The sequence below is a fragment of the Hypanus sabinus genome, unplaced genomic scaffold (assembly GCF_030144855.1).
Source record: "Hypanus sabinus isolate sHypSab1 unplaced genomic scaffold, sHypSab1.hap1 scaffold_107, whole genome shotgun sequence".
Classification (NCBI taxonomy): domain Eukaryota; kingdom Metazoa; phylum Chordata; class Chondrichthyes; order Myliobatiformes; family Dasyatidae; genus Hypanus; species Hypanus sabinus.
The window spans coordinates 250,220-322,308 of record NW_026779125.1 but is presented as its reverse complement, the minus strand read 5'-3'; the positions used below and the strand labels follow the sequence as shown (position 1 = coordinate 322,308).

At 45.1% G+C, this 72,089-nt stretch overlaps 2 protein-coding genes and 1 pseudogene across 2 annotated transcripts; 1 reads left to right on the top strand and 2 right to left on the bottom strand.

Moving 5' to 3' along the window:
- The window catches only part of LOC132386234 (zinc finger protein 585A-like), a 20,968-nt pseudogene extending 6,232 nt beyond the window's left edge, over positions 1 to 14,736 (bottom strand).
- A 14,436-nt stretch (positions 14,737 to 29,172) lies between these two features.
- On the top strand, positions 29,173 to 57,492 carry LOC132386233 (zinc finger protein 420-like; the record flags this gene model as incomplete). The annotated part of the gene is made up of 2 exons (XM_059958512.1): positions 29,173 to 30,743; positions 56,811 to 57,492. Coding segments are annotated over exons 1-2 (1,638 nt in total), but the record flags the coding sequence as incomplete, so codon positions are not given.
- LOC132386232 (NACHT, LRR and PYD domains-containing protein 3-like) lies at positions 41,818 to 46,265 on the bottom strand. Its single transcript, XM_059958511.1, has 6 exons — positions 44,352 to 46,265; positions 43,263 to 43,349; positions 42,945 to 43,115; positions 42,619 to 42,789; positions 42,296 to 42,463; positions 41,818 to 42,131 (listed from the first exon to the last, which is right to left on the bottom strand). The coding sequence occupies exons 1-6, from the start codon at positions 46,109 to 46,111 to the stop codon at positions 42,044 to 42,046; spliced, it is 2,445 nt and encodes an 814-aa protein (XP_059814494.1). The 5' UTR covers positions 46,112 to 46,265; the 3' UTR covers positions 41,818 to 42,043.
- Positions 57,493 to 72,089: the final 14,597 nt, after the last annotated feature.

The window sequence follows — 72,089 nt, the reverse complement described above, 5'->3', positions numbered from 1 at the left end:
GGGGGGAGAGGGGGGAGAGGGGGGAGAGGGGGGAGAGGGGGGAGGGGGGGAGGGGGGGAGGGGGGGAGGGGGGAGAGGGGGGGAGGGGGGGAGAGGGGGGAGAGGGGGGAGAGGGAGGGGAGAGAGAGAGGGGGAGAGGGGGAGAGAGAGGGGGAGAGAGAGAGGGGGAGAGAGAGAGGGGGAGAGAGAGGGGGAGAGAGAGTGGGGGAGAGAGAGTGGGGGAGAGAGAGTGGGGGAGAGAGAGTGGGGGAGAGAGAGTGGGGGAGAGAGAGTGGGGGAGAGAGAGTGGGGGAGAGAGAGAGGGGGAGAGAGAGAGGGGGAGAGAGAGAGGGGGAGAGAGAGAGGGGGAGAGAGAGAGGGAGTCAAAACCACAGTGAGCTCATCGTCTTGTTCAGCCCGGAGAAAATCATGCAGGGAATTCATGCAGGTGTATAAGATGATGAAAGGCATTGGTCGTGTGGATAGTCAGAGGTTTTCTCCCAGGGCTGAAACCGCTAACACGAGGGGGAATAGGTTTAACCTGCTTGGAAGTACATACAGAGGAGATGTCAGAGCCAAGTTTTTTAAGCAAAGAATGCTGTGTGTGCGGAATGCACTGCCAGCGACGGTGGTAGAAGCGGATACAATAGGGTCTTTTAAGAGACCCTTAGATAGGCACATGGGGCTTAGGAAAATAGGTGGCTATGTGGTAGGGTAATTCTAGGCTGTTTCTAGAGTAAGATAAATGGTCGGAACAGCAATGTGGGACAAAGTATCTGTAACGTGTTATCGATTTCTATGTTTTGATGAAATTTATGGGAAACCTCCTATCCCACGGAGTGGTGATTAATTGCAACCTGTCATCTCAGGGAGAGTGAGAGGGGAACGGGAGGGGTAGATTTTGATATACTGATATGGAACAGAAACATGAGCAGGGACTAGATGGGCCGAGTGGCCTTTCTAGTGTACATAGTGATTGTGGTAGAGACAGTAAGTACCTGAGACACGGGATTTGATACCGAACTGATTTATCATTCACAGATCCACAATATTAAACACCAGTCTAGTTTAAGGCTAACATCAGCAGAACAGACTCCCCCAATGCTCAGTGACCAGGGGTCAGTCCTGGGTGTGATGAGCAGCCGCAAGAACTGCAGACTCTGACAGTAACAGTCCCTCATGGAACCTGCAGCTGCCTTCAGTCATCATGATGGTTAAACATTTAACACGGAGCTGATTTGAACTTCCTCCCTGATGTAGGAGCGCTCAGACCGAAGATGTAGGGGAGAAGGAAAAAAAAGAGATAATAAAGTTGTTCGCACAGATAGGGATAAACAGAGAGGAAGAGGTGGAGAGTTTCTTAAATGCATCTATTTTAATGCTAGGAGCATTGTAAGAAAGGTAGATGAGCTTAGAGCATGGATTGATAACTGGAAATATGATGTTGTATTTATTAGAGAAACATGATTGCAGGAGTGGTGTGATGGGCAACTAAATATTTCTGGATTTCATTGCTTCAGGTGTGATTGGATTGGAGGGGCAGGTGTTGCATTGCTTGTGTGAGAAAATATTATAGCAGTGCTTTGACAGGACAGATTAGAGGGCTCATCTAGGGAGCATTTTTCGGTGGAATTGAGGAATGGGAAAGGTGTAGTGGGGTTGTATCATAGACCACCTAATCGGGAGTGAGAATTGGAGGAGCAAATTTGTAAGGAGATAGCAGATACTTGCAGTAAGCACAAGGTTGTGATTGTGGGAGATTTTAATATTCCACACAGAGAAACATAAAAAATAGATGCAGGAGTAGGCCAAAGGGAATAATGTCACATTTATCCACGTTAAATTGCAACTGCCTTGAATTTGGCCACTCATCTAACCTATCCAAGTCACCCTGCATCCTCCTCACAGCTAACACTGCCGCCCAGCTTCGTGTCATCCGCAATCTTGGAGATCTTGCATTTAATTCCCTCATCTAAATCAGTAATATATATTGTAAACAACTGGGGTCCCAGCACTGAGCCTTGCAGTACCCCACTGCTGACTGCCTGCCAATCTGAAAAGGTCCTGTTTATTCCCACTCTTTTCTTCCTGTTTGCCAACCAATTCTCTATCCACATCAATACCACACCCCCAGTACCATGTGCTTAAGTTTGCACATTAATCTCCTGTGTGGGACCTTGTCAAAAGCCTTTTGAAAATCCCAATATACCACATCCACTGGTTCTCCCCTATCCACTCTACTAGTTACTAATTACTCTTCAAAAAATTCTATAAGATTCATCAGACATGATTTTCCTTTCACAAATCCATGCTGACTTTGTCGGATGATTTCACCTCTTTCCAAATGTGCTATTATCACATCTTTGATAACCGATTCTAGCACTTTCCCCACAACCGATGTCAGGCGAACCGGTCTATAATTCCCCCATTTCTCTCTCCCTGCTTTTTTGAAAAGTGGGGTTACATTAGCCACCCTCCAATCCTCAGGAACTAATTCAGAATCTAAGGAGTTTTGAAAAATTATCACTACTGCATTCATTATTTCTTGGGCTACTTCCTTAAGCACACTGGGATGCAGACCATCTTGCCCTGGGGATTTATCTGCCTTTAATCCCTTCAATTTACCTAACACAACTTCCCTACTAACATGTATTTCCCTCAGTTCCTCCATCTCGGTCCTGTACTAATTCCATTAGATTATTTATGTCCTCCTTAGTGAAGACAGAACCAAAGTAATTATTCACTTGGTCTGCCATGTGCTTGTTCCCCATGATCAATTCACCTTGTTTCTGACTGTAAGGGACCTACATTTGTCTTAACTAATCTTTTACTTTTCACATATCTATAAAAGATTTACAGTCAGTTTTTATGTTCTCTGCCAGCTTTCTTTTATAATCTTTTTTCCCTTTCCTAATTAGGCCCTTTGACCTCCTCTGCTGGACTCTGAATTTCTTCCAGTTCTCAGGAATGCCACTTTTTCTGGCTATTTTACTATCCCTAATTTCCCTTGTCAGCCACGGGTGTACTACCTTCCCTGGTTTGTTCTTTTGCCAAACTGGGATGAACACTTGTTGTAGTTCATCCATGCAATCTTTAAATGCTTGCCGTTGCATATCCACAATCAACCCTTTAAGTATCATTTGCCAGTCTATCTTTGCTAATTCACGTCTCATACCTTCAAAGTTACCCTTCTTTAAGTTCAGAACCTTTGTTTCTGAATTAACTATGTCACTCTCCATCTTAATGAAGAATTCCACCATACTATGGTCACTCTTACCAAGGGGCCTCGCATGACAAAATTGCTAACTAACCCTTCCTCATTGCTCAATACCCAATCTAGAATGGCCTGCTCTCTAGTTGTTTCCTCGACATGTTGGTTCAGAAAACCATTCCGCACACATTCCAAGAAATCCTCTTCCTTAACACCCTTACCAATTCAGTTCACCCAATCTATATGTAGATTAAAGCCACCATTACAACTGCTGTTCCTTTATTTTACGCATCTCTAATTTCCTGTTTGATGCCATCCGCAACCTCACTAGTACTGTTAGGTGGCCTGTAAACTACTCCCACCTGCGTTTTATGCCCTTTAGTGTTATGCAGCTCTACCCATATTGATTCCACATCCTCCAGGCTAATGTCCTTCCTTTCTATTGCGTTAATCTCCTCTCTAACCAGCAACGCTACCCCACCCCCTTTTCTTTCCTGTCTGTCGCTCCTGCATATTGAATATCCCTGGATGTTGAGCTCCCATCCTTGGTCACCCTGGAGCCATGTCTCTGTGATCCCAACTATATCATATACATTAATAACTATCTGCACATTCAATTCATCCACCTTGTTACAAATGCTCCTTTCAGTGACACACAAAGCCTTCAGGCTTGTTTTTACCACACTCTTAGCCCTTATACACTTATGTTGAAAAGTGGCCCTTTTGATTTTTGCCCTGGACTTGCCTGCCTGCCACTTTTACTTTTCACCTTACAACTTTTTGCTTCTAGTCTCATTTTGCACCCCTCTGTCTCTCTGCACTTGTTCCCACCCCCCCTGCCACATTAGTTTAAACCCTCCTGAACAGCATTAGCAAACGCTCCCCCTAGGACTTGGAGGAGGGACAGCCCTCAGTGATTCCTGTGTATGCTCCCTGGAAGCCTCAAGAAATGATAATGATCATGAATCAGGCCCCAGATAGAAAAGAAAAACCTGCACAGTTTGCTCAGTGTGTCCACAGTACTATGCATATGTTTAATGCGACTTGGCAAGATTTATTCAGTCTCTGCTGCATGACTCTCTCAGCTGATAAAGGGCAGAAATGGAAGGCAGAATTGCGATATCAATCCTATCATGTGTTACAGGCAGGAAACCATAATGAGAATGAACAGACAGACCAGATCATTCAAGCCTTGGAAAGGGCACTCCAGCAATCTGTAAACATCACTAAAGTACTTGAATGCAAACCTAACCCTGGGGAATCGGGACCAGACTATTGGGAGTGATTTGTGGCCTGCTACAGCACCTTCGCAGGAGACCAAGCCTTTAATGATGGGAATCTGTCCCCCCAGTTCAATGCCCTACTGCTCCAATGCTTACCAATGCTCCAATGAGTTAGTCAAAATCATTAAAACAAATAATATGGATTGGCTTGACAATGACCGAAATCAAACATGACGAGCTTTGACATATTACTGAGACCTGACTTTTGAACCTCGATCAACACCGAAGGGAAATAATATTAAAGGTGAATATTTTCAGCGGGAAGAAGGATGCGAATGGGATATATCTAGGGAACAGAAATGGGAACAAAATCCTACCCAGGTGGGGACAACAACCTGTTTAGAAATGGACAAGCAAGCATGCTTCCTACTGTGAGTACCACCCCTCAGGAAGAGCCCAGTGTAATATTGACAGGTGCTGGAATTTCAATTCCATTTATGACTGATGTGGGGGCAACCACAACCACTCTCAAACAGGAAACAGTATCGGAAAAGGGATTCCAGCAATCAGACGCTACAATCACTCTGTCAGGGTTCAAAGGTACGGAACATACGTACTCATGTGCCCAGAAACTGCAGGTGGAATTCCAGGGGAACCAGTGTGAGGTTTCAGTTACTGTCACCAGCAGACGGGGGTGTAATCTCGTAGGGAGAGACTTGCTCTGTCCATTGGAAGTTGAGATTCTATGCTCGGACAAGGATATCATGCTGGAACTGTGAACAATTAATAGCTTCCTCTGACCACCCAGTGGTGGGCACTTTATCTGGACTTCAGTACACTTGAACCCCTTCTGCCAGCAGCCAGCTCTCATGTGACTCTGTGCTATGACCCTACGTGGTGCTCACCTGAGGAAACCCCTCGAGGGACAGAAGTTCCCAGTCACGGTGATTGGAGAGGATAAAGGAAGAGACGGCATTGCATTTCTGGCAGAGGTTCCAGATTTCTTTTGGCGATAGACAGGATTGGTGGTTCCCCATACCACCGTTAGGGTTTGCCCTGGGTTCAAGGTAAAGAGCCGAGGGCTCCTTGCCTACACCCTGATGTAACAAGCCTCCAGCACCGAGGGAGACTGGCAAGACTTGATCGTGGTCCAACTCCAATACGGGAAGGAGTCTGAGGTGAAAACGGGACATCTGGTGAGACACTCTTTTAATAGTGACCAAACCCAAGACGTTGTACCCCATCTATGGGCACAGTCCATGAAGTCAGCCCTCCTGTCTGGATCACAGAGAAAGAAAGACAGACTCTCCCATCCATTCCGCAATATCCCCACTAGCCCGTCCAGATCACTGGGAAAGAAGGACAGACTCTCCCATCCATTCTGCAATACCGCCTCTAGGCTGAGGCAACATTTTATGAGGATGGAAACTCTTTTGTGGATCCAGCAGGAAAGTAATATTCTGACTATGCGATAGTGATGGACGGTGAAGTACGACTTCCTTTACAGGTGGATCTTTCTCGTGTCTACAAGTTGATTTTATTGAATTGCCGAGAGTACATTGCGATAGATACTGCTTAGTTATTATAGATCTGTTCAGTTGATGGATTGAAGCTTTAGCAACTACCATTAATACTGCTGTGACAGTTGTGAAGGTATTATTACGGGAAATAATTCCCAGGTATAAGCCGGAGATGCTGAGTTCAACAATGGCCCACACTTTATGGTGAAAGTAAATGAAGGAGTATGTAGCAAACTAGCTATCCAGCAACAATTCCACTGTGTACACCATCCACGGGCCGCTGGCAGAGTGGAAAGAGCCAATGACACTCTGAAGAGTAAACTGGCCAGACTAACAGCGGAGACTGGACTCACTTGGTTGAAGGTCCTACCATTAGCCCGATTCCACATGAGGGTTACCTCACAGGGGAAAACAGGGTTGTCACCAGCTGAAATCATTTCCGGACGACCCACGAGGACACCCTGGGAACAAAGTCTCAGGATTAAAGGCAAGGTGAATAAGAATAAGGAACCTTGGATTTTGATGGATATTGGAACTCTGATGAAGAAGAGAGAGATGTATGACATGTATAAGAAACAGGGAGCAAATAAGGTACTTGAGGAGTATAAAAAGTGCAAAAAAATACTTACGTAAGGAATCAGGACGGCTGAAAGAAGACATGAGGTGGCGTTGGCATTCAAGGTGAAGGATAGTAAGAGCTTCCACAGGTATATTAATAGCAAAAGGATAGTTAAGTGATAAAATTGGTCATCTTGAAGATCAGAGTGGTCGACTATGCATGGAACCAAAAGAAATTGGGGAGATGTTAAATGGTTTTTTTGTGTCTGAATTTACTAAGAAAACTGGCATGGAGTCAATGGAAATAAGGCAAACAAGTATTTACATCATGGAACCTATACAGATAGAAGAGGAGGAGGTGCTTGCTACCTTGAGGCGAGAAGATAAATATCCAGGAACTGACAGGGTATTCCCTCGGACCCTGAAGGAGACTAATGTTGAAATTGCTGGTACCCTGGTAGATATATTTAAATGTCATTATCTACGGGTTAGGTGCCAGAGATTTGGAGGATAGCTCATGCTGTTCTGTTGTTTAAAGCAGGCTCTAAAAGTAATCCAGGAAATCATAGGCTTGAAAGTTTGATGCAGGTCATGGGTAAATTATTAGAAGGAGTACTAAGAGACAGGATCGACAATTATTTAGATAGTCAGGGACTTATTAGGGAGAGTCAACACGGCTTTGTGCATGGTAAGTCACGTTTAACAAATATATTAGAGATTTTCAAGGTGGTTACAAGGAAAGTGGATGAAGGCAAGGCAGTGGATGTTGTCTACATGGACCTTTGACAAGGTCCCGCATGGGAGGTTAGTTAGGAAGATTCAGCCACGAGGTATACATGGTGAGGTAGTAAATTTGATTGGGAATTGAGAATGGGAGAAGCCAGAGAGTGGTAGTGGAGGATTGCTACTCTGACTGGAGGCCTGTGACTGGTGGTGTGCCACAGGGATCAGTGCTGGGTCCACTGTTATTTGTCATCTATATCAATGATCAGGATAATAATTTGGCAAATTGGATCAGCAAATTTGTTGATGATTCAAAGATTGGAGGTGTAGTGCACAGCAGGAAGGTTTTCAAAGCTTGCAGAGGGATCTGAACCAGCTGGAAAAATGGACGATGGAGTTAAATATAGACAAGTGTGAGGTATTGCACTTCGGAAGGTCAAACCAACGTAGAACATACAAGGAAAATGGTAGGGCACTAAGGAGTGCACTAGAACAGAGGGATCTAGGAATACTGATAGAAAATTCCCTAAAAGTGGCATCACATGTAGATAGTGTAGTAAAAGGAGCTTTTGGTATTGTGCTGTCTTTACGACAGTTATTTAGTTTATAATATTTTCGCTTAATAATTCATTCGATAGTATTTTCTAATTAGAATTAGAAGTGTTTAAAGTATATTCATTGCATGTAAAATATATCGGCATGCGATGATGTCACATCCGGTTTCGCCGCGTCTTGTGGGAAAGTACCGGTTTGAAATTAACGCGAGGTTGGGGGCTCACCACGAGGCTCACCTGAGCAGAAGTTGTTTTGCAGGCATGAGAAATCACAGTGAGAGCAACGCTGTAAGTTAATAGATAATCGATATATTGAACTAAGATGTTAATGCTGATCCTGTTAAAAGTAACGACGGTCAATAATGTTTATGCTTTCGTTAGTTAAAGAGTTGCGGATAGTTTGCATTGAAGTGTATTTAAAGTAGTCAATGGAGCAGGTAAACTCTGCCTGTATACTGAACCTTAGTGTAATGTAGTTATAGTCACCTTTGCAAGTATTTACAATTGAAATGTGATATTAAGGAAGAAACAAATACTGTATCAATCTTGTATTGTTTTATCAACAGTTTTCACCATATGTTAATGTGAAGAGTGAACAGTAAATGGTTAATCTTACTGCGATCTGGTTTCATTCACTGTGGTTTATCTCGACATTGAATTCGGCGTTATTAGTACACCCGAAGGAGAACGTGACAGTGAAAAAGCGGCATTATCAGGTGTTTCAAGTGCTGCAATGTCAGCTCGATCCAGCATCAAGTCGACACCGCCCCGCGACAAGGACGGTAGAACGACATCAAGTAAGCCCACCCAGGTGTTATCAGGTGTTTCAAGTGCTGCAATGTCAGCTCGATCCAGCATCAAGTCGACACCGCCCCGCGACAAGGACGGTAGACCGACATCAAGTAAGCCCACCCAGGTGTTATCAGGTGTTTCAAGTGCTGCAATGTCAGCTCGATCCAGCATCAAGTCGATGGCGCCCAGCGACAAGGGCAGTAGAGCGACATCAAGTAAGTCCACCCAGGCAAGAGCCAAGGCATTAGCTGCCAAGGTGCGACTGCGTTACGCCAGACAAGAAGCAGTTTTGAAAATGGAACAGGCCACCAGAGAAGCCGAAATCCAGAAAGAAAAGGCTGCCAGAGAAGCCGAAATCCAGAAGGAAAGGGCCGCCAGACAAAGTGAAGCGGCCACCAGTGAAGCCGAAACCCAGAAGGAATGGGCCACCCAAGAAGCTGAAACCCAGTTGGAAATGACAAAAATATCGACAGAGTTGCAAGTGCTGCAGCTAGAAAGAGAAGGAGAAGCTGCCAAGGCGGAAGCAGAGTACATAGAAGAAGCTGAAGGGACGCATGATCTGACCGAAGTAAGATCTACTTTAGAAAGGACCAGATTGGAACGCACAAGCGACTATGTCCGATCTCAAATAGACAGGCAGGCTCGTCCTTCCTCTCCATATGTATTCGATAACTTCCCAAGATACAAGGAAGACAACTTACCCTTGCGACTCTGCGATGAAGTCAAGAATGAAAGAGCTGACATCCAATACTTCTCGACACCAAACTTACAAGGTTTGATGCGAAGAGATGCAGAGGTCGAATCCAGGACGGCAAATTCCATAAGAAACGTACGCTCTCAGTCATATAGGCACCAACGTACTTCTCCAGCCCGCATGCCGCTTACAAGTGATCCCGTGATGCAGTATTTAGCACGACGGGATCTTGTCACTTCGGAACTGTACCAGTTTGACGATAAACCTGAAAATTACCGTGCATGGTACTCCACATTCACCAACGCGATCGACGGAGTCCAGCTCAGAGCAACCCAAGAGTTGGACCTTATGGCGAAATGGCTGGGAAAAGAATCACGCGAACAGGTGAGACGCATACGTTCAGTGTACATCAACAAACCCGAGCTAGCTTTAAGCAAAGCGTGGGAGAGACTTCGGGAGGGCTATGGGGCCCCCGAAAATATTGAAGCGGCGCTATATCGACGTCTGGAAAACTTTCCTAAGATGACAGCCAAAGATCACTTTAAAGTTAAGAGAATTCGGAGATTTACTCATGGAGATCCAAGGCACCAAAGAAGACGGCTACTCAGCTGGTCTAGTATACCTAGATACTCCATCCGGGATTAGACAAGTCGTGGACAAACTTCCATTTGGGCTGCAGGACAGGTGGCTGTCCGTTGCTTTAGAATACAAGGTAAACCACGATGATCGATTTCCTCCCTTTAAGCTCCTCACTAGGTTTGTGTGCTGGGAGGCAAGGAAGAGAAACAACCCTAGCCTCGCGGGTCCAGGAAGCAGTACGATTTACACCAAGCCAGGTAGATCCTCTTCGAATGTTTTCAACATTGATAAACCCGCCTTACTGCTCAAGACTGAAGCCCTTACAACTAACAACGACCCTAGCAAGGATTGTCCACCGCAAACCGACAACGCTCCTTCACCCACACAACAGGACAGCGGGGAGGGAGAGGCTCACTCCAGGACAACAATTGTCAGCTCGAACTGTACAGAAGTTTGCGGTCAAGCTCAGTCAAGCCGTTCTTGTTCCAAGATCTGCCTCACTAAGGTGTACCCTAAAGGAGCCAAAGACAAGGCCATCAAAGCCTATGCGATTCTGGATGATCAGAGCAATCGCTCACTAGTCAGTCCAGAGTTCTTTAAATTGTTCAACATTGAGAGTGAGCAGTTCCCATACTACCTCAAAACTTGCTCAGGCAACATGGAAACCCAAGGAAGGAAGGCAGAAGGCATCCAGATCGAGTTCCTGGATGGTAAAGTCGTCATCTGTCTCCCTCCGCTCTTACAGTGCAATGGAATCATGAATAACTGCACTGAGATCCCCACACAAAGTGCGGCGCTACACCAGCCACATCTCCACCACATCGCCAAACACATCCCAGAACTGGATCCAAAAGCGGAAATACTCCTGCTATTAGGAAGAGATGTAATCCGGGTGCACAAGGTTAGGCAGCAGGTCAATGGACCACACGACGCCCCCTTTGCGCAACGCTTGGATCTAGGCTGGGTGGTGATAGGAAGGGTGTGCCCTGAAGACGTACACAAACCGATGGTTAAAACACTCAAGACCAATGTGCTAGAGAGTGGCCGCCATTCAATCTTTCAACCCTGCCCGAGTGTCCCGTGCATTACGGAAGCACAACAAGACGTTAACAAGCGTAAAGTAACTGACGAGACGTTAGGTCAGTCAGTTTTCATTCAAACCGAGCACGGAAACAAACTTGCACAATCAGCTCAAGATGCCATTTCTTTAAAAACAAAGGACACCAAGGTCTTCAGAGATGAAGCAAATAATGGGGTTGCCCCATTGCCTTTCAGAGAACCACGCCAGCGCTCACCAGATAACAAAGAGCAGGCAGTCAAACGGTTCACGTCCTTACGGAAAACCCGGAAAAGGAAACCTGAGATGCAGCAACGCACCGGATTGACCCATGAGGTACTGTGCACCCTAATGGCAGAGGTCACAGCCATTATAAACTCACAACCACTCCTGCCTGTGTCCTCTGACCCAGAAAACCCCTACATACTTTCGCCATCAACGCTCCTTACGCAGAAGGCAGGAGCTCCCCCTCCACCAGGAGGCTTCTCAGACGAGGATTTCTACACAAAGCAATGGAGACAAGTCCAGGCTCTGGCAAATCAGTTCTGGTCTTGCTGGAGACAGGAATATCTACCCTTGTTGCAACACAGACAAAAGTGGACAGAACCCCGCAGGAATCTTCAAGTTGGAGACTTAGTCCTGCTCAGGGACAAGCAAATCACCCACAACAGCTGGCCAATGGCCAGAATCACTGCTACATTCCCTAGCAGGGATGGACATGTCAGGAAGATCGAATTGAAGACTACCGACCAAGGCGATGTGAAAATTTACCAAAGGCCAGTTACAGAAGTTATTCTACTACCTAATGACTGATTAAGAGACTAAGTTTTGTACTCTGTTCATTATGACCTTACGAAGGTCAAGCGGGGAGTGTGCTGTCTTTATGACAGTTATTTAGTTTATAATATTTTCGCTTAGTAATTCATTCGATAGTATTTTCTAGTTAGAATTAGAAGTGTTCAAAGTATATTCATTGCATGTAAAATATATCGGCATGCGATGACGTCACATCTGGTTTCGCCGCGTCTTGTGGGAAAGTACCGGTTTGAAATTAACGCGAGGGTGGGGGCTCACCACGAGGCACACCTGAGCAGAAGTTGTTTTGCAGGCATGAGAAATCACAGTGAGAGCAACGCTGTAAGTTAATAGATAATCGATATATTGAACTAAGATGTTAATGCTGATCCTGTTAAAAGTAACGACGGTCGATAATGTTTATGCTTTCGTTAGTTAAAGAGTTGCGGATAGTTTGCATTGAAGTGTTTTTAAAGTAGTCAATGGAGCAGGTAAACTCTGCCTGTATACTGCATCTTAGTGTAATGTAGTTATAGTCACCTTTGCAAGTATTTACAATTGAAATGTGAGATTAAGGAAGGAACAAATACTGTATCAATCTTGTATTGTTTTATCAACAGTTTTCACCATATGTTAATGTGAAGAGTGAACAGTAAATGGTTAATCTTACTGCGATCTGGTTTCATTCACTGTGGTTTATCTCGACGTTGAATTCGGCGTTCCGTTACACCCGAAGGAGAACGTGACAGGTATATTGGCCTTTATAAATCAAAGTACTGAGTATATGAGTTGGGATGTAATGGTGAGGTTGTATATTGCATTTGTGAGGGGGAATTTGTAGTATTGTGTGCAGTTTTGGTCACCGAATTACAGGAAGATTATTAATAAGGTCGAAAGAGTGCAGAGAAGGTTTACAAAGATGTTGCCGGGACTTGAGAAACTGAGCTACAGAGAAAGGTTGAATAGTTTAGGACTTTATTCCCTGGAGCGTAGGAGAATGAGGGGTGATTTGATAGAGGTGTATAAAATTATGATGGGTATAGATAGAGTGAATGCAAGCAGGCTTTTTCCACTGAGGCCAGGGGAGAAAAAAACCCAGAGGACATGGGTTAAGGGTGAAGGGCGAAAAGTTTAAAGGGAATATTGGAGGTGGGGGGGGGGGGGGTCTTCTTCACAACTGGGTCTGACAGAGGCATAACTGTTCCTCTGGGCACATTCTGTCTCACTCCCAACTATTTTGTACCTTCCTTTGCACAGGTATGTAATGTCTAAAGGACCAGTGTTTGAGTAAATGAGACTCACCAACTTTCTCCTGATTGAATCACTGGAATCTCCGAGTCAGACGGGTTCTCTCCAGTCGGTGCTCTCAATCCTCGGGCTGTTTCACTTGTTGCTGTTCCCTCGTCTTCAGTCGTGGTTTTTCTTCCAATAAATCTCTCACTGCAGGTCTAACTTTAACATGAAAGATAATGAAGCACATTAACAATACAAAGGAGGACCAAACATTTCTGCTTAATGTTAGTAGAAACAAAACTCACTGGAATTTAAACGTTGAAGGCAAATATAATGATCTCAGTGAACAATCTTTTATTGTCCCTCACATGAAATAGACAATATGGGATAAGAAGGAGCCATCATTCAGTCATGGTAAGACATACGACACAGGAACAGAATCCGGTGATTCGATCCATCTGGTCTGCCCACCATTCAACCATGGCTGATGTTTATTCCAAAACCAAATTCCTGTCTTGCTCCTGTAACCCTGAATCTACTTAGCAATCGTGAGTATATTAATCTCTGTCATAAATATACCCAAATGGCAGCCTCACTCAGACTCTGTGGCATCAAATTCCACAGATCAGACATCTTTTTGGCAAAAAAAAATTCTCAACTGAATTTTCACAGGAAGCACCTTTATTCTGAGACAGTGCTGTCAGATCACAGACTCTCTATCCAATGGAAACATCCTCTCCATGTCCAGTGTATCCAGGCTTTTCAGCATTCGGTAGGTTTACTTAACCATACATCCCTCCACCACCCACACCGTCCCTCTGAACTCCATCGAGCACAGGTCCAGAACCATCAAATGCTCCTCATACATAAAGCCGATCATTCCTGAGATTATTCATGTGAACCTCATTAGCAACAACTGTACCGGACACATTTCCAGGAATAACAGACAAAATGGTTCCAGGATAATTTACAAGGACAAGTTGTGCTTCCTTTACTGTTATACTATCACTCCATTTCCAGACTAAAACAGCACCATTTCAGGAAGTTTGTATTACAGATCCTGTCTTGTCTATACTGGACCGACCGCCGTCGCTGGACTATAAACTTGCAGGAGTAATGTGTGGCTCAGCTCTACTGCGTGGAGCTGAGGCTGAAACCATTCTCCCCCGAGACTTCCCAGTCCCTCGGAAAAGCAGGCACTGAAATCAAAGATCCCCACAACCTGGGACGTTCTCCTTTCTCACCCACCCCAGTCCGGGAGAAGACACAACAGCCATAAAGCTCCAATTCAAACGCGAGGAGCCTCAGGAAGCGAGACGAGTTCGGGGAAGTTAATGGGACGCAGTGGCCAAAATCACACCACGTGATCTGGCGTCACAAAGCGGAGGGCGGGGCGAATCTGCGGCACACAGCCTCACGTGACCTGTCGGCGGGACTTCCATTTCAATTCTGCAGAAACAGACAGCCTGGGCTCCTGGTTTGTATCGTTCAAAGCAGATTAAGTGAAGTCGACACATTTCTGACGAGCCCAGATAGCTGGAAAACAAATGAGTTCCTGGCCCTCAGTTCGGGGCTCACGGCCAACATCGGATCTCCCCGCTCGGGACCGGTCTCAATACTCACCGATGGGAAAGTGATATCTTCGGCCCGCAGACAGTGATCCCGACGGAAGAGACGAAAGTCTTTCCCGAACACACAGCCGACCCACTTCAGCTCTGAGCGGAGAGGAAAACACCGTCCACCCGGAGACTGTGAACATGCGCGAAGGGATTGTTACATCATCGGGAGGCGGGGACGCGCAGGTGCTGCCAATCTACGGTTAAATGGGAGGGGCAAACGGGATCACGTGTCAGGATTGGTGACACCTCCCCCCCTCCCCCCAGGCAGAGACTCCAACTGCACATTAGTCTGTGGAAAGAAGCAAACCTGCCGCTCACATCTCATCTCACCTTAAATGTATTAGACATTTTAACACCCAGGAAAAATATATCGTCTATCCACTCTATCTATTCCTCTCGTAATCTTATAAACGTCAATCCAGTCTCACCCCAGCCTGCGCCGCTCTGGAGAAAACAACACAAGTTTGTCCAGCCTCTCGTTATAGCTCATGCCCGCTAATCCAGGCAGTGTCCTGGTAAACCTCTTCTGCGCCCTGTCCAAAACCCCGACATCCTTCCGAGAATGGGGGCGACCAGAACTGTATGAAACACTCCAGATGTGGTCTAACTAGTTTTATAAAACTGTGTTACGAGCTGCAACGTTTTAGAAACGAACCAGCAGCAACAGAGTTCACAGCGGAGTCTGGTTTTGATGTTAAAACCATTCTCTTTATTAGTGTATAGTAACTTAATGAAATAAAGGAAAGTTGACAGTGTTAAGTGTATATATGTGTAAATGTAATTCCCAGACTATCGAGCCAGAGGGGACAAAGCTTAGATTCCTGAGATGGTAAAGTAGGAATGTTCAGTAATACACGGAATGATGGGACAGAGATATTTGTGATCCAGGGTGAAACGTAGAGAAAAGGCCATTACTTCAAAATAATCGCCGTCGAAGTTCTTATCCGTTGAATCCGTCCACAGACGAGTTATCAGCGAAAGTGACCTGTCACAGGAATACCGTTTTCCAGGGGTTGCCACACAACATGCCCAGGCAAGGGTTAACACAAGATATTCCATAACCCACTCCTATTGATTATACGAAGTGACAGCCACAGACGTTCTTTGTGGTTCCGTGTACCGATGATCAACCCACTCTTGTGGGCAGAGGAGAGTTCCAATCCTCAGCTGCGACTAACTGAAGCGATCAGCTTTTCCAGTCTCTCTCTCTCTCTCTCTCTTTAGACTGGCCGACTGCCTGTCTGCAGATCGCTCTCTCTCTCTCTCTTTTATGGTTCAGTCCACAGTCAGCGCTGTCAGCCTGTGACTGACGTCATAGTCCCGCCTCCTTGGGGTCTGAGATCCCTCTGATCATCGACACTGTTCAGGGTTTTGCATTTAACAGTGTACTGTCGCATACATTCGACCTACCGAGCTGCCAAGATGATCATCACTAATCAAATCTCACTGAGATTTCTCAGGTCCTGTTGAATTTATTGACAAGTGCACCAATACGGGAAGGTACAGGTACAGAGAAACACTGACTTGTGGCAGCATCACAGGCAAGTACATTCAGATAACACACGGAACACATACGATTCTCTGTCAGTAACAATCTGTAAATATGTTTTAAGTCATTAGCGATGTATAAAATACATTGTGTCATGACAAATATTAAAATGTGCATTTTGTCTCAATAACAGACATGGAAATGTTGAATTTGGTCCCTGTCTCCATTCCTCCTGTAATCCACAACCAGCTCCTTTGTTTTTGTCACAATGAGGGAGAGGTTGTTTTCTTGACACCACTGTGTCGGGGTGATGACTTCTTCTCTGTCGGCTGCCTCGTTATTATTTGAGATTAGGCCAGTCAGTGTAGTGCCGTCAGCAAATTTAGTTAGCAGATTGGAGCTGTGGGTGGCGACACAACTCATGGTTGCACAGAGTAAAGGAGGGAGGAAGAAGACAACCCTGTGGGGTATGTGTGCTGAGGGTCAGAGAGAGAGGTGAGAGAGCCCACTCTTACCACCTGCCGGCTATCTGACAGGAAATCCAGGATCCAGCTACACAAGGCAGGGTGAAGGCCGAGGTCTCTGAGCTTCTTGTCGATACTTCACGCCTTGGTATGGCTACTGCTCTGCCCATGACTGCAAGGAACTGCAGAGAACTTTGGAGAGCAGTGAACATCAGAGAAACAAGCCTCCACTCCATGGACTCTCCCTACACTCCCCCTCCCTCGGAAAAGCAGGCCACGCTTTTCGAAAAGCAGGGTACTCAAAGACCCTCACAACCTGGACATCCTCGCTGCAAATCCGCTCCCGCATCGGGGAAGAGATACAAAAGCCTGACAGCGCGAACCACCCGGCTCAAGGACGGTTTCCTGTCTGTGGTTATAAGCCAAATGAATGATAAAATGGACTCGGCCTCACAATGTAACTCGACGTGACCCTGCACCATATGTCTATCTGCACTGCACTTTCTCTGCAGCTATAATGCTTTGTTACATTGTTGTCTTGTCATTTTCATTTTTCATTTTTAGAATTTTTTTTACTAGTACATAATCTTCTACAGCTACAGAATGAAACAAGACTTCAATAGATTAATATGTATATAATTAATAAAGTTGAAGGAAAAAACTAATCGTAAAATATAAAAATGGAAATTATATATAGGAAAAGGAAGGAAATAAAGAACCCCATCTAACTAGGGGGGACCCACGAACAACAAAAAAGGGAAAAAACCCATTAGGAATCAACCCCCCGGAGCAATACGTTTAACCATCATCTAAATATAAAAATAGAATCATCAACCGCCATTTCATATTTATAATAAAATAAAATTGGAAGGAAACCATATAGCATATTACAAATTAAATGATAATATTTGGCAAAGAACTCTATCTTCTCTCAAAATCGAATCGAGGATCAAAAGTTCTCCTATTTTTTTTTCAAACTAAGACATAAGATTCCTTGAGAAAACCATTCAATTAATGCAAGGGAAGAAGTATCTTTGTATCTTAATAAAATAGCTCTTCTTGTCAATAGTGTAACAAATGCAATTACATGTTGATCTGAAGATGAAAATACCCTGAATATGATGTGGAACTATACCAAATAGAACAGTCAGTCTATTAGGTTGTAAATTCATTTTCAGAGCTTTAGATCTTGTTGGAAATAAAGACTTCCAAAACGATTTTAATGATGAACATGCCAGAACATATGTGACAAAGTAGCTACTTCAGTTTTATATATATCACAGCATTTGTCTATACTAGGAAATATTTTAGATAGTTTCTCCTTTGTTAAATAATAACGGTGAACAATGTTAAATTGAATTAAACAATGGAATATAGAAGAACAATTTCCGTTTTTCAAAACTCGAAGCCAATCTTCATTAACAAAGATCATATGAAGTTCTCTCTCCCAATCTTGTTTAATCTTTAGTGATATGTTCTCATTTGTAACAAAAATAAGTTATACATTCTGCCAATGGAAACTTTCTCTAAGGGATTCAATTTCAAAATGGTATCTAACAAATCAGATTCTTGTAAATATGGAAACTTAGGTAAGCATTGTTGTAAAAAATGTCGAAACTGAACATATTCCAAAAAATGTGTATGAGCGAGAGAAATTTTGTCAATTAGCCCTTCAAAGGTCATCAATCGACCATCACAAAATAAATCTCTAAAAGAATGGATCCCTTTATTGTTCCATAGGAGAAAAATGGTGTCAGTTGTTGAAGGTATAAATGAAAAGTTTCGATATAAAAAACTAGACAACTAAATTGTTTCAAATTTAAAAAAAATACGAAACTGAACCCAAATCCGTAGGAATAGTTTAATAACCGGGTAAAGATTTAAATTTGGAATTTTGGAGAGCTGTAAAGGTAATGGAGCTGCTAAAATTGAAGTTAAATGAAATTGTTTAACAGCTTTTAATTCCAAATCAACCCATAATGATTTTTGTTTCTTATCAAGCCAATATAACCAAAAACATAATTGTCTAATATTCACAGCCCAATAATACAGTCTTAAATTAGGAAGTGCAAGTCCACCATCTTGTTTAGATCTTTGTAAATTATACTTATTAATTCTTGGTCTCTTATTGTTCCAAATAAAGGAAGAAATAAGAGAGTCAATTTGATCGAAAAAAAATTTAGTTAAAATGATAGGTATACCAAACAAGGCAGTAAGGGGATTTGGGTCAAATTGGACCCAAAATAGTTGTGAAAAGGTATGGAATACTTCCCGCCAAATCTTTTCAATTGTAGGGCCAAACCAAATGATATGAATTAAAGAGGCATCAGCAGAGTTGCATTTATTACAAAGTGGAGAAACATTCGGGTAAAAACTGGAGAGCTTCTGTTCAGAATCGTAAGCTCTATGAACCACTTTAAATTGTAGAAGAGAATGACGAGCACAGAAAGATGATTTATTAACCCGTTTAAGAATTTTATTCCATCTATCATCAGAAATCTGACAATTTACGTCATCCACCCAAGCTCTTTTTATTTTATCAAAGAAGTCTTGTCTAGACTCAATCAACAAGTTATAGATACCGGTAATAGAACCATTTACAAAGGTGTCCTGGTAAACCTCTTCTGCGCCCTCTCCAAAGCCCCGACATCCTTCCGAGAATGGGGACGGCCAGAACTGTATGAAACACTCCAGATGTGGTCTAACTAGTTTTATAAAACTGTGTTACGAACTGTAACGTTATAGAAACGAACCACCAGCAATAGAGTTCACGGTGCAGTCTGGTTTTGATGTTAAACCCATTCTCTTTATTAGTATCTACTTATAACATAGTAATTTGACGAAATAAAGCAAAGTTAGCAGTGTTATAGATGTGTAAATATAACTCCCAGACTATCGAGCCTGAGGGAACAAAGCTTGAGTCTTGAGATGGTAAAGTAGGAAAGTTCAGTAATCCACGGAATAAATGATGGGAGAGAGATATTTGTGATCCAGGGTGAAACGTAGAGAAACGGCCGTTTCTTCAAAATAACCGTCGACGAAGTTCTTATCCGTTGAATCCGCATACGAGTTATCAGCGAAAGTGACCTGTCACAGGAATACCGTCTTCCAGAGGTTGCCACACAACATGCCCAGGCAAGGGTTAACACAAGATATTCCACAATCCACTCCTATGGATTATACGAAGTGACAGCCACACACATTCGTTGTGGTTCCGTGTACCGATGATCAACCCACTCTTGTGGGCATAAGAGAGTTCCAAGCCTCAGGTGCGACTAACTGAAGCGATCAGCTTTTCCAGTCAGTCAGTCAGTCAGTCAGTCAGTCAGTCAGTCAGTCTCTCTCTCTCTCTCTCTCTCTCTCTCTCTCTCTCTCTCTCTCTCTCTCTCTCTCTCTCTCTCTCTCTCTCTCTCTCTCTCTCTCTCTCCCTTATGGTTCAGTCCACAGTCAGCGCTGTCAGCCTGTGACTGACGTCATAGTCCCGCCTCCTCACGCCGGCGCTCTTAAAGAAACAGTCACAGTACGACCAAAGGCTCGTAACAGCCGCAACACAACTTTCCGACTTTTGAACTCAATGCTTCAACTAATAAAGACAACCATGTCATTTGCCTTCTTATCCACCCGATCAATCTGTGCAGTCTCTTTCAGGGAGCGATGAACTTGGAGTCTAAGATCCCTCTGATCATCGACACTGCTCAGGGTTTTGCATTTAACAGTGTACTGTCTCATACATTCGACCTACCGAGCTGCCAAGATGATCATCACTAATCAAATCTCACTGAGATTTCTCAGGTCCTGTTGAATTTATTGCCAAGTGCTCAAGTACGGGAAGGTACAGGGACAGAGAAACACTGACTTGTTGCAGCATCACAGGCAAGTACATTCAGAAAATACGCGGAACAGAAGTTATACGATTCTCTGTCCGTAACAATCTGTAAATATGTTTTATGTCATTAACGATATTTAAAATACATTGTGTCATGATCAATACTAAAATGTGCATTTGTGTCAATAACAGACTTGGAAATGTTGAATTTGTTCCCTGTCTCCATTCCTCCTGTAATCCACAACCAGCTCCTTTGTTTTCGTTACAATGAGGGAGAGGTTGTTTTCTTGACATGACCATGTCGGGGTGATGACTTCTTCTCTGTCGGCTGCCTCGTTATTATTTGGGATCCGGCGGATCAATGTACTGTGGTCAGCAAATCTAATTAGCAGATTGGAACCAGCCACTGCAGCCCTACAGTGCACTATGTACTGATTGCAAAGCTACAAAATTGCATGTGAATAGCCTCCCCTCCCTCAACTCCACTCTTTCTGCGTCACCAGCAGACTGGGGCATCTCACATCTCGCTGCCTCCGCCAGGACATTAAACTGTGAACAACTGTGGTCAGGGACTGATCTCTGGGGTACTCCAAACGCTACCTCCTTCCAGTCTGAAAACGACCCACTCATCCAGACACACACTACCGGCAGTTTATCGATCTCCAACGAAAAAGCCTAATCACCTACTCCTGAGGGTCAATACCATTGCTGACTCGGAGTTTACAACCGTCAAATCCCGGGAGGGACATAATAATCAGAAAGTCTCTAGTCACAGCCGTGTAAATAAAATGTGATCTCAGTGGGTGTGTGGCGCATGCTCAGAATGCGAAGGAGACAGACAGACTGAGCCAAGTCACAGACTGATGAAGGGGAGGAATGATCCATTTTGATACAGCGAGGGAAGCGGAGAGTTTGATATTGTTCCTGATGCCGGAACTGTAGCCTGTTAGAAGATGAAGTCTTGTTCCTCCAACTTGTTCTGAGCTGTGACAGTTTTTTTCAGAAGGCACCATGGAGAGTAAAATTACCTAAGTTGAAATGTTGTCCTTCACCCTCCAACGTGCTTTGTAAGCTTTTAACAGTGTAGAAAAGGCAAAGGAATTGTCTATGGGACTCACAAACACGTTAGTCTGCTGTATCTGTCAGGTCACCATCGCTTGAATGCCGCCGGTCCTTGAATGTGGAGGCGGAGATGTTGGAGAAGACAGCGCCCCACTCGCGACAAGGAGAGCCCGATCACGTGTCCATGTCCGTGATCTGATTGGATACATCGCCATGACGTTATAGCACTGTGACGTCATTCACTGGCTCTCATTTTGGAAGGGATTCAGTCGGCCATCGCAGATACACAAACAGCTTCGCACTGGGAAGCGGCCGTTCACCTGCTCCGTGTGTGTGAAGAGACTCATTCAGTTAATCCACCTTGTGATGCTCCGGTGAGTTCACAATAAATAGAGGCCACATTTCTGTCTGGAGTGAGCAATGAGTTTTACTCAATCATCCCAGCTGCTGCAACACCAGAAACTTCACATCAGGGAGGAAGTTCAAATCAGCTCCGTGTTAAATGTTTAACCATCACGGTGACTGAAGGCAGCTGCGGGTTCATGAGGGACTGTTACTGTCAGATTCTGCAGTTCTTGCGGCTGCTCATCGCACCCAGGACTGAACCCTGGTCACTGAGCATTGGAGGAGTCCGTTCTGCTGATGGTAGCCTTAAACTAGACTGGTGTTTAATATTGTGGATCTGTGAAAGGTAAATCCTGTATCAAATCCCGTGTCTCGCTTGAGAGGCCACTCAGCCCAGCTGGTCCCTGCCCATGTTTCTGTTCCATATCAGTATATGAAAATCTACCCCCGCCGTTTCCCTCTCACTCTCCCTGAGATGACAGGTTGCATCTAGTCACCACTCCGTGGGATAGGAGATTTCCCTTGAATGTCATAGAATCACAGAAATCTACAACATATTATCGATACTTTGTCCCACAATGTTGTACCGACCATGTAACTTACTCTAGAAATTGCTTAGAATTACCCTACCGCATAGCCATCTATTTTCCTAAGCTCCATGTACCTATCTTAACAGACCTTTTTGTATCCGGCTCTACTACCGTCGCTGGCGGTGCATTCCACACACACGCCACTCTTTGTTTAAAAAACTTAGCTCTGACATGTCCTCTATACCTACTTCCAAGCAGCTTAAACCTATTCACCCTCGTGTTAGCCGTTTCTGCCCTGGGAAAAAGCCTCTGACTATCCACACGACCAATGCCTCTCATCATCTTATACACCTGCATGAATTTCCTGCATGATTGTCTCCGGGCTGAACAAGACGATGAGCTCACTGTGGTTGTGACGTTGTTCAGGGCTCCGGACGAAGTTGGTTAAACTCCTTCTTACCCGCTCTTTTCAACGTTTTGGGTCATTTTCACCAATTTTAAAGGATTGTGCCTCAGACAGCTGGGTTGTTGCAATTGTTACGTGCCAGCAGCAATAGATCACTAACGGAGTCTGGTTTCGATGTTAAAACCACTCTCTTCATTATTATAGTGACGGGGTCCTGAATTACCCTTATGAACTGTATTTTTGAAAAGAGAGAGGGAGATGTTCAACACCGGACACAGAGAGAGGGAGGGAGGGAAGGTGGACAGAGAGTGAGAGAGAGAGAGAGAGAGTTAGAGAGGAAGACTGCTCGGAGACGATGTTATGGTTTCTCTGCAAGCTTGTTGACACTTTTACAAGGACACTGTCAGCTTCTGTGTTCTTACAGAGAGAGAAGGGAGGAACTGTTTGATGGACAGCTGGGGCTCAGCACGATGAGATAAGTAGGAGGTCCGCTGATAGACCTCCAGACACATGGTTTTGGACACTGAATGAGCTTTGTTGTGTCCACAGAAAAAGTTGGGCTTTGGAAGATCGATCCGGAGCATCGATCAGTGGCTCTCGCAGTGTGAAAAGGCTGTGACCGGTGGGGAGTTATTCGTGTGTCCATCCCTCGCCTGGGTTAATAACTCCACCACTGAAGAACGGTCCCATTTATAGTGGTCACAGTCGGTGACTTCCAAAGGATTTCGGAGGACGAAGGGACTATCGACGGCGTCAGCTTACCTGAAGACTCAAAACTCTCCCTCTCTCTCTCTCCATCACTCCCCGACTCAATCCCACGAACTGAACCGAACTTCACTCATCACCGGAAGACGGTATCCATTCACCCCGAGGCGTGAAGAAGCTTGGCTTTCCTATTTACACACACACACACACACACACACACACACACACACACACACACACACACACACACAATCATTGCTAACCTGTTTGATATATCTGCATTTATATTGTTGTATAGCGTAGTTACTAATAAAGGGAATGTAGAGAGAAGGCAATTACGAAGAATTCCACACACATTCCACGCTGGGTAAACGAAATAACAGTCGCCGAAGATCTTATCCGTCGATTAGCTCCGAAATCCACTTAGAAATATCACCAGGTGACAGTCACAGGAATATCGTCTTCAAGTGATTACCACAGAACACCCCGATTCCAGGTAAGGGCCAACAAAAGTGATACCACAGGATACTCCAGCAAATCCACACATATGGATGATACGAAGTGACAGTCACACATCCGTTCTGCACTGCGTGTCGATGATCAGATCAACACAAAAGAGTTGCCAGCTTGATTCAGGGGCTCCAGAGAGAGATGGTGTCCAGAGGAGGAGGACGAATAAGACCAGCACGATGTGGTTAAAAGTGAAAGATTAGAAGCATTTGGAAACTGGTTGATCGAAAAAAAAGGTGGTTAATTTCTGCAAAACACAGGTGGAAATCAACAGATAAGGCAGAAATTTTGGAGAGGAATACTTAGAAAATGTTTTCTCAGTATTTCCAGCAACTGCAGAATCTCCTATGTTTTATATCTGCATTTTACTTTGGCATTAGATACACGTTGATATTGAGTATATTGCTTATGGGAGCCGCTTTCTGCATTAAAACAGCTGCAGATTTTTTCTATACCCAAGATAAAAAAAATGAGGTATGGACATTGAACCGGTGCTTGCAGAAATGTTTAATGGCACCGTGATTACCCATAGGGCAATTCGTTAAGAATTTCGCCGGCGCTGAAGCGCCGATGAAATGCGCAGGCGTCAGGCTGAGGACGTCCCTGAGTTTCACGCATGCGCGTAGTGCACAGAAGGCTTTGAAAATGTCGGTTGCAGGTAAGAGCGATTAATTGTGTTTTTATCTTAAATACCGACTTCAGGATAATTCCTCTGAATTTCGGACACCGTGGGCAGCAATCCCGGGACAGTCCTGCCCTCTTCCCTCTCTCTCAGCTCCACGATCCGTACACGGGCCCCGGGGAGCTTCCGGCTGATGCGGGAATGTGAACCGATGGATCTCTCAGTCAGAGCTGAGCTCCAGCTATCTAAATGCAAGGATTAGGTACTCGGAGAAAGGGAACAAAATCTTTTACATCAGCAGTTGAGAAAATCATCTTTGTTCTACCTCCAACACAAACAAGAGAAAATCTGCAGATGCTGGAATTCCAAGCAACACACACAAAATGTCGGAGGAACTCAGCATTAGTACTCTTTTCCGTAGATGCTGCCTGGCCTGCTGAGTTCCTCCAGTATTTTGTGTGTGTTGCTTCCTCTACCTCCTCTTGCTCTGGACTTTTCTACCGGTGAGAACATGTTTTGTACCATTCTCTCTGGGTACGTAATGATATCAAACACCTTTGCCCTGGGCAACAAGTAGCTTTCGCATCACAAATGTGCCGGACTCCAGGGAGACAGACTACTGCCCTTCCCTTCGTATTCATTGGGATTTCATTCACTGAGTTCACCACCGTCAGTCATTGGGGACGGGTTCAGGGGGAACATATATGTAGAACACAGAAACTAGTGATGCCTGTTTGCATTTTGGTGATGCAAAAGTTGCTGGAGAATTTGCAAGTGGGAAGAAGTGGAGTGATATTTGGAAATCTGACTTCTTAAAGTGTAATTTAGCAAGCAAACCACATATGGACAATGTGCAAAAGCATTGGTGAGAAACTCCTGCATTTCCTGTTACAGGCCTGCTACACAGGTTGTGTGAGAGTGCAGATGAACTCGATCAAACCCAGAGGAGATCAAAGTTCCTATTGACAGTGCTTTGCTAGCCGTGAAAATGAATACCTCTCTATATAAAATTCATTGTGCACATCTTGTCACTGGGTAAAAAATACACAGTACAAGATTTATCTGCACACTGGTTATTACAAATTAGAGGGTTAATCGAGGGAAGGAGGGGAGACCTGCAGTGTCCCTGATGCCCTCCCCTACAAGATGTGCATCCAGCTGCAACTTGTAACCCTGCACTTCAATGAGCTGCTTGAAATGGGTGAATTCCATATCATCCAGCAGTTGGAGGGGGTGATAGATATGACATGAAGAGAGGTGAGTTACTCCCAAGGTGCAGGACACAGGAAATGGGTGAGAGTCAGGAAGGGGAATGAGGTTAAATAGGCAACGCAGAGTACTCTTGTGGCCATTTCACACAACAACAGGCGGACCACTTCAGAAGCTGTGGGGGTAATTACCTGGCAGATGAAAGTCAAAAGACTGATAGGGGTTTCGTTAGTTAGAGGAACAGAACAAGAGGGGACAAATATCCTAGTGGTAAGACTTGCTAGTGATAGTGAGCAGGGGAGGGGGTGATGTGGTTAAAATAAGTTGTAGGGGGAATGGGAGCCAGAATGACAGAACAGATAGTGGAGAGGGTGAATTGATTTGACTTTCTTTGATACATATTTCATAAACATGAGGAGTAGAAATATATACCTTACATCATCTAAATGTGCAATGTGTAATTTATAGTAATTTATAATAGATAGTTTGTACATAGGACAGTCAATATAACATCGAAATGCAATTGTATCAGCATGAATTAATCAGTCTGATGACCTGGTGGAAGATGACGTGCCAAAGACTGTTGGTACTTTTGCTGTGGTACCGTTTCCTGGATGGTAGCAGCAGGAACAGTTTGTGGTTCTGGTGAATTGGGCCTGTTTGTCCCCGATATTCGTTGGGCCCTTTTTACACACCTGTCTGTGTAAATGTACTGAATCATGGAAAGTAGATTGTGCAATGTATAATTTCCTTGTTTATATTTAGAGACATTTTTTGGTGTATAAAATGATGAGGGGTATTGAGCGTGTGAGTGGCCAGAGGAGTGTTTTTTTCCCCCAGGGTTGAAATGGTTAATGCCACTTTTCCACACTCCCATAGATCCTTTGTCCATCTCCTGAGTAAATAGAGATGGAAAAATATTTAAGATCTCCCCCATCTGCTTTGTTTCCACACGTGGATTGCCATTCTGGTCTTCCAGAGGACCAACTTTGTGCCTTGCAATCCTTTTGCTCTTAATCTATCACTAGAATCCCTGAGGATTATCCTTCGCCTTTTCTGTGACGGCAACCTCATGCCATCTTTTAACCATCCTGATTGATTTCTTATGTGTTCTCTTGCATTTCTTATACTCCATAAGAAACTGACTGCCTATCCCTGTTATGCAATTCCATTTTGTGCTTTACCAGGGTCTCAATATCTCGTACAATCCAAGTTTCCCTACAGTTTCTATCTTTACCTTTTATTCTGACATACCCGCTTACTACTTTCAAAATTTCGCTTTGAAGCCTCCCATTTACCAAGCACACCTTTGCCATAAAGCAGCCTGTCCCAGTCCACAGTTTCCAGATCCTAGTGTTGATCCATGCCCTGAACACATCCGCCTTTCCTACACTCCTCCTTGTACTGAAATATACTGGGCTCAGCATATTCACTGCACCATGCTCAACTTTTTCATTCCTGACTTTGTCTGAGGCCTGAACAACATCTGTCTCCACAATCTCTCCACTCTCTGTTCTGTTATTCAGGCTCCCATTCCCCCTGCAACTTTCGTTTAACCCTCCTTACCCCCACCTCCCTCCATGCAGATCTAACACCCCTTTGGCTTTCCTCTCCCTGATCAATAAAAAGGAGGTGCATACCAGGTACAGGCAGATAGGAACAAATGGGGTACTTATGAAATACAGGAAATTCAAGTGAACACTTATGAAAGAAATAAAGGCATGAGGTTGCCCCAGTAGACAAGGTGAAGGAGAATCCTCAGGGATTCTGCAGATATGTTAAGAGTAAAAAGATTGCAAGGGAAAAAATTAATTCTCTGGAAGATCAGAATGGTAATCCATATAAAGGGATAACATAGACTTGGGGAGATTTTTTTTGCATCCGTATTTACTCAAGAGATGAACACAGAGTCTATAGAAGTGAGGCAAAGCTGCATCAACTTCATGGACCCTGTACAGATTACAGAGGTGGAGGGGTTTGCTGTCTTGAGGCAAATTAGCATGGATCAATCCCCAGGGCCTGACAAGTTGTTCACTAGGACCCTGCGGAAGACAAGTGCAGAAATTATCAGGGCCTAAGCACAGATATTGAAATCATCCTTAGTGACAGGTGAGGTACTGGAGGATTGGAGGACAGGCATTGTTGTTCTGCTGTTCAAGAAAGGCTGTAAAAATAAACTAGGAAATTATATGTTGGTGAGCTTGACATCAGAACTGGGAAAGTTATTGGAATGTTGGTGCAGGAACCAGATATATACTGTAAGTATTTGGATAGGTGTGGACTGATAAAGTATAGACAGCATCGCTCTAGCCAAACTTATCGAGTCTCTCGAGGAAGTTATCAGGTAAGTGGATGAAGGCAAGGCAGTGGATGTTGTCTACATGGACTTTAGCAAGGCACTTGACAAAGTCTCATATGGGAGGTTGGTCAAGAAGGTTCGGTCACTCAGCATTCAAGATGAGACAGTAAATTGGATGAGACACTGTCCTTGGGAGAAGCCAGAGTGTGGTAGCAGATGGTTGCCTCTCTGACTGGAGGCCTGTGACTATTGGTGAGCCACAGGGATCAGTGCTGGATCTGTTGTTGTTTGTCATCTGTATCAGTAATCTGGATAATAAGATGGTTAGGGATCAGCAAATTTGCGGATGAAACCGAGACTGGGGATTCAGCGGACTGTGAGAAGACTATCATGGCTTGTAGTGCGAACTGGACCAGGTGGAAATATGGCTTGAGAAATGGAAAACAGAATTCAATGCAGACAAGTGTGAGGTGTTGCATGTTGGTAGGACCTACCAAGGGAGGTCTTTCACAGTGACTGGTCGGGCACGGAGGAGTGTTGTAGAAGAAAGGGATCTGGGAATACAGGTCCTTAATTAACTGAAATTGGTATCACAGTTAGATAGAGACGGAAAAAAAGATTTCAGCCCAATGGCCTTCATGAATCAAAGTACTGACAACAATAGATGGATTTTATGTACACTTGTTGAAATCATTGGTGAGGCCTAATTTAGAGTATTGTGTGCAGTTTTGATCACCTGCCTACAGGAAAGCTGTAAAAGAGGTTCAGAGAGTTCAGAGAAAATTCACAATAAAGTTGCTAGATCTGTAGGACTTGGGTTATAAGGAAAGATTAAACAGGTCCAGACTTTATTCCTTGGAATGTAGAAGATTGAGGTGAGATTTGATTGTGATAGAGGGGCATAGATAGTGTTAATGCAAGCTGGCTTTCTCCACTGAGATTGGGTGGGACTACAATCAGAGGCCATGGGTTAAGGATGAAAGGTGAAATGTTAAGGGGAACATGCGGGGAAACTGCTTCACACAGACAGTCATCCGGGTGTGGAATGAGCAGCCAGCACAAGTGGTGCATGCGAGCTCAATTTCAACATTTAAGAGGTTTGTGTAGAAACCTGGATGGTAAGGGTATGGGAAAGGGCAATTTAAATAGTTCAGCATAAACTGGATGGCCCAAAGTACCTGTGTCTGTGTTGTAATTTTCTATGACTGTGACAAGAACCTGAAATAATACAAAAATTCACTCCAAATCCTTTTTAACAGACTTAAGTTGAACCTCATTGTAACAGTGTGATACCAGATCAAACCTTGGCAACTCAAGTAATTTCAACGGAAGTATTGTCCTAAACGCATTGATGGATTTTGCAAATCTTTTTACAGGTTAAAAACGAGAAGGAGTTTGTCTCCAGGAAGCTCAAACATGACACGCCAGTTTTGTTGTCTCTGTCTATATATTTCAGAAGTGGAGCAAGGGATTCAACCAACCATCCTTCCTGTTCAGACTGTGAGGAGGGATTCACTCGGTTAACTGACCAACTGGCACACCCGTCATTTTACACAGGAGAAAGGCCGTTCACCTTCTCAGACAGTGGGAATGGATTCACTCGGTCATCTCAACTGAAGGTACATTAACAAGTTCACACTGGGCAAGGCCATTCACCTGTTCTGTGGGTGACAAAGGATTCACTCAGTATTCCCACCTGTGGACACACCAGTCAGTTCACACCAGGCAGAGGCTGGTCATCTGCTGAATTTCTGGGAAAAGATTCACTCAGTCATCTGACTTAATGGCTCACCAGCGAGTTCACACCAGGGAGCGGCCATTCACCTGCTCATTCTGTGGGAAGAGATTCATTAAATCATCCCACCTGCTGAGTCATCAGCGAGTTCACACTGGGGAGAAGCCGTTCGCCTGCTCAGAATGTGGGAAGGGATTCACTGAGTTATCCAACCTACAGAATCATCAGCGAGTCCACACTGGGGAGATGCCATTCACCTGCTCAGAATGTGGGAAGGGATTCAGTCAGTCATCCCACCTGCAGAGACACCAGCGAGTTCACACTAGGGAGAAGCCGTTCACCTGCTCAGAATGTGGGAAGAGCTTCACTCACTTATGCAACCTACAGAATCATCGGCCAGTTCACACTGGGGAGAGGCCATTCCCCTGCTCAGAATGTGGGAAGGGATTTACTCAGTCATCCAGCCTACTGAGTCATCAGCGAGTTCACACAGGGGAGAGGCCCTTCACCTGCTCAGAATGTGGGAAGGGATTCACTCAGTCATCCCATCTGAAGGTTCATCAGCGAGTTCACACTGGGGAGAAGCCGTTCACCTGCTCAGTCTGTGGAAAGGGATTCACTGATTCATCCACCCGGCAGAAACATCAGCGAGTTCACACTGGGGAGAAGTCGTTCACCTGCTCAGAATGTGGGAAGGGATTCACGGATTCATCCTGCCTACTGGTACATCATCGAGTTCACACTGGGGAGAAGCCGTTCACCTGCTCAGAATGCGGGAAGGGATTCACTCAGTCATCCCACCTGCAGAGACATCAGCGAGTTCACACTGGGGAGAAGCCCTTCACCTGCTCAGAATGTGGGAAGAGATTCACTCAATCTTCCACCCTACAAGCACACCAGCGAATTCACACTGGGGAGAAGCCGTTCACTTGCTCAGTCTGTGGGAAACGATTCACTCTGTCATTCCAACTACTGAAACACCAGCGAGTTCACACAGGGGAAAGGCCATTCGCCTGCTCAAAATGTGGGAAGAGATTCCCTGGATCATCCAACCTACAGAGACATCAGCAAGTTCACACTGTGGAGAAGCCGTTCACTTGCTCAGTCAGTGGGAAGGGATTCACTCAGTCGTCCCAACTACTGGCTCACCAGTCAGTTCACAATGGGGAGTGGCCATAGTTATGAATCCCTGGGTTTCGTTTGCTGTGGACTGTCATTTTAAGAGAGATCAAGAGATTAAGAAGGTGGATCAGTCTGACTTGCAGCTTGTTTACATCACTCGCAGCTTGTTTAGTTTTAACCGAGGACACAGACACTCAGAGTCAGACGGAGACGAACTAGGGAAAACTGAAGGATCGAAACAAGGGAACTAGTGGCCAAGGGTCACTGTTTGGAACTTTCCTATGCACACAACGGTGGGTTAATTATCGATTCACCGTACATCGAATGTGTAGTTGTCACCTCGTTTGATCCATAGGAGTGGATCTGATTTGGGGTGTCCTGTGAAAACCACTGATGTGTTAACCCTTGCCTGGGTGTGGTGTGGTAATTCACTTGAAGACGAAACCCCTTGTGACAAGTCACTTTCGGTGATAAATCGTATGAGAGTTTGGAACGACAACAAATAAAATCTACAGCGACTGTTCTCTCGTTTTTCCACCATGGAACCTGTGGAATTCGACATAATTGCTTTCTCTCAACATTTACCCTGGATTACAAATATCTCTCTCATCACCTATTCCATGGATGAACTGCACTTTCATACTTTACCATCCCAATACTCCAAGCCTTGTTTCCCCCGAGCTCAATAGTTTGGGAGTTTTATTTAAACACATATATACACATAACACTGTTAACTTTTGTTTATCTTGCTTTAGTTACTATATTACAAGTAGATTCTAATACAGATAGTTTTAAGATCAAAAACAGACTCCAGGTATAGTCTATTGCTGCTGGTTCGTTTCTAAAACGTTATGATTCGTAACAAAATTGGGGCCTGCATCCAGTATATGAACAGATTTGGGGGTGTATTCATTAATTATCAATTTCATCCCTTTTCATTTATTGGTGTGTGGAAAATCAGCAGCAATGGATGCTGACCAGCCTCTGAGGCATTAGAGGACGCCAGAAGGATTGAGTTGTTGAGCCTTGCTAGAAGGGTAAAACTTGCTAAAGTGAAATTGACAATGAGGAGGGCACAGATGCAGAGGATAATAGCTGAACATTATGAATTTGAGGGTGTGTTTAAAGTGGAGGAGTTGGAGGTGTTTCCTGAAAGTAAACCTAGTGAGCTTGAGCTCCAGTACAAGTGAGAAAAATTAAACTGGAGGCTGCGGAAAGGCAGAGGCAGTTTGAGGCTTGAGAAGCAGAAAAACAGAGAAGAGGCAGAAAAATAGAGGGAGGAAACAGAAAGACAGAGACTGTTCGAGCTGGAAAAGATAAAGAGGTTGCAGCAAAGGAGTCCAGCGTTTTTCTCTGGTGATAAATTTGAGGCCAATTGGGAAGTTAAATTGGTCCCTCAATTTGACGAGGCCGAGATTGATAAATACTTGCAGCATTTTGAAAAAGTTGCTCAGAGTTTAAAGTGGCCAGAAGAGGTTTGGCCTATTCTCTTACAAAGTGTAATTCAGGGGAAGGCTCAGCAAGCCTATTCTGCTTTGATTGATGATGAAGCAGCTGATTGTGACATAGTGAAACAGGCTGTGCTCAAAGCTTACGAGTTTGTCCCAGAATCATACAGGCAAAAGTTTAGAAATTTGAGGAAATCTGTGAACCAGACTTTTATGGATTTTGCTTATGAGAAGTCTGTGTGTTTTGACCGCTGGTGCACATATAAAAATGTGAATGATAATTTTAACAGCTTGAAAGAATTGGTTTTAATTGAAGAATTCTAAAGGTGCGTCCCTGATGACACAAAGACATATTTAGATGAAAAAGATGCTGCCACTTTGCAGGACTCTGCTTGATTAGCAGATGAGTTTGCTCTAACTCATAAGGTTAAATTTATCCTGAATAACAGCTTCCAAAAGAGTAGCAGGGATCACCAGGGTAAACCAGAAATTAAAGCTGGGACTAGTGACAAGAGTAAGGATGAAGGGAAACAGTTGAAGGAGAAATACTCTGGTCTTACTTGTTACTATTGTAAGAAAGCTGGTCATGTGATGGCTGATTGTTCTGTCCTGAAGATGGAAAAGGAAAAGGAGGCAGTCCCGAATGCCTGTGATCAGTCTGTTGAAGCACCTGTAAACCCACAGGGTTCTGAACATTCTGTTTGCTAAGTTAAGGTCTGAGAGGTCTGACCAAGTTAAGAAGGTGTTCGATCATTTTATGTCAGATGGATTTTTATTAGTAAAGGAAGGGTGAACCATATTTCCAGTGAAAATTTTTCGAGATACTGCGGCTTCTCAGTCACTTATATTAGACAGCGTTCTAAAGTTTGGTGATGAGACTAACACTGGTGAGGTAAATCTTATTAAAGGCATTGGGAACGGCATGGTTTCCGTGCCATTGCACAAGGTAACTTTACAGTCAGGATTGGTTTCGGGACTTGTTAAGATCGGATTATGCTCCAGTTTACCGGTGGAAGATGTTACTTTGCTGTTCGGGAATGACCTGGCCGATGGTAAAGTTGTTCCTGCAGTGCTGTTGACAACTAACCAACCAGTGAAGACCCACAGATGGATTTTAACATTTATCCTTCCTGCACAGGAACTCGAAGTATGGCTAAAATGTCTGCCGATGCGGGAGAGCTTACAGCAGAACAGAACCAAGACTCTGAGATTGAAGCTTTAAAAGAAACAGTTCTCGCAGATGATGAGATTAAGAAAGTGCCAGCAGGGTATTATTTCAAGGATGGTGTGTTAATGCGGAAGAGGAGGCCACCTGCTATGCCAGCGAGTGAGGAATGGGCAATTGTTCACCAAGTTATAGTTCCTTAAGTTTATAGGGCTGAAATTTTAACTTTGGCCCACAGTATACCCTTAGGTGGCCATTTTGGAGTGAGTAAAACGGTAAACAGGATTACGAAATAATTCTACTGGCCTAATCTGTGGAAAGATGTTATGAGCTTTTGCAGAACCTGTCACACTTGTCAAGTTGTGGGTAAACCTGATCAGGTCACCCCAGTGCCCCACTGTGGTCTATACCTGCATTTGGTGAACCCTTTTCAAAATTTATAGTGGATTGTGTTGACCCATTGCCAAAGACTAAAGCTGGCCATCAATATCTGCTAACTATTATGTGTACTGCATCCAGATTCCCAGAGGCAATACCTCACAGAAATGTTAAAGCTAAAACTGTGGCGAAGGCTCTTACCAAGTTTTCTACATTTTCTGCTTTGCCTAAAGAAATCCAGTCTGATCAAGGATGTGATTTTACATCTGGATTATTCCAGCAGGTAGTTTATGAACTGGGAGCTGAACAATTTGCATCATCTGCATATCATCCAGAATCACAAGGGGCTTTAGAAAAATTTCATTCTACCCTCAAAACAATGATTATGACATTAAAATGTTGAAAATGGAAAAGACTGGGATGAAGGTATACATTTATTTTTGTTTGCAGTAAGAGAGTCTGTACAGAGATCACTGGGCTTTAGTCCATTTGAACTTGTATTTGGTCAGAGAGTGAGGGGACCTTTGACCTTGTTAAAGGAACAGTGGATTGATGGGGATGTACATGTTAACTTGTTAGACTATGTTTAGAAGTTCAGAAATAAACTACATCAAGCCTGTAGTCTATTGAGACAAAACCTAAAGATTTCTCAGAACAAAATGAAGTGTTGGTTTGATAAGCGGGCTTGCAAAAGAAAATAAGGTGCTTGCCTTATCTCCAATGTTGACAAATCCACTTCTGGCGAAATTCAACAGACCGTATGAAATAGTCTCTCAAATTAATGATGTGAATTATGTTATTAAAACGCCCGACTGACATAAACTAACACAGGTGGTACACATAAAAATGATAAAGCCTAATTTTGACAAGCAGGCACCGTCTGTGAGTGTTGTTGTCAAAACATATGAATCTGGTAACCCTGAGAATGAAACAATTGACTCATCTGAGACTTTTCACAAGCCAAACATGGTCCCAGTTAGGCAAATGAACTCGGTTGTTCTGGAAAACATTGATAACAAGTTGGCTCATCTGCAGCCAAAGCAACAGCAACAGCTGAAAGAATTAATTCTGAAGTTTAAGGATTTATTTCCCGATGTTCCCAAGCAAACCGCGGTTGCAGTACATGACGTAGATATTGGTCAAGCCAAACCGATTAAACAACACCCATATTGCATGAACGTAAAAAAATGTAAATTGGCTGAGCAAGTGTTGTAAGTGGGGAAACAGATTCGATATGTCTCAGAAGCAAGGACTTTGGACAGAAAGTGATTTTATTTACAGAAGGCAAACGTGGGAAAACGGCAACTGAAGCAACACGCACAATTTACAGCAGTCGTGGGGAAAGTCGGTTCGGCAATAAAACACACACGGACAATTACTAACGAACGTGGGAAAATCGCCTGGGAACAAAGTGCACGCGCATAACACCCGCACACACACGCAAACACACAAAGGAAAATTCTATACGATATCCGCCAGCCCTTGACCCTGTGCAGGCACAGCTCTGTGTTATTAAAGAGAGTAATCAACGCTCCCATCCTACAATGCACAGCTCACTAACAATTTCTCCAGCGCCGTTCCACGGTTGTCAGCCTGGAGTGAAGCAGGGTGGTCTCTCGGAGATGGCAAAGGGAAAGCACACGCGGCACCCTTTATAGTGCTCAGGGATGGAGGGTCCAGCCCAGGTAATCTACAGAGGGACCAAAGGCTCCGTGCCAGCAGAGTTAAGTCGATTACAAAGGCCGATTGCTCGAGGCCAAGTACAAGGCTAATTAAAGGGGCCAATGGTGAGGTGTGTATTTGGCAGGTGGTGTGCCTTGACCAGGTAGTGGGTAGTGTTGTCACGTGACAGTCACGACCCCTCCAATACAGTCTACCCCTCGGATCCACGCCACTCGCCAAGCATTACATGTAACAGAGTGAGAAGGAAAGTGCTATATCTTAATGGAAGTCTTACACTTAACTATTTCTAAGGTTAACGCTGTATGTGACTGTACAGAACTAGAGAAAGACAGACGTGCTGTGAATAACATACACACAGCGATGATAACGAGAGGTAAAACGTAGAGAGAAGGCAATCACGCCGAATTCCACGGGTTCCACGGTGGTAATTAATAAATATCGGTGGTGGAAGATCCTCCGTCGAGCCGTTCCAAAGCCACACACGAATTACCACCAGAGTGATCTGTCACAGGGATGCCGCCTTAAAGGGGTTACCACATCACACACCCAGGCAGGGGGTAACTTCGAGTGGCCCCACAGGACATTCCCAGATCCACTCCTTTGGACTATACGGAGTTACAGCCACACATCCGATGTGCTCCGGATCGATGATCACTCCACCCTTGTGGGTGTAGCAGAGTTCCAAATCCCCAGCCTCGACAAGCTGGAACTGCTGCCTTCTCCAGGTTCGCTCCTCTCTCTCTGTCTCTTCTTCCGACTCCTGACCGTGACTGTCTGCGTCCTTGTTTTAAAGGTAAACAAGCTGCGAGTCGGTCAGTGAACAACGTCATAGTCCTGCCTCACTGAAGCGCTCTGTTAAAGTGACAGTCCACAGTGAACGAAACCTGCGGGTCCGTAACAGTGCATTGATGGGCGAGAAGGGGTCAAACCTTGATTGGCAGCTGACGTGCCTTCCGACCGGGTAGTGGGCAGTGATGTCACGTGACAGTCACGACCCCTCCGATACACTGGGTCAGGCAATGTTCTCTCAAACCGCTCAGTCTCTGTGTACTCCCGACATAAAAACAATTAACCCTGTCTTTTCCTCCAGGCGACCAAGAACGCTCGGAGACGGCTTTCCTCCAGCAGCTGGTTCTCACAGCGCCAGTGCCTGGATCCCAGCTCAGAGTAGATGAGGAAGAATGTCCTTAACTCCTGGTGGAGTCATCGGGCGCCGTCATGACAAGTTTTTGCACCGATCTTTCTGGTGATTGCTCATGGCGTTTATGTGGCATTCTCCAGTTTTATTTTTACGAGGTCGAGTTGCCAGCTCGACGCTCAACCCAGCACGGATGGAAAGCGTGCAAGGGAGCCGGCTGGCCTTGAACTCGGGACCCTTCGCTCCGGAGTCCGGCGCTGATGCCACGACGCCACCAGTCGGCCCCGCCTCAGAGTGCCGAGGGGCAAATTCCATCCACACAAGGTGATGGTTCGAGGACGGCATTTGCCACATTCAGGTTGCCATCGCGGGGGAGCTGTACGCTTGAGAGACATAGAGGCGATCTATTCGGGAATCTCTCCCTCTAGACCTTCTGAAGAAGGCTCCAGAGTCATGAAGTAGATCCCGCCAGGTGTCCAACAAGTCAAAGGAGCCGACTAACTCCTTCAGCTTCGTTGCCGCCGCTGCCTCGCGCTGGAGACTGCAGAGGTTCCCCACCTCGAAGGTCCATTTGAAGTCCCCACTCCCAGGACCCATGGAGCTCAGTAGAGTGGACAGCTGACGGAATAGGGAATAGGCGCGTCTGCATCACCCCGCCCCTCAGGGCATACACGTTGATGAAATGCAGAGGTTCACCATCCAGGCGCACAGCCAGATGGTGCAGGCGGCCGGGCTCGACATCTCGAGCTTTAACCATTTCCGGCCGGAAGGTCGAGGCTAACAGGATCACCACCCCGGTAGAGTTGGAGCTGAGGAGGCTCAGGTAGACCCCTCCCTGCCGCAGCAGGAGCCAAGCGGACTCGTCTCCCGGGATGGTATGGGTTCCCTACAGGAAACTCACCTATATCACCCATCCCAAAGGACTGAGAGATTCTTTTATCTGCAGAGAGAACCCCTGCTACCATTAAAATTTAGACCAGCTACAGTGAGCTTCATGTAAGGAGTTTACTAGGACTCAGCACCTGCATCCTTCCCGGTGAGAGCGGAGGCGCCCTCAATCACACTAGCCCGAGAAAAAAAAAAACAAGAATTCTCTTTGCTTTCCGGGCCCCAGTGGTGCCAACGCCACTCACCTGTGACCCACCGTCTCCCGAAGGAGCGAGGCTGATTCCCACTCTGATGTCCCTCACCAGGTCATCCGGAAAGGATTTCAGCTGCCGCCTGACATTCCCAGACACAGCATTCCTCTTCCCTTTCACCTTCCGTCTAAGGATGACTCGCAGGGACTTCATCAGCCTCGGCTTGCCAGACCAGCGAAGCGAGGCGAGTTTAGGCCGATGCTTTGCACCCTCAGAGGTGAGAATGAACTCTCTGATCTCCTCCACAGGTATCAATGGGGATTTCTCTGGAGGGGTGAGGATGTCCTTTGTCTCACTCCACCGCCTCACTACAGATAGATTCCCCCGTCTTCATCCCCGTGTGTTCGACAGACGGCTGCACTTAAAGCCCACACTGCGCAGCGGGTACCTCCCTCATACCTTTCCGCTGCACCGTCGCATCAGTCTTATCCACAGTTACGACAATGGAGGGATCATCCCCAGGGTCTCCCTGCTAGTCGTTATTTGATGGGGTCGGCATGCAGAGTACATCACCCTCCCCAGGAGGCAGGTATGAAGTGGGTCTCAGCAGCTCAGATCCTAGGGATCCACCGGCAGCCCGATTATGAGAGTGAGAGAGCTTGGTCTCCTCTCCGCTCTTACTGTTTGATGCACTTGCCCCCAGGGAATCGCTTACTACTAAGTCCTGGGTGGAGGGCTTCAGGGCTGTCGCGATTGTGCAAACAGGGCTCGCACTAACTTTCAGCACAATCACACCACCTACCACAGGACTAGTGGCTACATCTGGGGATTCAGGGTTAGACACAAACTCTACCCGGATTCCCACCCTTTCCTGGGAATTCCCCGCATCTACATTCCCTACCCTCTTGAGGGAAGATACCCTTCTCTTCTGAGGCGCACACAGGTGCCGGATTCACCAATGGCGCGGTACTCTCCGCTTCCAACTGCGCACTTTCCCGAGCCTCCCGCTCCACTTCAGGGCAAATAGGCGGGAGCTCTGCGGTCTCGGGGGCCGACTTCTTAGTGTGTTTGGATTTCTTCTTTGCTTTCTTTCTCAGCACAAGCTCCTCCCCGTCCCTCGCCTGAACCTCCTTGTACGTAGCCTCAAGATCTCCCACCTGAACCACGGGGCAGGGGCAGGGACTGAAACAGACGTAGGAATAGGAGCAGGAAGCAGGAGTCGGGTCAGGTGCAGGCACAGGAATAGGATCGGGGCAGAGGTAGCTGGGGCTCTGGTGCCCGAAGTGGACACCCTAGGGTTTCGGGTGTTAGGACAGTCCCTCCGAAAGTGCCCCATCTGACCCACGGGGCAGGAGCAGGGACTGAAACAGACGTAGGAATAGGAGCAGGAAGCAGCAGTCGGGTCAGGTGCAGGCACAGGAATAGGATCGGGGCAGAGGTAGCTGGGGCTCTGGTGCCCCAAGTGGACACCCTAAGGGTTCGGGTGTTGGGACAGTCCCTCCGAAAGTGCCCCACCTTCCTGCACGTAGCCCCAGGAGCACCCGCCTGAACCAGAGACTGGAACAGACGTAGGAACAGGGACAGGATTAGAGACAGGGTCAGGGGCAGGAGCAGGGGCCGGCACAGGTGTAGGAACAGGGATGGGATCAGGGGCAGAGTTAGCTGGGGCACTGGTTCCCAAAGTGGACTCCCTGGGTTTTCGAGTGCTAGGACAGTCCCTCCGAAAGTGCCCCACCTCCCAGCACGCATGGTACCGTGGGCGCTCAGAGTTCCAATACACCTGATAGTCTACCCCCTCGGGCCGGACAGTAAACCGGCCCTCAACGTCGTCCTCCATTTCCAGCTGCATGAACACCTGACGCCGGAAAGAGATTACGTTACGGAGGGTGCGTCTCTTAAATTTGAGTCTGATGTCAGTTATCTCTGACCGTACTTGTCCCAAGCTGTCTAGTGCGGGAAGCAGGACCTCGTTGGGGATTAAACGCTTAACGTGTCCGAAGACAATTCGCTGCGTGGAAATGTCACCAGCTCCATCTTTAAAAGGATGTTTTCCACCGTGATCCCCCCAACTAAGATCCCGGTGTACTAACTCATCATTCTCTAGATAAAACACTTCCTCCCCGAACTCATTCTCTGTGGCCAAAATACCACCTTTCCCAAACAAGTCCTCTAGAGCCGCCACATATTTTTTGCAGTGCGGTTTCAATGTATTCAATGTATTCAAAATACATTGCACTCGCGTTCTCCTTTCACCGACCAAAACAAGGCGTTGTCCGAGGCTGGAGATGCAGCCGTCTTTGTCCAACTCCCCGAAGGCCCGCAACTCCGTGGAGAACGGCCCGGCATGCTGACACTATGTCCAAATCTAGAGATATACGGATGTGCCGGTTATAAAGGCCTGGAGCGAGTTGAGTGACTGGCCGGAAAAGTTTGTACTCGACAGTACCTTGCTGGCTCGGCGCCAGAAATTCCAGCGCCAGGAAAGGCTCCGTCGGTCCTGCAGAACTTCCAGGCCGTGAGAGGTCCAGACTTCTCAACAGATGCTCCGGCTCCTACTCCGAACGAGAATCACGACGATAAAAGAGGAGGGACGTTGTTCTGATGTTAATGGGAGAGCAATGGCGTTTGTCTCCGTTGTTTGGAGCAAACCGGTCTCCTGGCGAATTGCCAGCAGCTGCAGCTGGGAGCCGTCAACGAACCCAGTCCAAACTGGCAGAAAAACTCCAAACGAAGCTTCCACGCTAAAACAGTGTGTGATGGGTGAATGTGGAGGGAGCCTTACTCTGTGTCTGACACAGGAATTGTGCGATGGGACAGTCTGAAGGGAGATTTTCTCAAAGTCTGATCTGCGATTGTGTTATACAGTGTGGAGGGAATTCTCTGTGTCTGACCCCGGTAGTGGGTTATTTCATGGTGTGTACAGAGATTCTCTCAATGTCTGACCCTGCGAGTGTGTAATGGGACGAGGTGTAGGTAGGTTCACTCTGTGTCTGACACCGGTAGTGTGCGATGGGATGGTGCGGAGAGAAATTCACTGTCACAGAACCCGGGAGTGTGTGATGGGATAATGGACTTATTGTGTTTCTGACCCCCCAGTTGTATGTAATTGGATGATATAAAAAGAGCTTCATTCAGTGTCTGACCCTGGAGGGTTCTGATGGGACGATGTGGAGTAAACCACACTCTCTGTTTGACACAAAGATTGTGTGATGGTACGATGTGGAGGAAGCTTCACTCTGTGTCTGACCCTCTGCTATTTCTGACCGTTGAGGATGCAGGTCTGATAGTATACCGTATATGAGCTTCCAATCTCTTTTGTCAATTTTGTCTGCAAAGCCAGGAGAGTGCTCAGGAAGGCTGTGGTCAGGAGAGTGGGTGTATCTCGGGTGCGAGGAAGCGGTGGTCAGCCTGGATGGGGATGCGGACTGAAGAGATCCTGGGGACTGGACAATCGCAGCCTGGAACTGAGGTGCAGCTGTACCACTTCATTGAGTGTGTGTGTGTGTGTGTGTTTGTGGTTCCCTATGCTACAGTTCCAAGGTGAACACAATGAGAATGTCCTTTGTAATCTGTTTCAGCTCAAGAACTCTTTTGGTATATCTCACACTGCAGAGACGTGTTTTCTCCCCATGTCTGAACCCGGGAGTGTGTGATGGGACGGTGTTGAGGTAGCTTCACTCTGTGTCTGTCCCCAGAAGTGTGTGATGGAAGGTGTGGAAGGAGCTTCACTCTGTGTCTGTCTCCGGGGGTGTGTGATGGGATGATGTTGAGGGAGCTTCACTCTGTGTCTGACCCCGGGAGTGTGTGATGGGACGATGCGGTTGGAACTTCACCCTGTGCGGAATGCCGGTATTCCATCCCGCATCCCATTCGTACTTGGGACCTCAGTGAAAACACGTCTGACATTACAGTAGATGTTAACTGTCTGTGGGCGCCCAGTCTCTGAGACGCTGCTGTATCAGTGTGAGGAGCTCAGAACCGTTATTGCAGTTCACCGAGTGCGGGGGCAGCAGTAACCCCAGGTCACTGTTTCTCCTCTAGTGAGACTCAGGTCCGACACCAATGCAGGAAGTTACAGCAGTTTATTGATTTCATCATGACAAATGTAAATTAAGGAATGTTTCAACTAGATAGGACACGGAATCACGTCACTGCGGCACCACCTCTGAGATCACAGAGAGCTCGGCTGAAGCAGGGATCTGTTAGAACGGTTAGAAATTAAACGTGTTTTGCAGGAAATCGGCCAACATGTCCTCATCCAGCGAGCAGCGATGTTCACACATTCAGATCTTCACAACTCCACTCTCAGTCCTGGTCTGGGTTCCTGCAGAGATCTCAGTTCCCTCTCTCCTGTTGGACTGAACCGATTCCAGTGCAGCCTGAAACAGATGCGAGAATAACGATGAAATAAACAGATTACACAACAGTGTCAGTAACAGGGGACCGGGGTTAATGTTTCAGCAACACTCACAGACAAATTTCACCAGAAAACCCGCGGATCCGCTGATATTTCATCACATTGAACATTCACACAAGCACTCACCCGATCCGCACCAGACTCGGGAGGGTCAGTATGACGCGGCGGAGAGCCGGGACAGATTTGTCTGTGAGCGAGTTTAATCCCAGGTCCAGCACCATCAGTGATGAGTTTGTAATGAGAGCGAAGGCGAGATCCTCGGCGCCAGAATCCCTGAGACCGACATTGTACAGACTGGAGATGAGAGAGAGTGAGGGTGAAGGACACAGAGAGACTGGAGATGGTACAAATCCCCAGTGCTTATCAGTAACACAAGTACTGATCACATTAATGTTCAGTGTCAGACACCCAGTGACTGTAAACACAATCTCCCACAGTCTGGTACTTACAGCAGTTTCTGTATTTTACACTCTGGGTTCCTCAGAGCCTCAGAAACCAGTTTCACTCCTGAATCTCCCAGTTTATTTTCACTCAGATCCAGCTCCGTCAGTGATGGGTTTGTACTGAGAGCGGAGACGAGATCCTCGACACCAGAATCTGTGAGACTGTTATCTCTCAGCCTACAGATGAGAGAAAGTGAGGGTGAAGGACACAGTGAGATACGGGACGGTAAAAATCCCCAGTGTTTATCAGTAACACAATTACTGATCAAATTGATGTTCAGTGTCAGACACCCAGTGACTGTAAACAAAATCTCCCACAGTCTGGTGCTTACCCCAGTTTCTGTATTTTACACTCCAGGTTCCTCAGAGCCACAGACACCAGTTTCACTCCTGAATCTCCCAGTTTATTACGACCCATGTTCAGATCCATCAGTGATCGGTTTGTTCCGAGAGCAGAGGCAAGATTCTCGGCACCAGAAACTGTGAGATCGATATTGTCCAACCTGGAGATGAGAGAAGGTGAAGGACACAGAGAGAGGAGGTGGTACAAATTCCCAGAGTTTATCTGTATCTCAATTACTGTTCACATTAATGTTCAGTCTCAGACACCCAGTGACTGTAAACACAATCTCCCACAGACTGGTACTTACCCCAGTTTCTGTATTTTACACTCCGGGTTCCTCAGAGCCGCAGACACCAGTTTCACTCCTGAATCTCCCAGTTCATTCCCCGCAAGTCTAAACACAAACAGACAGATTGCTAAACAAATTGATAAATTGATGAGGGTCTGAGGGAATTACTCTCAATCAGGTATTTCAGGAACCACTATACCGTTCAGTAAATCACTGATCAGTGTTCCCATCACTGTCAACGTCCCTCTCTGCCCAGCTCCAGGGTATTCACTGAGTATCAGTAATTTAATCTGTTGGTGTGACCCTGTAATATACACATATTCTGTCTCATTTCTGATGGTTAGAGAAGTGTTATTGACCTGAGAGCATCAGAAGGGGCAGGGATGAATGATGAAAGAAAGTCCCACAGTGTGGAAAATTTATGATTGGGAGACTGTTGATGGGAATGGTGGGAGAGACCGCACCTGAGGAAAACTCGATGGGAAGAGAGATCCCACAGGAGGAAGGAGGATGGGAAAAGTTAATCCTACAAGACGAGAGGATACAGAAAAAGATTGCATGGAAGAGGTGGGTCTGAACTGAGGCCCACAGTCGGGAGAGAAGATTTGCCCATGGGGTCTGGGTATCTGGTAGTGAGCACAGTCACACAGGTGGACTGATGGTGATAGTCACACAAGAGGAAGGGCAGGGGAGGACAATCTCACAATGGTATTTCTTTCCTTCTCACTGGGACAGTCTGAGGACGGTCTCTTGTCCCTCACCGGGAAGGGAGTGTGAATCTCTGCCCCACCTGCTGCAGTCAGTGTCGGTCTGGGTGTCAGTAACAGTGAGAAGGAACATTGTCAATGGACGTGTTACAGGCAGCGAGAAACACGACCATTCCTGTGATTTATTATCATTAAACCAAAGGCCGGTGTTCTCAGAACTGACAAAGTCTCTAACAGCCCTTCACAAGGAATCACAGAAACCTCCTGTACTTGGGGAATTAGTGGCCAATCACTAGGGCATTTGTCACAATTTTTCAGAACCTCATTTACTATAGTTTTAACCAAATCCCTTGACATTGAAACAACACAATGGAACAGAGTGATAGATAAGTCAAGTTACCTCAAATCCTGGCACTTGTGCAGCCCGGGTCCCAGCCGCTGGATTCCTTCACTCTGAACAAGGCAGTACTCCAGGTCGAGGTGTTTTATTGTGTCACGGAGTCCGATGACATGAGACAGGACCGCGCAGTCAATCGGGGTCAGTGTCATTCCACGGAATGAAAGTGATTCCATTGATTCCAGTGCGGCCTGAGCCAGTCCACGATTCTGAGACTCAAACAGGTAGTGCAATGTGTTCAAGAGGCTCCTTTTACCAGCTTCACTCCATGTGTTTCCAATCTGGCGTTTAACCTCCTCCTTCACCCAGTCAATCACCTGGCAGGTTGTTTCATGAGGAAATGGACCCAGAAACTCTTCCAGGCCCCGAGCTGTCATTGGGGAGGAGAGACCAGCAACAAAACGAAGAAATACCTCAAATCGTCCATCTGTCGTGTTGTGGGCTTCATTGAGGAATATCAGGATATCCCCGGGATGTGGATTCAGGAATTGTGCGACTGCAGCTACAAACTCTTGGATGGTGAGGTGTGGGAATGTGTACACCACACACCGGGCAGAATCCTCTCTCTCCAAAAGCTCCATCAGGAACCCGGACAGGAACTGGGAAGGCTGCAGATTGTGGTTGATCAAATCATCATCTGTAAACACAATCTTCTTCTCGGACACTCCTCTGAAGGCCATCTGACCAACCCTGAGTAACACATCACGGGGGTTCTCAATCTCACGGCCGTGGTTTTTCAGGATGTTGTAAATATAGTAGGAGTACAGTTGGGTGATGGTCTTGGGAACTCGCTGCGGGTCCCTGACTCTTTGTGTGAAGAAAGGGCCCAGTGCCAGAGCGAGGATCCAGCAGTAGGAGGGGTTGTAGCTCATGGTGTACAGGATCTCGTTCTCCTTCACATATTTGAAAACAGCTGCCGCCACAGTCTGATCTTCAAAATGCCTGCTGAAATATTCCTTCCTTTCCTCACCAACCAATCCCAGGATTTCAGCCCAGACACTGATCTCTGCCTTTTCCAATAAATGTAACGCAGTGGGACGGGTGGTCACAAGCACTGAACACCCTGGGAGCAGCTTGCCCTGGATTAAACTGTACACAATGTCAGACACTTCACACCACCACTCGGGATCTGGGCACTGGTGCTTTGGTTCTGTATCTCTCCGACTGTCAGCAAAATCGATTCTGTGTTTGAATTCGTCCAAACCATCGAATATAAACAGCAATCCCTCTGGGTTCTTCCAGACATCTCTCAGGATATTCCCAAAGTAAGGATACTGATCCAAAATCAGTTCCCTCAGGTTTATTCGACAGTTAATGGTGTTTAAATCCCGGAATTTGAAACTGAAGAAAAACTGGAATTGTTGGTATATTTTCCCCGTGGCCCAGTCATAAACAATCTTTTGTACCATTGTTGTTTTCCCTATCCCCGGGACTCCAGCCACTGCTGCTGAATTCCCAGTTTTGGATTTACTCCAGGAAAAGCTGCTCTGGAGTAACTGATCAGTCCGGATTTTTTCCAGCTCTCTGCGGAGATGTTTCTGTCTCCACTCCTCGTGGTCTCTGCCTCTTGCCAGCAGCTCATGTTCCACCAGTCTCCGATCTCGAACAGTAGAAATGACCGTGAGCTCAGCATATTGATCAACCAGCTGGAAAACCTTCACCTTCTCCCTCATCAGGATCGTGTTCACTCTCAGTGTTTCAGTTTGTGCCCGTAGAGTCTCCTTGTGTTTCTGTTGAACATCTTCCATGGGAACAGAGAACATAGTCAAAATGTTAAATGGTTCAACGGACAAAGAATATTATAACTGCATTTCAACATTCAGTGTTTGAGATTACATGAATTAATTCAATGCTTACATGGATATTAGGCAGAAAGTAAAATTCTGTTCACAGACACCGGAATTGACAGCGATGGATGTCTCAGAAAATGTCAATTTCTCATATTCTGTTACTAGTTATTTGTGAAGGTGAACTTTCCGCTGATATCCTATTCCAATCCTGACTGCACTCCCGTTGCAACAACATTTCACTATATTTCAAGCATTGTTTGCATCATTAACAGATGATGTTAATGTTGATCTGGCATGGAAATATGGAGAGAAGGACACTGTGAATTTTGGCAAAGCTGCACACTGGGGAGTCCATTGCTCTTACATCACAACAAGAGCAGAATATGTGGAAAATACTCAAGTCGGGCAGCGGTTGGGGGAGAATCACAGTGACATGCGGATCGATAACCCATCAGAATGACAAGAAAGAAAATGGGTAGTTTTCAATCGCAGTGATGGAGGATTGGTGGAAAGGTGAAATCTCTGTTATTGGAAGAAGCCAGAAGCGTCTGTCTCAGTGATGTACATTGTTTATGTGGAGAGGGTGGTGAAGTCTTGGCAACTGCTACTCATCAGTCTTGCTGTGGCGGTGTGGGGCGCTGTCTTATGAGGCCTCCGTCTGTCAAAGTCGACCATGGATGTCCTGACCCCTTCATTTCCATTCAGCAATGTCTACCCATGATCATATTTGCATATGCTTGTATGGAGTGCTGAATCCCCCTTGTGTTGATGAAAATATATCCTTAGAGCTAATTGTGGATTTCAGAAAAGGCAAGGTGAGGGTACACAACACAGCAATCCTCATAGAGGGATCAGAAGTGGAAAGAGTGAGCAATTTTAAATTGCTGGCTGTCAATATCTCTGAGGATCAAACCTCGAGCCAATATATCAATACAGCTACAAAGAAGACACAACGGTGGCTATCAGGAATTTCCAAAATCACTCGAATTTGTAACTGGGCATTTTAACTGGCTGCATCACCGTCTGGTTCATGGGGACCACTGCACAGGATCAGAGTAAGTCACACACTCAACGATTCAGGTACAACTTCACCTCTGCCATCCAGTTTCCTAATGGACATTCAACCCCTCGATAGTGCCTCACAAATCACGTTTTTATTTCCATTTCTGTACAACTTATTTAATTTAACATTTCATATAATCACGCAGTCATGCATAACTCTACATGCACAACTTTCAGGCCCTGATGCCATTTTGCTGCTCAGCCAGCTCCACTGGACAGGCCACGTGCCTCGCATGGACAATTCCAGGTTACCGAAAGCAGTATCTACGGAGAACTCACTCAGGGCAAGAGAGATGGTGGTGCCCAACGCAAGAGATACAAGGACCAAATTAAGCAACAGCTCCCTCAGGCAAATATGGAGGTTGTCCACGGAAAAACCAAGACTTCAGAGGAACCCAGAAGAGCGACTGCTGGAAAGAGGAGATGCAAGAAGGATCCAACTACCGAAATGCCCGACTCCCAGCGACATCCGTGTTCCAACTGCTCCCGGGTGCGCAGATCCAGCATTGGCCCCTGCAGTCTGCAACGATCGTGCCGTCATCCAGTACGTACGTTCGCACACACACACACACACACACACACACACACACATACACATGATGTTTTCCACCAGAAACCGGTCAGGACTGCCCAAACCAGAAATGCTGCATCAGCAGTTCCGTGCGAACAGCACGTATTGCATGACTGAGAGCTTACATTGTCGGTAATCAGCAGGAGCTCAAGAAATGCAGCTCCGATTTGTGGAATATCAGCCAGACAGGATTCAGGCACAACTCTCCTCCAACAACACACACAGCTTAGAGTAAGGTCTGCACACCATCGTGGACTTCAAAGCCAAGCATCGCTGCATCTCTCCCAGATGAGCCAAATCTTTTATACGCTCGGTTCAATATCGCCAACACTGAGGCCCCGAGGAGAGCTGACAAAGCGACCTGCACATTGGTCATCTCTGAGGCTGAAGTTCACATGTGTTTCCAACGAGTGGACAGTTGCAAGCCTGCGGGACCGGACGGCATCCCAGGGCGGGTACTCAGGATGTGCACGGCGCAAATGGCTGGTGAGTTTACGGATAATTTTAATCTCTCCCTCTCCAAGTGTAGAGTGCCGTCCTGCTTCAAAACATCCACCATTGTCCCTGTACCTAAAACTACGAAGGCAACATGTCTGAACGTCTGGCGTCCTGTCGCTCTCACCTCAATAATAAGCAAATGCTTTGAGAGGCGGATCAAGGACTACATCGGCCGCATGCTGTCACCCACACTGGACCAACTACAATGCACCTGCAGCTACAACCGATTGACAGACGACACAATAGTCACTGTTCTGCACACCTCCTTAAACATCTGGAGAAGAGGGATGCTTATGTGAGAATGATGTTATTAGACTACAGTTCAGCATTACTCTACAGGGAACTCTCTCTGGGCAAGAGAGATCGTGGTGCCCACGCAAGACGGACAAGGACCAAATTAAGCAGCAGCTCTCTCAGGCAAATTTGGAGGTCAACGAGCGGCAGCCGCTGATCCATGGAAAAGCCAAGAATTTTGAGGAACCCAGAAGAGCGACTGCTGAAAAGAAGAGAAGATGCAAGAAGGATCCAACTACCCAAACGCCAGCATCCCAGCTGTCCCTCTGTCCCAACTGCGCCCGGGTCTGCAGACCCAGAATATATCAACCTATTGGGGAAGAGAAAAGGATTTCGGGTATGCTTTGCTTCATGGTCATTAATGCTTGCTGGAACCCTGGAATGTCCATGCCCTTCAATCCTTTTGTTCCCCAGATCTGGAGTACCTGTGCTGCTGTGTGCACCTTTCTGGTTGCCGAGGGAGTATTATTATCACAGAGGGGGGATGATTCCTCCCAGAAACCGGTCAGGACTGCCCAAAACTTAAAGATTTCTCAAAAGAAAATGAAATGTTGGTTTGATAAGTGGGCTTGCGAAAGAAAATACCAGGTGGGGGATAAGGTGCTGACTTTATCTCCAATGTTGACAAATCCACTTCAGGCAAAACTCAATGAACCGTATGAAATAGTCTCTCAGATTAATAATGTGAATTATGTTATCAAAACACCCGACCGATGTAAACTAACACAGGTGGTTCAGATAAATATAATAAAGCGTTGTTTTGACAAGCAGGCACCATCTGTGAGTGTTGTTGTCAAAACAAATGAATCTGACAACCCTGAGAATGAAGCAATTGACTCGTCTGAGACTTTTCACAAGCCAAACATGGTCCCAGTTAGGTTAATGAACCCGGTTGTTCCAGAAAACATTGATAACAGGTTGGCTCACCTGCAGCCAAAGCAACAACAACTGCTGAAGGAATTAATTCTACAGTTTAAAGATTTATTTCCCGATGTTCCCAAGCAAACCGCAGTCGCAATAAATCATGTATGTATTGGTTAAACCGATTAAAAAAAAACCATATCGCATGAACTTAGAAAAGTGTAAATAGGCTGAGCAAGAAATTGAAAATATGCTGGAAAATGCTATTATTAGTCCTTCAGCATCAGATTCGAGCATTATTGTGCCTAAACCGGATAGTAGTGTTAGATTTTGCACTGATTATAGGAAGGCAAATGCAGTAACAAAAACACATGCCTATTCTATCCCCAGGATGGATGATTGCATCGATAAGGATGGAAAAGCTGAATTTCTTACAAAGATTGATCTGTTCACAGGGTATTGGTGTGTTCCATTAACGGACAGAGGTAAAAAAAAAAATCTGCATTTGTGATACCATCTGGATTCTATGAATATAATGTCTTGCTGGTTGGAATGAAAACTGGTCCAGGAATATTCCAGAGAATGAATGATCCTGTAATTCGGGGGTTGGAACACACAGATGCCTATATTGATGACTTGGTTACAGGGAGTGACACTTGGGAAGAGCATAGCTCTGCAGTAGAAAAGCTGTTTGACAGGTTTTCCCAGGCCAGCCTTACAGTTAACTCGGCTAAGAGTGAATTTGGCCATGCCATTCTGATCTGTCTTGGCTATGTTGTAGGTCAATGCAAGTTGGTTCCTGTTTGGGCAAAAGTCCAGGCAATTTCTCAAGTTCCTATTCTGACTGCTAAGAAGGCTCATAGAAGGTTTCTGGGAATGGATGGATATTATTGTAAGTTCTGTAAGAACTCTGCTGCTATCGCTCTTCCTCTGACTAACCTGAAGAAGGGTGAAAAGTTTGTTTGGACCGAGCCTTGTCAGGAGGCATTTGATCGATTTTAAGTTATTATGTGAGATTAGGCCAATCAATGTAGTGCTGTCAGCAAATTTAATCAGCAGATTGGAGCTGTGGGTGGCAACACAAGTCATGGGTGCACAGAGAGTAAAGGAGAGGGACAACTTATGTGGGTTATGTGTGCTGAGGGTCAGAGCGACTGTGGAGGTGGAGCCCACTCTTACTACCTGCCGGCGATCTGACAGGAAGTCCAGGATCCAGCTACACAAGGCAGGGTGAAGGCCGATGTCTCTGAGCTTCTTGTCGATACTTCACGCCTTTGTATAGCTACTGCTCTGCCCATGACTGCAAGGAACTGCAGAGAACTTTGGAGAGCAGAGAACATCAGAGAAACAAGCATCCACTCCATGGACTCTCCCTACACTTCCACTCCCTCGGAAAAACAGGCCATGTACACAAAAAACCTCATAACCTGCTGCAAACCCGCTCCCAAATTGGCGGAGAGATACAAAAGCCTTAAAGTGCGAAACACCAGGCTGAAGGACGGATTTCTGTCTGCAGTTATAAGCCAAATGAATGAAAAAATGGACTCGACCTCACAATGTAACTCGACTTGACCTTGCACCATATGTCTATTTGTACTGCACTTTCTCTGCAGCCATAATGCTTTGCTACAGTTATTTTTTGTTGTATATGAGCTCAATGTACTGTTGTAATGTATCGATCTGTGTGGATGGTACATCAGGCAAGATTTTCGCTGTAGCTCAGTACGTGATGAAATTAAACACATTTCCCCATTTTAATTGTGTAGAAATATTAGACAGACTGAAATTCTGCTCTGGACCCTCAGAAGAAACTGAACTGTTGTCTTTTCTGAGGAATGCAAATAAATGGAAAATGCTTCAATCTCACATTACGATCTGCAGTAACTGGGATCAGGTGACCGGTGGTGGGTCTCCCATATCAATAACAGTATCAGGTTTAGTAGCACCGGTATATGCCAGGAAATTCGTTGTTATTTGTTAATTCTTAAAAAAAGTTTTTAACAATTGCGATTTAAAATAAGAATATTTATAGTACAAAAGCAGAAAAAATAAAAATGTAATAAACTATTTTAGTTGTGTAAATGTAATAAACTATTTTAATTGTGTGGAACTATTTGACTGACTGGGTTGTAGCTTTGTAAATTCTGAAGTGAAGCTGAATTAAACTTTACACATTTATGAGAAGCTCAGAGAAATACAAATGGCTAAATTCTCACATAAATGGGTCAGACACCCAGAAATATTGGAAGCACTTCAGCACGTCGAAAGAGTGAATGAAACATGCAGAAAATATTACAAAAAAAACATTGTCCATCCACAACGAGAGGACGTGACAGATCCGGATCTCACTGACTTGTATGAACGGGTGAAAGATGAAGCTACACATACACGTAGAGCAGTGACCCGCAGATGCTGCAGATCTGCAGAAAAACTTGAACAGGAAACGGGATCAGGTGACGGGTGGAGGGACTCCCACCTGAACCGGTGACTCTGCTCCTCGCCCCTCACACGCTACCTGACCCATCCACCGCAGTCCCCACATTATTCCATATTTACACCAGATACATGTCCACTTTTCCACACCATATCTACACCGATCACTTTCCCTCCAACCCCTGGACACAAAATCACGGGCTCGATTCCCATCCCGTTCCTTAACATAATTCAAGCCCAAAAAGGAAGTGTTCACGTTTCATTTAAATCAGTTCTGTTTTTATCTACACTAATTTCTATTCACATTCCTCCGGCTTCTGTGGACGAACACTGAAACGTCAAGTGAGAAACAGCAGGGGTGGCCATTCAGCCCCTCTAACCATCAACAAGATGGCGGCTGTTCTCGCATCTCAGCCACGTTTCTGTGCAATCCTCATTTCCTCTATCCCTTCGGTCTCCACACATCTGCCGGCCTCTTTTCTACGTGAGGACGATCACTGTGTCTTCACTGCGCTCTGTGAAAGGTATTTCCAGACATTCACAACCCTCGGAATGGAGACATTTCCCCTCATCACAGTCCCGGACAGTCCACACCCTTTTTCAGAAACTGGGATCCCTGGTTCAACTGGTAATGATGTTGTGCATTTCAATGTGTTCACCTCTCAGTTCTCGACTCTCTAAATGACATTTAGATTTATCACATTTGATCTTTCTTCAAGTTATGAACCCACCACTCCAGGGATCAGTCAGGTGACTCTTCATTGTACTCACTATAACAAATACTCTCTAACCTCTTTGTTCATCCTCTATGGAATTAATTTCCATCTTTTGCATCCCCGTGTTGCCCCAACTACTCACTTCCCACCCTTGTCACTATTTTTATCTTCCACCTCCCCCCTCACCTGGATCCACCTCTCAATCCCCAGCTCTTGCCCCATCCCCACCCCTCAACCATTTTCCGTGACTATTTTCCGTCCACTCACAGTCCAGAGGGAGGGTCTCAGCCCGAAATTTTGACGGTCCATTTCCTTCCACAGATGCTGCCCGACCCACTGAGTTCTTCCGGCAGTTTGTTCTTTGGTCTGTATAACCCGTGTTAGTATGGGGAGCGGGATTTTACACCATATTCCAGGTACAATCTCAACAAAGCACAAATAATTGTCACTTTGCCCGGACCATTGCCCCGCTTCCAGGGCAACAGTCTGCCGGTTTTTGCCCCCCAATGTGCTGAATCCCTCTGCTCGATACCACCTGGGGCTCACCGTGAATCCCTCCCCTGTTATGTGTCCGGCTGTGCCGTGTTGTTGGTGGAGTGGGCAGCGTGGTGTTTGTCTCGATTCGGGTCACAACACCAGAATTGCCAGCGGGGTCCACACACAGTGGATTAGTCAACAGAAAACCTCCCGTACCTGCAGTCTTTGTCTCCTGGTAAACTCAACACCCTGACAGTGTGGACCATAGATACCCCTTCCTCTCAGAGTCAGGGGATCATTCAGACAGCTGATCGCTGAGAGGAATTATATTTATTGGTCATTAAAGTTCACCCAGATACGTTTGGACGGGTTTGATGGACGGGGTGTCACTGTGAAAGGGCCGGACGGCCGAACTCTCTCCGTTGTCCAAACATCCTTCCAGGTGAGGCGACACTTCACCTGTGAATCTTCCGGGGTCGCCTGTTGTGTCCGCTGATCCCGATGCGGCCGCCTCCACACTGGTGACACCGGCTCCTCCGCAGTTGCGCTGGGTAGGAATATTTTTTAACGGGTGTCGATATTTTTCTTCACTCTTCTGCGGGAAGTGTGGGTTTTGGCGGTTGATGATCGTGATGCCGTCCTTTTTGATGCGGGGGGTGCGGAGGGAGTTTCATTTTTTTCTCTCTCTGAACGATTTCATGTTTTATTTGTTTCCTGTTGCTCTGGAGAAGGAAACGAAAACTCAGCGTTATTTATGGATACCTGCTTTGATAATAAATTAACCTTTGAATTATCCACTCCGAGCGGGACTGGCTTAATTCGTCATTCAGACAGGAACAGTCTGTGAATGCTCCCATCCAATTCACCAATTCCCCTTACACCACAGATATATCTGTCCAGATACTCCCCACCCAAGACTGGAGCCAAACGTATTTACTACATGACAGACCCTAAAGACAAATTACAAAATAGTCATAATGGCTAACACACACAGAACAGACTGAAGCTGTCCTATCTCTACACATGAGTGCACAAGGAGATAAGCATCCTGAAACCCTAGCGAGCTACCCTGAAGAAGAAATATGGCTCAGCACGGATTAGCACATTGGTTCATTATCAGCAGTTTATTTCAGAAAAACAGGCTGCTATTTTTTTAATGTAGTGCTAACCCTTTTACATACTTTATCATTCCCTTCTTTAGATCATTACATGATCAACAAAGCAGTAACCTTTTACAGAGAAAGCAAAGAAGTACAGCATTAACTTCTCAGTGGGTAAAAACGGCATACAGCAGTAATTATAAGAATGATATGCACAACCATTTGGACATAATGCAATATAATGCCCCACATATTACCGATAGGTCTTCGAATATCACCATTTCGACCCTTTGGTGAACCCGTGTAAATCCTGCCCTGCTCTCTTGATGCTGTCAGTCTCCTTTGCAGTGTGCTGGGAGAGGGATGTAACGTTAGTAGACTCATCAGGGATAAGGGTGCAGCATTCTGTGTCCATAACAGCACAGGTTCCCCCTTTTTCAGCTGGGATAAAATCTAAAGCCGTACGATTCTGTACAATTTTTTGCCGGATTGCAATCATTTCAGTGGATATTTCTGTTACTTGGGCCTGTGTTTCTGTCAGGGACCCTGCAGTATTGTGGCCAGCTCCTTAAGTGCTTGTAGCCAAATTGATTGTCTCTCGTGAATTCCTGGCTACTCCATAGGAGAGAAAAGCGATCATCCAAAATTGCTCAGTCTTATTATTCCACTCGGTTGCTGGGCACCTGCAGTTATGGCCAGGATGCATGTTTCCCAGTGTAGGAAGTTCAGTTTGGTGGGGGCCTGAGAAACATCCCTCAAAACACTGACAGCCACAGTCATCTCTGACTGGACCACAGTTCCTCACTCTCTTCCCCAGGTGTTATTTGAGGAAGCCCAGGCTGAGAGTTCCTCACTCTGGTTGAGCAGGATTACAGACATTGGAATCATAGTTTTACCCAGCAGGCCCCTAGTTCTACCAGTATGGCAAGGTGTGACAGAGAGGCAGAAAGGTGTTAACATGGGTGCTCCCAGAAAGACATGTACACGAACACCTCTGTTACATTCCCGTAACGGTTTAAATGAACCAGCAGCAATAGACCACACCTGGAGTGTGCTTTTGATGTTAAAACCACTGTCTTTATTCGTATCTACTTTTAATATAACAAATTAAGCAAAATAATCAAAAGCTAAAAGTGTTATGAGTACACATATGTGTAAATATAACTCCCAAACCACTGAGCTCAGGGAATACCAAGCTTAAAGTCTTGAGATGGTGAAGTATGTAAGTTCAGTTCATCCACGGAATCAATGACAAGAGAGTGAGATTTGTAATCCTAGGTGAATGTCAAGAGAAGGCAATTACGTTGAATTCCACAAATTCCACAGTGGTAAAACAAGATAACAGTCGCTGCAGGTCTTATCCCTCGTTGTTATAAATGCACATATGAATTATCACCAGAAGTAGCTTATCACAGGAGTACTGTCTTCAGAAGGAACTACCACCCAAGCAAGGGTTAACACACAGGTAGATTCCGCAAGGTACTCCCAATCTAGATCCAACACACAAAGTATTACTGACAGTGATGTCCACAGAATATCCCTTCTCACAAGTGTTTACCACATAACACACCCGAATCCAGCTAAGGGTTAACAAAAGTGGTTGCCACGGGATACTCCAACAAAATCCCCATTTGCATTATACGAATTATCACCAACAGTGATTGTTCACAGGGGTACCTCTTCAAGTGAATTACCACAACCAGGCAAGGGTTAGCACAAGTGGTCTTCACAGGATACTCCCAAACCAGCAGATCCACTCCAATGGATCAACCAATGTGACAATAACACATTCGGTGTAGGCTGGATCAATAGTCAACCCGCCTTGTGGGCAAAGGGGAGTCCAAACAGTGGCCTTTGGCCACTAGGCCCTTTGTTTCGAACTTTCCATCTTCTTTCTTTCTCTCCGGCTGACTGCGTTTGTGACTGTCCTTTCTTAAATAAAACAAACTGTGAGCTATGTAAACACAAGCTGCGAGCAAGTGTAAACAGCTCAGCAGGAAGAGGGAATAATACCAATGGAGAGAGTCAAGCTGAGCCAGGGTACAAATTGCAGATGGCAGAAATGCCCCATTGTTATAGAAACAGGAAGAACATCAGGGAATTGATGGTCATTCCAGATACCAGCTCTCTGCCCAGTCAGGAGACGATTTTTCTGTCCAACTTGGGTTCAACCTCATTGTAACAGTGAGGAACAGCCAGATCAAAACTTGGCGACTCAAACAATCTCATCTGAAATGTTGTCCTACGGCCATTGATGGACTTTGTAAATCATTTCACAGGTTAAAACGAGAAGGAATTTGTCTCCAGGAATCTCAAACACAGCACGCCAGTTTTGCTGTCTCTGTCCAGATATTTAAGAAGTGGAGCGAGGGATTCAATCGACCATCCTTCCTACTCAGACTGTGGGGAGGGATTCACTCGGTCATCCTTCCTACTCAGATACACTCGATCATCTCAACTGAAGGTACATCAGCAAGTTCACACTGGGCAAGGCCATTCACTTGTTCTGTGTGTGAGAAAGGATTCAATTGGTCTTCCCACCTGTGGACACACCTGTCAGTTCACACCGGGCAGAGGCTGGTGATCTGCTGAATTTGTGGGAAAGGATTCACTCAATCATCCGACGTAATGGCACACCAGCGAGTTCCCACTGACGAGAGGCCATTCGCCTGCTCAGAATGCGCCAAACGATTCATTCGGTCATCCGACCTACAAAGACACCATCGAGTTCACACTGGGGAGAAGCCCTTCCTTTGTTCAGAATGTGGGAAGCGATTCACTCAATCTTCCACACTACAGAGACATCAGCGAGTTCACACCGGGGAGAAGCCATTCACCTGCTCAGTCTGTGAGAAGAGATTCGCTCACTCATCCACCCTAAAGAGACATCAGCGAGTTCACACTGGGGAGAAGCCCTTCCTTTGTTCAGAATGTGGGAAGCGATTCACTCGATCTTCCACCCTACAGATACATCAGCGTGTTCACACCGGGGAGAAGCCATTCACTTGCTCAGTCTGTGGGGAGAGATTTATTCGTTCATACACCCTACAGAGACATCGGCGAGTTCACACCGGGGAGAAGCCATTCACCTGCTCAGTCTGTGGGAAGGGATTCACTCAGTCATCCCACCTAGAGAGTCACCAGCGAGTTCACACCGGAGAGAAACCATTCACCTGCTCAGTCTGTGGGAAGGGATTCAGTCAGTCATCCAATCTACAGAGTCATCAGCGTGTTCACACTGGGGAGAAGCCATTCACCTGCTCAGTCTGTGGGAAGGAATTCACTCAGTCATCCCATCTACAGAGTCATCAGCGTGTTCACACTGGGGAGAAGCCTTTCACCTGCTCAGTCTGTGGGAAGGGATTCACTCAGTCATCCACATTACAGAGACACCAACGAGTTCACACCGGGGAGAAGCTGTTCACCTACTCAGAATGAGGGAAGCGATTCACACGGTCAGCCAACCTACAGAGACACCAGCGAGTTCACACTGAGGAGAGGCCGTTCACCTGCTCCGAATGTGGGAAAGGATTCACTCAGTCATCCACATTACAGAGACACCAACGAGTTCACACTGGGGAGAAGCCGTTTACCTGCTCAGAATGAGGGAAAGGATTCACTCAGTCATCCCAAGTCCTGGCACGCCAGTCAGTTCACAATCGGGAGTTGCCGTTGTTATGAATCTCTAGGTTTCGTTTGAATTGGACTGTCATTTTAAGACAGAGAAATTAAAAAGTTATATCAGTTTGACTTGCAGCTTGTTTACATCGCTCGCAGCTTGTTTAGTTTTAACCGAGGACACAGACACACAGAGTCAGGCGTAGACTAAGGAGGAAAAATGGAACGATCGAAACCAGGGAACTAGTGGACAAGGGTCACTGATGGCAACTTTCCTATGCCCACAAGGTAGGATTAATTATCGATTCTGCGTACTCAAATGTGAGGTTGTCACCTCGTTTGATCCGTAGGAGTGGATCTGATTTGGGTTATCCTGTGAAGACCACTGATGTATTAACCCTTGCCTGGGTGTGGTGGGGTAATTCATTTGAAGACGATACCCCTTGTGACAAGTTACTTTCCGTGATAATTCGTATGTGGATTTGGAATGATGACGGATAGAATCCACAGCAACTGTTTTCACATTTTACCACCAAGTGGAATTCGACAAAATTGCCTTCTCTCAACATTTACGATGGATTACAAATATCTCTCTCATCACCTGATCCGTGGTTGAACTGAACATTTATACTTTACCATCTCAAGACTCTAAGCCTTGTTTCCACCGAGCTCAATAATCTGGGCGTTATATTTACACACATATATACACATAACACATTTGTTTATCTTGTTTAAGTTACTATATTAAAAGTAGATTCTAATAAAGATGGTTTTAACATTATAAACAGACTCCAGGTGTAGCCTATTGCTGGTGTTCGTTTCTAAATCGTTACAATTCAAAACAAAATTTGGGCCTGCGTCCGGGATATGAACAGATTTGGGGGCGTAGTCATTAATTATCGATTTCATTGGGGAAATTCCTTTTGATTTAATTGTGTGTGGAAAATCAGTAGCAATGGACGTTGATAGATGTCTCGAAGAGTCAGGCATTGGAGGACGCCAGAATAATTGAGTTGTTGCGTATTGCTAAAAGGTTAAAACTTGCTCAGGGTAAATCGACAATGAGGAGGGCACAGATGCAGAGTGTAATAGCTGAACATTATGTATCTGAGGGAGTGTTTAAAGTGGAGGAGTTGGAGGTGTTTCCTGAAAGTAAACCCAGTGAGCTTGAGCTCCAGTACAAGTGAGAAAAATTAAAGATGGAGGCTCCGGAAAGACAGAGGCAGTTTGAGGCTAGAGAGGTAGAAAAACAGAGAGGAGGAAGAAAAACAGAGGGAGGAAGCAGAAAGGCAGAGGCTGTTCGAGCTGGAAAAGATAGAGAGGTAGAGTATTAGACTCTGGTGATAAGTTTAAGGCCAGTCGGGAAGTTAAATTGGTACCTCTATTTGACGAAGCAGAGGTTGATAAATATTTCCAGCATTTTGAGAAGGTTGCTCAGAGATTAAAGTGGCCAAAAGAGGGTTTGCCTTTTCTCTTACAAAGTGTAATTAAGGGGAAGGCTCAGCAAGCTATTCTGCTTTGACAGTTGGTGAAGCAGCTGACTATGACCTAGTGAAACAGGATGTGCTCAAAGCTTACAAGTTGGTCTCAGAATCATACAGGCAAAAGTTTAGGAATTTGAGGAGCTCTGTGAACCAAACTTATATGGAGCTTGTTTATAAGAAGTTTTTCTGTTTTGACCGCTGGTGCACATATAAAAATATAAATGATGATTTTAACAGCTTGTAAGAGTTGGTATTAATTGAAGAATTCAGAGGATGCACGCCTGATCACATAAAGAGATATTTAGATGAAAAGGATGCTGCCATTTTGCAGGAGTCCGCTAGATTAGCAGATGAGTTTGCTTTAACCCACAAGGTTAAGTTTATCCCGAATAGGAATTTCCAAAAGAGTAGCAGGGATCACCAGGGTAAACCAGAAATTAAACCTGGGACGAGTGACAAGAGTAAGGTTGAAGGGAAGCAGTTGAGGAGAAATATTCTTTTCTTACTTGTTACTGTTGTGAGAAAGCTGGTCATATGATGGCTAATTGTTGCCTCCTTGGGAAGAAAAAGGAAAGGGAGGCAGTCCCGAATGCCTGTGATCAGTCTGTTAAAGCACCTATAAACCCACAGGGTTCTGAACATTCTGTTGAAATTCAGATAAGGATTTGATAGGTCTGACCCTGTATCATTTTACGTCAGATGGGATTGTATTATTAAAGGATGGCTCAACCCCGGTATCACTGAAAATTGTTTCAGATACAGGGGCTTCTCAGTCACTTATATTAGACAGCATTCCAAAGTTTGGTGATAAGACTTGAAACCGGTGAGTTAAATCTTATTAAAGGCATTGGGAGCGGTGTGGTTTCTGTTCCTTGACCAAGGTAGCTTTACAGACAGGGCTGTTTCGGGACCTGTTAAGATCGGATTATGCTCCAGTTTACCGGTGGAAGATGTTACATTGCTGTTAGGGAATGTCCTGACAGATGATAAAGTTGTTCCTGCAGTGCTGTTGACAACTAAGCCAACCACTGACGACCCACAGATGGATTTTAACATTTATCCTTCCTGCCCAGTAACTCGAAGTATGGCTAAAAATTCTGCCGACGCAGACGGTTCTGTGCAGCATGATTCTGATACCCATGGTAGCCAAAATCGGGATTCTTGTTATCATGACTTGTCAGGGAATTTTCTGCCTTCATTGTTTCAACAGGATTCAGGTAGTAAGTCTGACGAGAAAGATTTTTCCCTGTCTAGGAAGTAGTTTATAGCAGAACAGAACCGAGACCCTGAGATTGAAGCTTTGAAAGAAACAGCTCTCTCAGATGATGAGATTAAGAAAGTGCCAGTTGGGTATTATCTCAAGGATGGAGTGATGATGAGAAAGTGGAGGCCATCTGCTATACCAGCGAGTGAGGAATGGGCAATTGTTCACCAAGTTGTAGTTCCTAAAGTTTATAGGGCTGATATTTGAACTTTGGCCCACAGTATGCCCTTAGGTGGCAATTTTGGAGTGAATATAACTATGAACAGGTTTATGAAATAATTTTACCGGACAAAATTGAGGAAAGATGTGACCTTTTGCAAACCTGTCACACTTGTCCAGTTGTGGGTAAAGCCCAACAGGTCACCCCAGTGGCCCCACTGTGGTCTCTACCTACCTTTGGTGAACCCTTTTCTAAAGTATAGAGCATTGTGTTGCCCCATTGCCAAAGCCTAAAGCTGGCCATCAGTAACTACAAAGTATTATGTGTACTGCACCCAGATTCCCAGAGGCAATACCTCTCAGAAATATTAAAGCTAAAACTGTGGCGAAAGTTCTTACCAAGTTGTTGTTTTTCTACTTTTTCTGGATTGCCTAAAGAAATCCAGTCTGATCAAGAAAGTAATTTTACACCTGGATTATTTCAGTAGGTAGTTTATGAACTAGGAGCTGAACAAATAACATCATCTGCGTACCATCTGGAATCACAAGGACTGTAGAAAGTTTTCATTCTACACCCAAAACAATGATTAAGACATATTGTGTTGAAATTGGAAAGACTGGAAAGAAGGAATATGTGTGTTTTTGTTCTCAGTAAGAGAGTCAGTACAGGATCACTGGGCTTTAGTCCAATTGAACTATTTGGTTGTAGACTGAGGGGACCTTTGACCTTGTTAAAGAACAACTGGATTGATGAGGATGTACATGTTAACTCGTTAGACTATGTTTTGAAGTTCAAAAATAATCTACACCAAGCGTGTGGTCTAATAAGACAAAACTTAAAGATTTCTCAAAACAAAATGAAATGTTGGTTTGATAAACGGGCTTGCGAAAGAAACTACCAGGTGGGGGATATCTTATTTTATCTTATCTTACCTCCAATGTTGACGAATCCACTCCACGTGAAATTCAATATGAAATAGGCTCTCAAATTAATGATGTGAATTATGTTATTAAAACGCCCGACTGACGTAAACTAACACAAGTTGTACACGTAAATATGATAAAGCCTTATTTTGATAAACAGGCACCATCTGTGAGTGTTGCTGTGAATCTCGTAACCCTGAGAATGAAACAATTGACTCGTCTGAGACTTTTCACAAGACAAACATGGTCCCAGTTAGGCAAATGAACTCGGTTGTTCGAGAAAACATTGATAACAGGTTGGCTCATCTGCAGCCAATGCAACAACGACAGGTGAAGGAGTTAATTCTGAAGTTTAAAGATTTATTTCCAGATGTTCCCAAGCAAACCACGGTCGCAGGACATGATGTAGATATTGGTCAAGCCAAACCGATTAAACAATACCCATATTGCATGAACGTAGTAAACTGTAAATTGGCAGAGCAAGAAATTAAAAATATGCTGTCAAATGTTATTATTAGTCCTTCAGCATCAGATTGGAGTCACCCCCCCCCCGTCCCGTTATTGTGCCCAGACCAGATGGCAGAATTAGATTTTGCACTGATTATAGGAAGGTAAATGCAGTAGCAAAAACAGATGCCTATCCTATCCCTAGGGTGGATGATTGCATCGATAAGGTTGGAATAGATAATTTCTTACAAAGATTGATCCGTTGAAAGGGTATTGGTGTGTTCCATTGATGGAGAGAGGTAGAGAAATTTCTGCGTCTGTGACACCATCTGGGTTGTATGAATACAATGTTTTGCCGTTTGGAATGAAAAATATAGTCCAGGATCATTCCAGAGAACGTTTAATTCTGTAATTCGAGGATTAGAACACACAGATGCCTGTATTGATGGCTTAGTCACAGGGAGTGACACTTGGGAAGAGCATATCTCTGCAGTAGAGAAGCTGTTTGACAGGCTTTCCCAGGCCAGCCTTATTGTGACTTACCTTGGCTATGTTGTAGGTCAAAGCAAGTTGGCTCCTGTTCAGGCAATTTCTGAAGTTCCTATTCTGACTGGTAAGAAGGCTCTTAGAGGGTTTCTGGGAATGGTTGGATAAAGTTCAGCAAGAACTTTACTGATATTGCTCTTCCTTTGACTAATCTCCTGAAGAAGGGTGAAAAGTTTGTTTGGACCGAACCTTGTCAGGAGGCATTTCATCGTTTGAAAGCCACTTTTATGATATTAACCTGTTATCAGGGCACCTGACTTTACAAAGCCATTTTCTGTCGCTGTGGATGCCAGTGATGAAGCTGCCGGGACAGTGTTATTACAGAAAGAGGATGATGATGTTAAACATCCTGTAGTTTACTTTTCGAGAAAATTCAATGAGCAGCAAAGAAATTATTTCACCTTAGCGGGCTCACTTTTGACATTTAAGAAAAACTTGGACAGATATATGGATGGGAGGGGCTTGGAGGGATATGGCCCAGTGGGAGTTGGGAGAAAAATGGTTCAGCGCAGCCAAGAAGGGCCAAAAGGCCTGTTTCTGTGCTGTAATGTTCTATAGTTCTTAGAGGAAGAGTTGTTGTCACTCAACTGGGCTTTGCAGCATTTTGGTGTCGATGTTTGTCCTGAGAAGAAACCTCTTGTAGTTTATACTGATCATAATCTGTTGGTGTTTTTGATTCAGTTAAAGGGCAAATAAAGATGATTGTTAATCTAGAGACAGATTTTGCAAGAATATGGTATTGTGATAATGCATATGAAAAGCACGGACAATATCAATGCCGATTGTCCTTCCAGATGCTGAGCCCACAGTTTTAATAGTGAAGCACAAGCTGATATTTGTATACGATACTGCAATGTGTTACATGATAACCATACATGCATTATTTTACATACTGTAGCTTGCAGTTAAAAATTTTCTCTTTTAGAGCAAAAAGAAATTATTTGAGGGGAGGGGAAGTGTTATGAATCCCAGTTTCGTTTGCTGTGGACTGTCACTTTAAGAGAGTGCCTGAGTGAGGTGGGAACTAACAATGACGTCAGCCGCTGACTTTCTCAGCTCATTTTTGATTTTTACAGAGAGAGAGAGCTCAAGGAGGCGGGACTGTCTGACTCGCAGTTTGTTTAGTTTTAAGCGAGAACACAGACACTCACAGTCAGAAGGACGCAAAGAAAGAGAACAAAAGGACTTAGACAAGGAAGCTAGTGGCCAAGGGTCGCTGTTTGCAACTCTCCTGTGCCCACAAGGGTGGTTCGATTATCGATCCAGTGCACATTGAATGTGTGCCTGTCACCACGAATAATCCACAGGAGTGGATTTTGTTTGGGGAATCCTGTGGAGACCACTTATGTGTTAACCCTTGCCTGGGTATGTGGTGTGGTGATTCACCTGAAGACGATATCCCCTAGGAAAACTGAAATTCAAACAACAACACAAACAAAATGCTGGTGGAACACAGCAGGCCAGGCAGCATCTATAGGGAGAAGCACTGCCGACATTTCGGGCTGAGACCCTTCGTCAGGATTAACCGAAAGGTATGATAGTAAGAGATTTGAAAGTAGTGGGGGAGGGGGAAATGCGAAATGATAGGAGAAGACCGGAGGGGGTGGGATGAAGCTAAGAGCAGGAAAGGTGATTGGCGAAAGGGATACAGAGCTGGAGAAGGGAAAGGATATTCGGACGGGAGGCCTCGGGAGAAAGAGGGGGGGTGGTTAGATGGAGAACCGGCAAACAATTAAATATGTCAGGCATGAGGTAAGAAGGGGAGGAGGCGTATTAACGGAAGTTCGACATTTTAATTACACGTTCCATTCCCATTCTGATATGTCTATCCATGGCTTCCTCTATTGTCAAAATGAATCCAAACTGAGGTTGGAGGAAAACAACTTACATACCGGCTGGGTAGCCTCCAAATGATGGCATGAACCTTGACTTCTCTAACTTCCGTTAATGCCTCTCCTCCCCTTCTTACCCCATCCCTGACATATTTAGTTGCTTGCCTGTTCTCCATCTCCCTCTGGTGATCCCCCCCTTCCTTTCTTCCCGAGGCCTCCCGTTCCGTGATCCTTTCCCTTCTCCAGCTCTGTATCACTTTCGCCAATCACCTTTCCAGCTCTTAGCTTCATCCCACCACCTCCGGTCTTCTATCATTTCGCATTTCCCCCTCCCCCCACTACTTTCAAATCTCTTTCTATCTTTCCTTTCGGTTAGTCCTAACGAAGGGTCTTGGCCCGAAACGTCGACAGCGCTTCTCCCTATAGATGTTGCCTGGCCTGCTGTGTTCCACGAGCATTTTGTGCGTGTTGTTGATCCCTGTGACAATTCACTTTCGCTGATAATTCGTATATGGATTTGGAACGGCGACGGATAAAATCTACGGCGACTGTTATCTCATTTTACCACCGTGGAACCTATGGAATTCAATGTAATTGCCTTCTCTCTGCATTTGCCCTAGATTACAAATATCTCTCTCCCATCCCTTATTCCGTGAATGAACTACACTTTCATACTTTACCATCTCAAGACTCTAATCCTTGTTCCCCTCCCCCCCACCCACCACCGAGCTCAATAGTTTGGGAGTTATATTTATACAGACATATACACCATATCTTGCTTAAGTTACTATATTGTCAGTAGATACTAATGAAGATACTGGTTTTAACATAAAAAAACGTGCTATTCAGAGCATAAATAGGAGGATATTTCAGATGAATACGTGTCTTGAAAAATGGTGCAAGGGGGAGGGATTCAAATTTCCGGGGCATTGGAACCATTTCTGGGAGAAGTGGGACCGGTATAAACCGGATGGTCTGCACCTGGGCTGGTCTGGAACCAATGTCCTAGGGGCAGCGTTTGCTACTGCTGTTCAGGGGGATTTAAACTAACGTGGCAGGGGGATGGGAACAAGTGCAGAGAGACAGAGGTGTGTAAAATGAGGGTGGAAGCAAAAAGTAGTAAGGTGAAAAGTAAAAATGCCAGGCAGGCAAATCCAGGGCAAAAAGCAAAAAGAGCCACTTTACAACATAATTGTATAAGGGCTAAGAGTGTTGTGAAAACAAGCCTGAAGGCTTTGTATGTCAATGAGAGGAGCATTCGTAACAAGGTGGATGAATTCAATGTGCAGATAGTTATTAATGAATACGATATAGTTGGGAACACAGAGACATGGCTCCAGGGTGATCAAGGATGGGAGGTCAACATCCAGGGATATTCAATATTCAGGAGGGATAGACAAGAAAGAAAAGGAGGTGGGGCAGCATTTCTGGTTAGAGAGGAGATTAACGCAATAGAAATGAAGGACATTAGCCTGGAGGATATGGAATCGATATGGGTAGAGCTGCATAACACTAAGGGACAGAAAACGCTGGTGGGAGTTGTGTACAGGCCACCTAACAGTAGTAGTGAGATTGGGGATGGCATTAAACAGGAAATTAGAAATGCGTGCAATAAAGGACAAGTAGTTATAATGGGTGACTTCCATATACATATAGATTGGGTGAACCAAATTGGTAAGGGTGCTGACGAAGAGGACTTCTTGGAATGTATGCGGGATGGATTTCTGAACTAACATGTCGAGGAACCAACTAGAGAGCAGGCCATTCTAGTATGGGTATTGAGCAATGAGGAAGGGTTAGTTAGCAATTTTGTCGTTGGAGGCCCCTTGGGTAAGAGTGACCATAATGTGGTGGAATTCTTCATTAAGATGGAGATTGACATAGTTAATTCAGAACCAAAAGTTATCAACTTAAAGAAGGGTAACTTTGAAAGTATGAGACGTGATTTGCTAAGATAGACTGGCAAATGATACTTAAAGAGTTGACAGTAGATATGAAATGGCAAGCATTTAAAGGACGCATGGATGTACTACAATAATTGTTCATCCCAGTTTGGCAAAAGAATAAACCAGGGAAGGTAGTGCACCCGTGGCTGACAAGGGAAATTAGGGATAGTATCAAGTCCAAAGCAGAAACATATAAATAAGCAAAAAAAAAAAGCGGCGCACCTGAGGATGGGAGAAATTCAGAGACTAGCAGAGGAGGATAAAGGGGCTTAATTAGGAAACGGACAAAAGATTATGAGAGAAATCTGGCAGGGAACTTAAAAACAGACTGTAAAAGCTTTTATAGATATGTGAAAAGAAAAAGATTGGTCAAGACAAATGTAGGTCCTTTACAGTCAGAAGCAGGTGATTTGATCCTAGGGAACAAAGACATGGCAGACAAATTGAATAATTACTTTGGTCATGTCTTCACTAAGGAGGACATAAATAATCTTCCGGAAATAATAGGGGACCGAGGTTCTAGGGAGATGGAGGAACTGAGGGAAATACATGTTAGTAGGGCAGTGGTGTTAGCTAAATTGAAGGGATTAAAGGCAGATAAATCCCCAGGGCCAGATGGTCTGCATCCCAGAGTGCTTAAGGAAATAGCCCAAGAAATACTGGATGCAGTAGAGATAATTTTTAAAAACTCCTTAGATTCTGGATTAGTTCCTGAGGATTGGAGGGCGGCTAATGTAACCCCACTTTTTAAAAAAAGGAGGGAGAAAAAAACCGGGGAAGTATAGACAGGTTAGTCTGACGTCGGTGGTGGGGAAAATGCTAGAGTCGGTTTTCAAAGATGTGATAACAGCACATTTGGAAAGAGGTGAAATCATCGGACAAAGTCAGCATGGATTTGTGAAAGGAAAATCATGTCTGACGAATCTTACAGAATTTTTTAAAGATGTAACTAGTATAGTGGATAGGAGAGAGCCAGTAGATGTGGTATATTTAGATTTTCAAAAGGCTTTTGACAAGGTCCCACAAGGAGTTTAGTGTGCAAACCGAAAGCACACGGTATTGATGGGGATAGAGAATTGGTTGGCAGACAGGAAGCAAAGAGTGGGAGTAAATGGGACCTTTTCAAAATGGCAGGCAGGGGCTAGTGAGGTACCGCAATGCTCAGTGCTGGGACCCCAGTTGTTTATAATATATATATTAATGATTTAGACGAGGAAATTAAATGCATCAACTCCAGGTTTGCAGATGACACTCAGCTGGGCGGCGGTGTTAGCTGTGAGGTGGATGGTAAGTGGATGCAGGGTGACTTGGATAGGTTAGGTAACTGGGCAAATTCATGGCAGATGCAATTGAATGCGGATAAATTTGAGGTTATGCACTTCGGTTGCAAGAACAGGAAAACAGATTATTATCTGTATGGTGGCCGATTAGGAAAAGGGGAGGTGCAACGAGACCTGGGTGTCATTGTACACCAGCCATTGAAGGTAGGCATGCAGGTACAGCAGGCAGTGACAAAGGGAAATGGTATGTTGGCATTCAAAGCAAGAGGATTTGAGTACACGAGCAGGGAGGTTCTACTGCAGTTGTACAAGGCCTTGGTGAGACCGCACCAAGAATATTGTGCGCAGTTTTGGTCCCCTAATCTGAGGAAAGACATTCTTGCCATAGAGGGAGTACAGAGAAGGTTCACCAGATGGCAGGACTTTAATATAAAGAAAGATTGGATAGACTAGGCTTATACTCACTGGAATTTAGAATATTGCGGGGGAATCTTATTGAAACATATAAAATTCTAAAGGAATTATAGGAAAGATATCAATAAATTAGAGAGAGTGCAGAGACGATTTACTAGGATGTTGCCTGGGTTTCAGCAATTAAGTTACAGAGAAAGTTTGAACAAGTTAGGTCTCTATTCATTGGAGCATAGAAGGATGAGGCGGGATTTGATCGAGGTATTTAAAATTTTGAGAGGGATAGATAGAGTTGACGTGAATAGGCTGTTTCCACTGAGAGTAGGGGAGATTCAAACGAGAGGACATGATTTGAGAGTTAGGGGGCAGAAGTTTAAGGGAAACACGAAGGGGTATTTCTTTACTCAGAGAGTGATAGCTGTGTGGAATGAGCTTCCTGTGGAAGTAATAAAGGCCTGTTCAGTTGTGTCATTTAAGGTAAAATTGGATAGGTGTATGGACAGGAAAGGAGTGGACGGTTATGGGCTAAGTGCGGGTAGGTGGGGCTAGGTGAGATTAAGAGTTTAGCACGGACTAGGAGGGACGAGATGGCCTGTTTCCGTGCTGTGATTGTTATATGGTTATATGGAATGGACAGGCTAAATGCAGGAAGATTGTTTCCGATGTTGGGGAAGTCCCGAATGAGGGGTTACAGTTTAAGGATAAAGGGGAAGCCTTTTAGGACCGAGATGAGGTAAAACTTCTTCACACAGAGAGTGGTGAATCTGTGGAATTCTCTGCCACAGGAAACAGTTGAGGCCGGTTCATTGGCTATATTTGAGGAAGTTAGATATGGCCCTTGTGGCTAAAAGGATCAGGGGGTATGGAGAGAATGCAGGTACAGGGTTCTGAGTTGGATGATCAGCCATGATCATACTGAATGGCGGAGCAGGCTAGAAGGGCCGAAAGGTCTACTCCTACACCTATTTTCTATGTTTCTAAAACCAGACTCCAGGTGTAGTCTGTTCCTGCTGGTTCGTTTCTAAAGTGTTACTGTTCGTAACAAAATGCTAGAATCTATCCTGCCATAGCCTATGATCGTAGCTTATAACTCTTACCCCACCAGGTGCTGCATTCAATTAAACCTCTTGTCGTTCTAGCGAACAGAAACTGATTCTTGGAAAACTCATTGGGATAGAAGGTGCAAGATAATACTTCACAATGAAGTCAAATGTTACAGGAAACTTTACTGAGATACTGTACATCTTTGCCTCAGTCAAAGTCAGAGTGACAAAGCTCAATTGTTTAATCACATATTGTGTACCGTTTGTTATTTCGGGGTACAATACTGATTTGTAACAGGGAACACATCACGCAGCATCCACCCAAATGAGATTTCTTAAGTTTGACCGGGTGGGGAGGAGGGATGGAGCGCTTTCGCCTCTTATTTTAAGCTGCCAGCCGAAGCGAGAGTTACATAAGGTTAGATGAATAAGCGAATCGCTTCCCACATTCACAGTAGGTGAACAGCCTCTCCCCAGTGTCAAGTCAGTGATGCACATCTGGTTGGTTTGGCTGAGAGAACCTCTTCCGAAAGTCCGAGCAGGTGATCAGACTCTACGCAGTGTGAATTCGCTGGTGTCTCCGTAGTTGAGATGACCAAGTGAATTCCTTCCTGCACACGGAGCAGGAGAACGGCCTCTCCCTGGTGTGAACTGACTTGTGTACCAGTAGGTGGGATGACCGAGTGAACCCCTTTCCACAGTCTGAGCAGGTGAACGGCTTTTCCCCAGTGTGAACTCTCTGATATTCCTTCAGTTGAGATGACGAAGTGAATTCCTTCCCGCACACGGAGCAGGAGAACGGCCTCTCCCTGGTGTGAACTGACTTGTGTACCAGAGGAAGATGGAATACATGCACACAACTAAATATGTCAGTGATGGGGTAAGAAGGGGCGGAGGGGCATTAACGGAAGTTAGAGAAGTCAAAGTTCATGGCATCAGGTTGGAGGCTACCCAGCCGGTATATAATGTGTTCTTCCTTCAACCTGAGTTTGGATTCATTTTGACTGTAGAGGTGGTCATAGATAGACATATCAGAATGGGAATGGGACGTGTAATTAAAATGTCTAACTTCCGTTAATGCTCCTGCTCCTCTTCTTACCCCAATCGCTGACATATTTAGTTGATTACCTGTTCTCCATCTGCCCTCCCCCGTCCTTTCTTTCTCCCGAGGCCGCCCGTCCCATATTCCTTTCCCTTCTCCAGCTCTGTATCACTTTCACCAATCACCTTTCCAGCTTTTAGCTTCATCCCACCACCTCCGGTCTTCTCCTATCATTTCGCATTTCCCCCTCCCCTCACTACTTTCAAATCTCTTAGTATCTTTCCTTTCAGTTAGTCCTGACGAAGGGTCTCGGCCCGAAACGTCGACAACGCTTCTCCCTATAGATGCTGCCTGTCCTGCTGTGTTCCACCAGCATTTTGTGTGTGTTGCTGTTTGAAATTCCGAGGTCCTCGTGTTTGTCACAGGGATATCGTTTTCAAGTGAATCTCCACACCACATATCCAGGCAAAGGTTAACACGTAAGTGCTCTCCACAGGATTCCCCAAACGAAATCCTTTCCTGTGGATTATTCGTGGTGACAGGCACACATTCGGTGTGCACTGGATCGATAATCAAACCACCCTTGTGGGCACAGGAGAGTTCCAAACAGTGACCCTTGGCCACTAGCTTCCTTGTCTAAATCCTTTTGTTCTCTTTCTTTGTCTCCTTCTGACTGTGTCTGTGTCCTCGCTTAAAACTAAACAAACTGGGACTAATGTAAACAAGCTGCAAGTCAGACAGTCTCGCATCCTTGAACTCTCTCTCTGTAAAGATCAAAAGACAGCTGAGAAAGTCAGCGGCTGACATCATTGTTAGTCCCCACCTCACTCAGGCACTCTCTTAAAGTGACAGTCCACAGCAAACGAAACTTCGGGATTCATAACACTTCCCCTCCCCCCAAGTAATTTCTTTTTGCTCTAAAAGAGAAAAAAAATTAGTTGCAAGCTACAGTATGTAAAATAATGCATGTACAGATACCATGCAACACATTGCAGAATCGTATACAAATACCAGATTCTGCTTCACTATTAAAACTGTAAGCTCAGCATCTGGAAAGACAATCGGCAATGATATTGTCCGTGCTTTTCATATGCATTATCACAATACCATATTCTTGCAAAATCAGACTCTAGTTTAACAATCATCTGGTTTTGCCCTTTACCTGAATCAAAAACACCAACAGGTTATGATCAGTATAAACTACAAGAGGTTTCTTCTCAGGACAAACATCGACATCAAAATGCCGCAAAGCCCAGCTGAGTGACAACAACTCTTTATCTAAGAACCATAGAACATCACCGCACAGAAACAGGCCTTTTGGCCCTTCCTGGCTGTGCCGAACCATTTCTCTGCCTTGTCCCACTCACCTGCACATGGGCCATATCCCTCCAAGCCCCTCTCATCCATATATCTGTCCAAGTTTTTCTTAAATGTCAAAAGTGAGCCCGCTAAGGTGGAATAATTTCTTTGATGCTCATTGAATTTTCTCGAAAAGTAAGATACAGGATGTTCAACATCATCATCATCTTTCTGTAATAACACTGTCCCGGCAGCTTCATCACTGGCACCCACAGCTATAGAAAACGGCTTTGTAAAGTCAGATGCCCTGAGCACAGGCTAATGGCATAAAAATGGCTTTCAATCCATCAAATGCCTCCTGACAAGGCTCGGTCCAAACAAACTTTTCACCCTTCTTCAGGAGATTAGTCAGAGCAAGAGCGATATCAGTAAAGTTCTTGCTGAACTTTATCCAACCATTCCCAGGAACCTTCTAACAGCCTTCTTACCAGTGAGAATAGGAACTTGAGAAATTGCCTGGACTTTTGCCTGAACAGGAGCCAAACTTCTTTGACCGACAACATAAACAAGATAAGTCACAGTGGCATGGCAAAATTCACTCTTAGCTAAATGTAAGGCTGGCCTGGGAAAGCCTGTCAAACAGC

Excerpts from the sequence above, each read along its gene's own strand:
- LOC132386232 (XM_059958511.1), bottom strand. The coding sequence starts at position 46,111 with ATGTTCTCTGTTCCCATGGAAGATGTTCAACAGAAACACAAGGAGACT. Across the intron at positions 43,350-44,351 it reads CACAAGTGCCAGGATTTGAG|ACTTGCGGGGAATGAACTGG; the intron begins GTAACTTGACTT and ends GTTTGTGTTTAG. Across the intron at positions 43,116-43,262 it reads TGTAAAATACAGAAACTGGG|GTTGGACAATATCGATCTCA; the intron begins GTAAGTACCAGT and ends TCTCATCTCCAG.